The following is a 72089-nucleotide window of genomic DNA, read 5'->3' as shown; positions in this document are numbered from 1 at the left end:
ACATGTTTTTCACAATATGACATAATAAGGAAGGGAAAGTAAAACCATGCAATTAATGTGAATAAGTAGGTGAAGAGTTGAATAAATCACTCTAATTAAGCACAAAAGAACTCATGAAATATGGGTTTATCAACCTCCCCACACTTAAACACTAGCATGTCCTCATGCTAAATCCAAGGTAAATAATTAAGGTTAAAGTGATGGAATGTTATGAAATGCAACCTATGCTAAATGCATCTACCTAATGAGTCATGCAATTCTAATTCATCCACTCATATATAAAGCCTACATGTAGTCAAATTATTTTCACATTCTCAAGGAGATATATATACATATATAGCTAACCCTCAAATAATAAAGCATTTTTTTTTGCAAATGAGATGAGAGAAAAAAAAACTTACAAGACAATCAGAGATAAATGTTAATGTGCTTTCGAACCCTCACTGGATTTTGTGTTTTCTCTCTAATCACTCAGTGTTTATTGGGTTAATCACTCTATTCTTCTTTTTATTCTTCCTTTCTATAACCTTGTTTTTCGTCTAACCAATCAACAATTATAGAACATAGTCATACCAAAACTCATGAGGTCTTTAATTAAGGTTGTAATGGGGTCAAGGCAAAGGGTAAGGATATATGTATAAGGCTAAATGAGCTAATAAGTGAATCCTTAATTAGACTAAGATTTCACCTAACATACATACTTAGTAAAAGAATGCTTCTTTACCTATTCTCCCTATTTTCTTGCTTTTGATGTCACATGCTCATGTTTCAATTCTTGTTTTTATCCCATGTGCATTGCTTTTTATTTTGCATTGGGGAGTTCTTTTTGTATCCCCTTATTTACATGCTTGAAAACTAACTTCTCTTTTTTTTTTGAATACACATGGTAATTTTAATTAATTTGAATTTTCATGAGCCTGCTTCCCAAAATTTTGAGTTGCTTTATTCTTTTTAATTTTTCTACCTTTTGTCTTTATCAACTATGTACCCAATAAGTTTCCCACATTTTGCTCTATTTATAATTTTCTATCTTAAGCTAACCAAGGATTCACTTGGGATTTTCTTTTGTTTTTTTGCTTAAGGCTAGTAATTTGGCTAAAATAGAATAAGGGGTTTTTTTTTTAAAAAGCTCAAAGGGGGCTAACAAAGGTGATGTAAAAGGTAGGCTAATTTGGGGTAAGTGAGCTAAAATCAAATGATGGCCTCAATCATTATTTTGAGATGTACCTATATTCTATAATCGGACATATAGACTAAAACAAAGTAAAGAACACCAGAATAAGAAAGAAGGTTGGAACACACAGGAATAAAAATTATGGTTTGAATGTAACCATACAGTTAAGCTCAAAACTCACAGGCTATGTGTTCTCTAGCTGAAAAGTCATTTATCACTTATGTATGTCATGCAGGTTTAGTTAAAAATTCTCATTATTCTCTTAAAAAGTAATTTAGGGTAGCCTTTGAAGTTTTAATGTTTCTGCTTGATGAAATGTTGTCAGTTTAACTACATCATGTAATGCTATATATACAAGGTTTTATGGATCTAAATCTATTATGTTCAAGTTCCTAGCTTACTCTTTTTTATATTTGTCAATTTAAACTAAGCTATAATTAAGCTATCTTATGTAAAAAGGTAAACTATACTAATTGATCCACTAATAAGTTAGAATTGCAAACTAAACTAAATAACTAAAATGAACTAAATAACTAAAATATGAACAAAAAATGCAAAATGCAGAAAATAGAGTAAAATACACAAGTAGCAATGTATAAGTACTCAGAAAATAACAATAAAAGAAAAAGAGAAAAATACAGAAAAATATCCAAAATAAAAGAAAAAGTATGTAGTAGTTCACCAAAATAAACGCCAGAGATGGCAACCTCCCCACACTTAAAATGAAGCATCGTCCCCGATGCTCAATCAAGCCGGGTGTGAAGGAGTGTCATCACTGGTAGGGATGGTAGCTGGGGTCTCTGTGGCGGTGGTGGGCTGAGAGTCTGGCTGCTGTAGAGGGGGGACTGACTGGATCGGGATCTCCGGATCTGCAGCCTCAAGCTGATGTGGGGCCTCCTGCTGTGGTGTAGCGTGCTCTGTGCCTGCCTGCTGATGAGTCTCCGCCTGGGAATGAGGCTCCTCCTCGTGCTCATCCTCCTCCTCCTCTGATGGCTCTGATGGTGTGTCGGGCTCGGAGGGGATGTCGGCGCCCTGTCTGATCATCAGCTTCAGATAGGAATAGCGTCGCCTGCTGCGGCGCTCCAATCTCTCATACCGGCACCTGTTACGGTGCTCCATCTGATCAAGCTGGCGGAATAGACGGTGCAAGAGGCGATAAACCGGCTCAGAGGTGGGTGGAGGTGCAGTGGTGGCAGCAGGGGCAGCTGGGGCAGCTGTGGATGAAGAGGGTCCAGCAGACGGAGGGGCTGTCTCATCAGTAGCAGTGACAGGTGGTGGTCTGTAGCCCAAAGTAAGGAAGTTCCTGCTGTGAGGGATGATCTTCCTGCAGTCCGCTGCTGGTGGTCGCTCATCGGCATCCTCCCAAGGCACATCAGCCTGACAGCCTAGCCGTGTAACCAGATAAGGAAAGGGGAGGGTGCCTCGGATGTGGACCCTGGCCATATAATGCCGGATAAAACGAGGCAAGTACAGGTCCTTACCCTCCAGCACACACCAGAGGAGGGTGATCATGGCAGCCGGGATCTCAATCTCATGAGTACTTGGCATCACATAGTTGCTCAAGATCTGATGCCATAGCCGAGCCTCATCATTCAAGTACACTCTCTTGATCCCTCTAGGCATGGTGGTGTCCTGACCCATCTCTCAAGGAACAGCAGGGTCGAGAGCTATCCGTGCCTTCACAGCATCCCAATCAAACCGCATCTGGCCCATGTCCTCCTCAGCCTGTGCATAACCATCTGGCTGATCGGACTTGGCTGGAAGTTGGAGAATGGTCTCTATGGCCTCCTCAGTGACCAGAATTTGCTTTCCCCTCAGGTTCATTGCATCTAGGGTAGTAAGGTAGTAGTTGCAATAGAATTTCCAGACCCAAGATGCATTGACCTCTGTCAGTGGTCTCTCCAGAAAGAACCAGCCCCTTTGCTTGATTTACTCAGTGGTGTATTGCTGGAGGGCTTCTGGAATCTTCAAGGTACGTTCCAGGTATAGATTTCTGGAGTTTGCAAAAGTTGGGTACTTCAGCTCACAGTACCGGTTTGCAAATTTTATAGGATCAGTCGAAGGGAGCAGCTGGTCAGCTTTTTCCTGCTGTGTGAAGTTCTTCTCCCGCCATGAGGAATCGTGCATTAGAGCAATGATGGACTGGGAGGAATCTCCTCTCTTGCGCTTGCCAGTAGCCTTGCCTTTGCCTTTCCTTTGTGAGGCAGACATCCTGAAAAACAGAAAACCAGGAAATGGATAAAATAGGAAAGCAAATAGGCAATTTAAACAAAGGAAACTCAAAGCGGTAAGGGAGAAATAGAATAAGAAAAATGAGTAATTGAAATGTGATTGAATTAATGTTAAATGGAAAGAAAAAAAAATCAATATGCCATAGTGAGAAAGTTAGAGGAAGTGAAAGTGATCAGAAAAGAGATCAAGAAGGTTAGTATAGTAAAAAGAAATTAGTAAATTAAAATTAGTGAGTTAGGAAAGTAAGTGGCATAGAAAAAAATTTCATATAACAAGGATTCACAGGTAAGAATAGAAGTACTCATAATCGAATAAAGAAAACAGGGTGATGCTGATTCAAATAGATATAAAGAAATAAGAAATTGGAATCAGTGAATCACAAATGCAGGTTATGAACCAGGAAATCAAAGAGGATAAGAAAGTGGCCCTAGCATTCATGAAATGGTTTGGGGGAAGCAGAGTAAAACAGAGTTGCCAAACCAAAACAAGAATGAAAACAATTTTCAAAAAAATTTGGGCAGCATTCCGGCTAAAATTGGATTGTCCCGGAAAATAAACAGCAATCATATCAGTTCATATGAATTAAAAAAATCAAGCTGCATGTACATAAATATAAAATAAACATAAAAACTCAATGGAAACAGCAGCAACATACAAGAAAGCAGCATATGAATAATGATTATAGCAGCAATAGATTTGCACATAGGATAAAACAGAAGTAAGAACAGTGCAAGTAAACAGACCTAGATCCACTAACCACAGCCTAAGCTACCTAACAACCTAAAAATCCACTACAACATGCAAGTCTAGCTATCCTAATCATGAACATAAACGGAATAAAAAAAATACAGAAAAGTGATGAACGGATAAAAAGGGTTGCGTGTTGCGGAACTTGGTAAGCGGAAGGGGTGGAACAGGGAAGAAGGTGGCTGCGGCGGCGTTCGGCGCGGTGGTGGTGCACGGCATCGCGGTGGCGGCTGAGGGGGCAGTGGCGGAGGGAGGTATTAGGGTTAGTGAGAGAGGAAGAGGATAGGGGAAGGGAGGGCGGTGGTTGTTGCTGGCTGATGGGGGTGGGTGGCGGAGAGGGGGGCGCGGCTGGATGGCCGGCGGTGGCTGGGCGGTGCTCGCGGAGGTGGCTGTGGTGGAAAGGGGAGGAGAGAGGAAGAAGGAAGAAGAGAGAAGGGGAGGGGATGGTACGGCGGCGGCTTCTGGGCGGTGGCAGCGTTGGGGTGGTGGCGTGGTGGCTGGCCGGCGGTGGCTAGGGGAAGAAGAACAGAGAAGGAGAAGAGGGTTGGGGGTGAAGGGGGGGCTGCGCGACTGATAGGGTTCGCGTGGCTGGGGGGTTATATTTTCGAATCCACGCGGCCGCGTGGGGCATGCGGTTGCGTGGTTGGGGTGAAAATGGGAGAGACGCAATCGCGTGGGGCGCGCGATCGCATGAGAGGGGGGAAAAGAGCGGTGACGCGATCGCGTGGGTCGCGCGATCGCGTCGCTGGAATTCGTGCTAAACGCATGACTCCAGCGCCGTTTCAGCGCAACTCTCTGTCTCCTTTTGGGGTGATATGCAATCCATGCGACGCGATCGCGTCGCTCACGCGGTCGCGTGGGATTGGTATTGGGTAATGACGCGATCGCATGGGGCATGCGATCGCGTGGGCCAATTTGTGCAAAACGCACAAGAGCCGCACGATTCCAGCCCAACTTTCTGTTCGTTGGATCTTTACGCCGATATATATATCACGCGGCCGCGTGGGTCACGCGGTCGCATGGGTGGTGTTTTTCGCGATATGACGCAATCGCATGGATCATGCGGTCGCGTCGTGCAACCCTTTTTTTTTTTAACTGAAAAATGCAGGATGCAGTGATTAACATGAATGCTATGCATGATTCCAGGTTAATGTTAAAATAAGAAAAAAGAGGGTAAATTGAAAATAATAAACAGGAAATAGATTGAGAAAGAAGCGACCATACCATGGTGGGTTGTCTCCCACCTAGCACTTTTAGTTAAAGTCCTTAAGTTGGACATTGGAAGAGTATCCTGTTATGGTGGCTTATGTTTAAATTCGTCCCAAAATTTCCACCAGTGCTGGGAATGCCAATAGCCTCCGTGGTCCCAAACTAGGCAGGTAAAGCTTTTGAGCAGCTTCAAATAGATATTCAGCCTCCCGGGATGACGAATGTTAGAATATAATCCATGATCCCATGCTGTGTTTTTAGATCCGCCTCTGTTTTGATTTGTAAGTTTCCATTCGGGCGGGTTAAAAAGTAGAATCTCACCGTGGTGACCAAACGTTCTCCGTGATCCATGCAATTGAGCATGATACCAATTCGTGTACTTCGAGGTGAAGCGTGGAACCTTATTGAACCTGGTGCACCAGTTCTGAGTACGAGCCAATTCCCTTTTACTCTTAAAGCCGCAGAGAGCTCTAAGTTGGCCATCTGTTTCAAGCAAACCATATTCAAGTGAATAAGTAAAATTATAAGTTAAGGATTGTACCCACTTGAAGCTTATATTAGGTGTTAATGGCCTTGGGATAGGTGTTTTTGGTGGTTCTGCAAGTTTCGTTTCCTTGTGCTCTTCTGTGAATTCTTCCACTTCCTTGCAAAGATCTTCAATTGTATCTGTATCCTGGTCAAAGTCTTCTATGTCTTCCTCATCACTCGAGTCATAAATTGGAGGTTGAGAGAAATCTACCTCCGCATCATCTTCATATTCACTTGGAGAAAATTCTTCGATCTCAGAGAATTCACTTGCGGACGCAAGTTCATCACTAGGAAAACTAGACTTGTGACTATCATCATTAAGGAAATTTGCTTCTTGTATTATTCCGTCTGATTCTTCGTAAACGACTTGCCTTGGAGATTGTACGGTATCCTCCTTAGCATCAACTGTAGCATCTTGGACGGAGTTTTTTTCAATTCTGGATTCCCAAGGAAGTTCAGCGTCTCCTAAATCTTCAACCAACTCTTCTTCTTGAACAATGACAGCTTCTTCCACTTGTTCTAGTACGAATTCATTCTCTGTCTTGTCCACTGGAGTCTCTAGTATTTCTTTCATGCTACGCTCTTCATCGGGCTGTCCACATGGAGCTGTGGTTGATCCTTGTATATTTGAGCGCCTAGTGGCCCATTGAATTAGTGCTTACTCCAGTTGTTGAATGGTTGTTTGAAATTTAATTACTGTTTCTTTTAGGCGATCCTCTGCTTCGCGGTTTGCCGGACTTGGACATGATACAAAGGAAAGTGGTGATGATTGGGAACGATTGGATTGGTATTGGGGTAAAGAAGGATCATATGATGGCGAATGGTGAAGAGAAGCTTGTGAGTGTGGTGGTTCGAGGTTATGTTGAAAGGATGGTTCATATGCACGGGGTGGGGCTTGTTGGTAGTTACAAGGTTGTCCACCATGTCTTTCAGCTGGGTATGCACGGTAAAATGGTCTTTGTCCAGGATATCTCGGAGGGTGTTGCTGCCAAAAGGGTTGATTAGATCCTCTTGGTTCCATCCATCCTTGATTGGTCTGACCTTGATGCACATTCCTGCTATAACTTCTATTTCTTTTAACAATATTAGAACCAAACTCAAAGCGAGAGGGGTGAGAGTTCATAGTAGCAAATAAAGATAAAAAGGAAAAACAAAAATAAATAAACAAGCAAAAGAAAAATATTTACAATAACCAATAATAAGGCACACGTTAGCAGTTCCCCGGCAACGGCGCCATTTTGATGAGAGAACTTTTGCGTGGTCTAGAAATTTGCGGATAAATCCTCATTGCAAGTATAGTTTCTAAACCTTCAAAAGTCCTTTCATACAAACGTTTTGGGTGTCACAAGTAACAAACCCCTTAAAAATTGTTAACCGAGTATTCAAACCTCGGGTCGTCTTCTCAAGGAACTGTGAGAAAGTATGTTCTTATTATTGGTTATAAAGGTTGTAATCGGGGTTTAGAAGGTGAGAAGCAAGTAATTTAAATGACGAGTGAATTAAATGGCAATTAAAAATAAATAATAACTGTAAAACAACTTTTGGCAAGATAAGGGAAATTAGAGGTCCAACTTAGTTATCTCTCTCAACTATAATGAAAGTTGAATCTAAACTCCACTTGGTCAACCTTTACCAGGGCAAAGGAAAGTCAAGGGACTAATTAAATTGACTTTTGAATCCTAATTATTTCCTAAGAAAAGGTTGGGATTATTTAAGTTCAGCTCAATTAGCAAGATAACGATTATCAATTACGTTGAGTTTAATAACTGTTGAGTTACTGAATTCTTAACCAGGACCAAAAGGGGAAAAAAGTAAAATTGCTAAAATAATAAAAACATCCTTAGATGGGAAGCAATGATAACTTAAATCAAAGAGAACAATCATAAACTGAAAATACCTCAAATATCGTTAATTCAAATAACTGTCTGTAACATGAAAGAATTCATAGATCCAATTATAAAGGTAAATAGCCAACTCAGATACTGAAATAAATAAATAGAGTAAAAGGGAAGTTTAAAACAAAGAAATATAAAACCTGGATTGAGAGTCACTCTTAAAACAAGAAGAAATCCTAAATCCTAAAAGAGAGAGAGGAGAAGATCTCCCTCTCAACTAAATCTAAATCATTGAAAACTAAAATTATGCGAGCTCCCCCTGAATGGATGCATTCCTCCACTTTATAACCTCTAATCTATGTTTTCTGTGCTTGGATCTGGGCCAAAAAGGGCTTCAGAAATCGCTGGGGGCGTATTCTGTAAATTCTGATACGTGGCCTCTGTCACGCGTCTGCGTGGGTCACGCGGTCGCGTCATCTGGAGCTTTTCCTTTCCATGCAGTCGCGTCAGTCACGCGTCCGCGTCGTGGGTGTTCTACTCAAGGCGCACGGTCGCGTCAGTCATGCGGCCGCGTCGCTGCTTCTTTGCTTCTGGCACGCGATCGCGTCGTCCATGCGATCGCGTGGATACCAGTTTCCTTAATGCTCCGTTTTGTCTTCTCCTTCCATTTTTGTATGTTTCCTTTTTCATCCTTTAAGTCATTCAGCCTTAGGAAACCTGAAGCTACTCAACACACTAATCACGACATCGAATGGAAATAAAGGTTATTAAAATAATTAATTTTTTAAAGCTTAGGAAACATGTTTTTCACAATATGACATAATAAGGAAGGGAAAGTAAAACCATGCAATTAATGTGAATAAGTAGGTGAAGAGTTGAATAAATCACTCTAATTAAGCACAAAAGAACTCATGAAATATGGGTTTATCATGCCTCAAGGGATGTATTTTCCTCCAAGTAACTATTGGGAACAACTCAACACTTCTCTAGAAGGATTGAGTCATAACATGAACCAATTAAGGGTGGAACACCAAGACCACTCCATCATTCTCAATGAGATTAGAGAAGATCAAAGAGCTATGAGGGAGGAGCAACAAAGACAAGGAATAGACATAGAGGAGCTCAAGAGCACCATTGGTTCTTTAAGAAGAGGAAGACGCCACCCTCACTAAGGTGGACCCGTTCCTTAATCTCCTTGTTCTTATTTTCATGTTTTTTGTTTACTATACTTTATGTTTTAGTTATGTTTATGTCTTTACTATATGATCATTAGTGTCTAGTAACTATGTCTTAAAGCTATGAGTGTCCTATGAATCCATCACCTCTCTTAAATGAAAAATGTTTTAATTACAAAAGAACAAGAAGTACATGAATTTTGAATTTATCGTTGAAAGCAGTTTAATTATTTTGATGTGGTGACAATACTTTTTGTTTTCTGAATGAATGCTTGAACAATGTATACGTCTTTTGAATTTGTTGTTCATGAATGTTAAATATGTTGGCTCTTGAAGAATGATGAAAAAGGAGAAATGTTATTTGATGATCTGAAAAATCATAAAAATGATTCTTGAAGCAAGAAAAGGCAGTGAATACAAAAGCTTGCAGAAAAAAAAATAAATAAAAGAAAAAAATGTGGCAAAAAAAAAGAGAAAGAAAAAGAAAAAAAAAGCAAAAGCAAGTAGAAAAAGCCAATAGCCCTTAAAACCAAAAGGCAAGGGTAATAAAAAGGATCCAAGACTTTGAGCATCAGTGGATAGGAGGGCCTAAAGGAATAAAATCATGGCCTAAGCGGCTAAACCAAGCTGTCCCTAACCATGTGCTTGTGGCGTGAAGGTGTCAAGTGAAAAGCTTGAGACTGAGCGGTTAAAGTCATGATCCAAAGCAAAAAGAGTGTGCTTAAAAACCCTGGACACCTGTAATTGGGGACTCTAGCAAAGCTGAGTCACAATCTGAAAAGGTTCACCCAGTTATGTGTATGTGGCATGTATGTATCCGGTGGTAATACTGGAAAACAGAGTGCTTTGGGCCACGGCCAAGACTCATAAAGTAGCTGTGTTCAAAAATCAACATACTGAACTAGGAGAATCAATAACACTATCTAAATTCTAAGTTCCTATAGATGCCAATCATTCTGAACTTCAAAGTGAACTTCAGAATGATTGGCATCTATAGGAACTCAGAATTCAGATAGTGTTATTGATTCTCCTAGTTCAGTATGTTGATTCTTGAACTCAGTTACTTTATGAGTCTTGGCTGTGACCCTAAGCATTTTGTTTTCCAGTATTACCACCGGATACATAAATGCCACAGACACATAACTGGGTGAACCTTTTCAGATTGTGACTCAGCTTTGCTAGAGTCCCCAATTAGAGGTGTCCAGAGCTCTTAAGCACACTCTTTTTGCTTTGGACCACGTCTTTAACTGCTCAGTCTCAAGCTTTTCACTTGACACCTTCACGCCACAAACACATGGTTAGGGACAGCTTGGTTTAGCCGCTTAGGCCAGGATTTTATTTCTGTAGGCCCTCCTATCCATTAATGCTCAAAGCCTTGGATCCTTTTTATTACCCTTGCCTTTTAATTTAAAGGGTTTTGGCTTTTTCTGCTTGCTTTTTCTTTTTTTTTCTTTTTTTTCTTTTTTTTTTGCCATTTTTTTCTATTCACTGCTTTTTCTTGCTTCAAGAATCAATTTTATGATTTTTCAGATCCTCAATAACATTTCTCTTTTTCATTATTCTTTCAAGAGCCAACAATTTTAACATTCATAAACAACAATATCAAAAATATGCACTGTTCAAGCATTCATTCAGAAAAACAAAAAGTATTGCCACCACATCAAAATAATTAAACTATTTTAAAATTCGAAATTCATGTACTTCTTGTTCTTTTTCAAGTAAAAACATTTTTTATTTAAGAAAGGTGAAGGATTCATAGGACATTCATAACTTTAAAGCATAGGCACTAGACACTAATTATCATGTAATGAAGACACAAACATAGATAAACATAAAGCATAAGAAACGAAAAACAGAAAAATAAGAACAAGAAAGTTAAAGAACGGGTCCACCTTAGTGATGGTGGCTTGTTCTTCCTCTTGAAGATCTTATGGAGTGCTTGAGCTCCTCTATGTCTCTTCCTTGCCTTTGTTGCTCCTCTCTCATGGCCTTTTGGTCCTCTCTAATTTCATGGAGGATAATGGAGTGCTCTTGGTGCTCCATTCTTAGTTGCTCCATGTTGGAACTCAAATCTCTTAAGGAAGTATTGAGTTGCTCCCAATAGTTGTGTGGAGGGAAATGCATCCCTTGAGGCATCTCAGGGATTTCTTGATGAGAAATTTCCTCATGCTCTTATTGAGGTCCATGAGTGGGCTCTCTTGTTTGCTCCATCCTTTTCTTAGTGATGGGCTTGTCTCCTTCAATGAGGATGTCTTCCTCTATGACAACTCCAACTGAATTGTATAGGTGATAGATGAGATGAGGGAAGGCCAACCTTGCAAAAGTGAAGGGTTTGTCCGCCACCTTGTATAGTTCTAGAGATATGATCTCATGACCTTCCACTTCCTCTCCAATTATGAAACTATGGATCATGATAGCCTGGTCTATAGTAACTTCAGACTGGTTGCTAGTAGGAATGATAGAGCATTAGATGAACTCCAACCATCCCCTAGCCACGGGTTTGAGGTCAGGCCTTCTCTATTGAACCGGCTTGCCTTTTGAGTCTCTCTTTCATTGAGCTCCTTCTACACAGATGTCCATGAGGACTTGGTCCAAACTTTGATCAAAGTTGACTCTTCTAGTGAAAGGATGAGGATCTCCTCTCATGATTGGCATGTTGAACGTCAACCTTACAGTTTTTGGACTAAAACCCAAGTATTTCCTCCGAACCATTGTGAGCCAATTCTTTGGGTTCGGGTTCACACTTTGATCATGGTTCTTGGTGATCCATGCATTCGCATAGAACTCTTGAACCATTAAGATCCCGACTTGTTGGATGGGGTTGGTGAGAGTTTCCCAACCTCTTCTTCGAATCTCACGTCGGATCTCTGGATATTCACCCTTTTTGAGCATGAAGGGGACCTCGGGGATCACCTTTTTCTTGGCCACAACTTCACAGAAGTGGTCTTGATGGACCTTTGAGATGAATCTCTCCATCTCCCATGACTCGGAGGTGGAAGCAATTGCCTTCCCTTTCCTCTTTCTAGAGGTTTCTCTGGCCTTAGGTGCCATTAGTGGTTATGGAAAATTAAAAAGCAGAGCTTTTTCCCACACCAAACTTATAATGTTTGCTCATCCTCGAGCAAAAGAAGAAAGAAAGAAGGAGGAGATGGAGGTATGTGGTGGGTTCGGCCAAGGGGGGAGAAGTGTGTTTGAGGTGTGAAATTGAAGGTGGTAAGGAGGGGTATTTATAGGGTAAGAGAGAGTGAATTCGGTTATGAAGGGGTGGGTTTGGGAGGAAAATGGTTTGAATTTGAAAGGTGAGGTAGGTGGGGTTTTATGATGGATGGATGTGAGTGGTGAAGAGAGAGTATGGAGAAGAAGGTAGGATTTGATAGGTGAATGGTGTTTTGGGAAGAGGTATTGATTGAATTGGTCAAGGGTGTTTGGGAAAGAGTGTTATCGAAAGGTGTGAAGAGGGGAGAAAGAGAGGTGGGGTAGGTGGGGATCCTGTGGGTTCTACAGATCCTGAGGTGTCAAGGAAATTGGGTTCCTACACCATTCTGGCGTTTAAACACCATCTGTGCCAAATCTGGTGTTAAATACCAGCTCTGCTACCTTCTCTGGCATTAAACGCCAGTCTGCTGCCCCTTTCTGGCGTTTAACGCCAGCCAGACACCTTTTTCTGGCGTTAAACACTAGTCTCTCTGCCATTTCTGGCGTTTAACGCCAGCTAGATGCCAGACACCCTTTTCTGGTGTTAAACGCCCAGAATGCTGCCAGGCTGGGCGTTAAACGCCCATTTTGCTATCCTTACTGGCGTTTAAACGCTAGTAAGCCTGTCCTCCAGGGTGTGCTATTTTTCATGCTGTTTTTGATTCCGCTTTAATTCTGTAGTTGTTTTTGTGACTTCACATGATCATCAACCTAAAGAAAACATAAAATAACAATGGAAAATAAATAAATATAATTAAATAACATTGGGTTGCCTCCCAACAAGCGCTTCTTTAATGTCAGTAGCTTGACAGCGAGCTCTTAGAGAGCCTCACAGAGATTTAGAGCTTAATGGTGGCCTCCCAACACTAAACTTAGAAGTTGAGTGTGGGGGCTCTGTTTGACTCTGTTTTGAGATAAGCTTTTCATGCTTCCTCTCCATGGTTACAGAAGAAGATCCTTGAGCCTTAAACACAAGGTAGTCATCATTCAATTGAAGGACTAACTCTCCTCTGTCCACATCAATCACAGCTTTTGCTGTGGCTAGGAATGGTCTTCCAAGGATAATGGATTCATCCTCATCTTTCCTAGTGTCTAGGATTATGAAGTCAGTAGGGATGTACAGGCCTTCAACCTTCACTAAGACATCCTTTACAAGTCCATAAGCTTATTTCCTTGATTTGTCTGCCAATTCTAGTGAGAATTTTGCAGCTTGTACCTCAAAGATCCCTAGTTTCTCTATTACAGAGAGTGGCATGAGGTTTATTCCTGACCCCAGGTCACACAGAGCCTTCTCAATGGTCATGGTGCCTATGGTACAAGGTATTAAGAACTTTCCAAGATCCTGTTTCTTCTGAGGTAACTTCAGTTGAATCAGAGCTTTCAGTTCATTAATGAGCAATAGAGGTTCATCCTCCCAAGTCTCATTACCAAATAGCTTGGCATTTAGTTTCATGATTGCTCCTAGATACAGAGCAACTTGCTCTTCAATAATGTCTTCATCCTCTTCAGAGGAAGAATACTCATCAGAGCTCATGAATGGCAACAGTAAGTACAATGGAATCTCTATAGTCTCTGTATGAGCCTCAGATTCCTTTAGTTTCTCATGAGGGAACTCCATAGTGGACAGTGGACGTCCATGGAGGTTTTTCTCAGTGGAAATCACTGTCTTTCCCTCCTCTCCAGGTTTGGCCTTGGTGGTCATATTGATGGCCTTGCACTCTCTCTTTGGATTCTCTTCTGTATTACTTGGGAGAGTACTTGGCGGGAGTTCAGTAACTCTTTTACTCAGCTGACTCACTTGTGCCTCCAAATTTCTAATGGAGCACCTTGTTTCAGTATTGAAACTGTGAGCGGTCTTACTTAGATCAGAGATTATGGTTGCTAAGTCAGAGAGGCTTTGCTTAGAATTCTCTGTCTGTTATTGAGAAGATGATGGAAAAGGTTTGCTATTGCCAAACCGTGGTCTCCGACCATTGTTATTGAAGCCTTGATTCGGCTTCTGCTGATCCTTCCATGAGAAATTAGGATGATTCCTCCATGAAAGATTGTAAGTGTTTCCATAGGATTCTCCCATGGAATTCACTTCTTCCATTCCAAGATTCTCAGGGTCATAAGCTTCTCCTTCAAAGGAGGCTTCTTTAGCACTGCCGGCTGCAGCTTGCAATCCAATCAGATTCTGAGAAGTCATATTGACTTGCTATGTCAATATTTTATTCTGAGCCAATATGGCATTAAGAGTGTCAACCTCAAGAACTCCTTTCTTCTGAGTCATCCCATTATTCACAGGATTTCTTTCAGAAGTGTACATGAACTGGTTATTTGCAACCATGTCAATGAGTTCCTGGGCCTCTGCAGGCGTCTTCTTCAGATGAAGAGATCCACCAGCAGAGTGGTCCAATGACATCTTGGACAATTCAGATAGACCATCGTAGAAAATACATAAGATGCTCCATTCTGAAAACATGTCAGAAGGACACCTTCTGATCAATTGCTTGTATCTTTCCCAAGCTTCATAGAGGGATTAACCTTCCTTCTGTTTGAAGGTTTGGACTTCCACTCTAAGCTTGCTCAACTTTTGAGGTGGAAAGAACTTGGCCAAGAAAGCATTGACCAACTTTTCCTAAGAGTTCAGACTTTCTTTAGGTTGTGAGTCCAACCATGTCCTAGCTCTGTCTCTTATAGTAAAAGGGAAAAGCATAAGTCTGTAGACCTCGGGATTAACCCCATTATTCTTAACAATGTCACAGATTTGCAAGAACTCAGCTAAGAACTGATGAGGATCTTCCAAAGGAAGTCCATGAAACTTGCAATTAATAATTGAGGCTTAAGCTCAAAGTTGTTTGCTCTAATTGCAGGAATTGAGATGCTTCCTTCATAGAAGTCAGAAGAGGGTGCAACAAAGTCGCCAAGCATCTTCCTTGCATTTCCACCATTGTTGTTGGGTTCGGCCATGTCTTCTTATTTTTCAAAAATTTCTGTAAGGTTTTCTCCAGAGAGTTGTGCTTTAGCTTCCCTTAGCTTCCTCTTCAGAGTCCTTTCAGGTTCAGGATCTGCTTCAACAAGAATGTCTTTATCCTTGTTTCTGCTCATATGAAAAAGAAGAGAACAGAAAAGAATAGGAATCCTCTATGTCACAGTATAGAGATTCCTCTATGTCACAGTATAGAGATTCCTCTATGTCACAGAAAAGAATAGGAATCCTCTATGTCACAGTATAGAGATTCCTTTATGTGAGTAGAAGAAGAGAAGAATGAGGTAGAGAGAAAATCAGAAAAATTTGGACACAAAGAGAGGGAGGGGGTTCGAATTTTTAAGAGAAAGAGAAGTGTTAGTAATTAAATAAAATAAATAGAAAGAGAATAGAGGGAGAGAATTCGAATTTTAATTATAAGAAAAGAGAAATATTTTTGTTTTTATTTTAATTTAAGGTTAGAATTCGAAATTATTGGAAGGAATAAAATAAAATTAAAATTTAAAAGAATTAGTTAATTAAAAAAAATTTTGAAAAAGAGGTTAATTATTTTCAAAAATTAGAGATAGAAAAGTAGTTAGATGATTTTGAAAAAGATAAGAAATAGTAAAACAAAAAATCAAGTAGTTAATTGAAAAAGATTTGAAAATCAATTTTGAAAAGATAAGAAGTTAGAAAAGATTTTGAATTTAATTTTGAAAAAGATATGATTGAAATTTATTTTGAAAAAGATTTGAAAAGAAAATTAAAAAGATTTGATTTTTGAAATTAAAGTTGATTGACTTGACTAACAAGAAGCTAAAAGATATGATTCTAGAATTTAAAGATTGAACCTTTCTTGATAGGCAAGTAAGAACTTGAAATATTTTTTAATCAAACATTAAATGTTAGTAAGATTTCGAAAATCATGAAATAAAATTAAGAAAAAGATTTTGAAAATCAATTTTTAAAATTTTTGAAATTATTAAGAAGAAAAATGAAAAAGATTTTGAAAAATTTTAAGAAAGAATTTTGAAAATAATAAAAGGAAGTTGAAAAAGATTTGATTTTTGAAAAAGATTTGAAAATATGGAATTTTTAAATTGAAATTTATGAGTAAAATAAGGAAAGATATTTTTTTGATCTTTGAATTCTAATGATGAGAGAGAAAAACACCAAATTGAAACAAAACATAAAAATTATGAATCAAAACAACTAATGCATGCAAGAACACTTTGAATGTCAAGATGAACACCAAGAACACTTTGAAGATCAAGATGAACATCAAGAACTTATTGTTGAAAATTTTTAAGAAAAGAAAAATATGCAAGACACCAAACTTAGAAATTTTTAATGTTTAGACACTATGAATTCGAAAATGCATATGAAAAACAAGAAAAGACATAAAACAAGAAAATTTAAAGATCAAATAAAGAAAATCATCAAGAACAACTTGAAGATCATGAAGAACACAAAGCATGCTATTTTCGAAAATTAAAGAAAAATTTAAAAACATGAAATTGACACCAAACTTAAAATTTTACACTAGACTTAAACAAGAAACATAAAAAATTTTTTTGGTTTTTATGATTTTATTAATTTTTTTGTATTTTTTTCGAAAATTATGTTGAAAAAGCAAAATAGAGAAATTCAAAATTTTTAATAAGAATTCCAGGATTCATACCATGTTGATCTAAAGCTCCAGTCCAAAAGAATTAGACAGGGCCAATGGCCAGCCAAGCTTCAGCATAGAATTATAAACGAGAATCCAAAGGTGTATGTAATGTTATTCTAAAGCTTCGGTCCAACAGAGTTAGACATGGCCAGATGGCCAGCCAAGCTTTAACATAACAATTACATACAACAATCCAACGAATATGATAACTTAAAGCTCCGGTCCAAAAGATTTAGACATGGCTTAATAGCCAGCCAAGCTTTAACATATCATCATGAAGCTCGAGGGTGGAATTCATTCTTAAAAATTTTGATGAATTTTTCGAAAATTAAATATATTTTTTTTGAATGATTTTTCGAAAATAAAAAAAAATAAAAATCTTAAACATAAAATAAAATTATCTAATCTAAGCAACAAGATGAACCGTCAATTGTCCAAAATCGAACAATCCCCGGCAACGGCGCCAAAAACTTGGTACGCAAGAACGTGATCGCACACTTTTATTCACAACTCCGCGTAACTAACCAGCAAGTGCACTGGGTCGTCCAAGTAATACCTTACGTGAGTAAGGATCGATCCCACAGAGATTGTCGGCTTGAAGCAAGCTATGGTCACCTTGTAAATCTTAGTCAGGCGGATTCAAATGGTTATGGGATTTTTATAATTAAAAGATAAATAAAACATAAAATAAGATAGAGATACTTATGTAATTCATTGGTGGGAATTTCAGATAAGTGTTTGGAGATGCTTTGTTGCTTCCGAACCTCTACTTTTCTATTGCCTCCTTCCAACCATGCGTGCTCCCTTCCATGGCAAGCTGTATGATCCGCTCAGTGAAAATGGTCCAACTATGGTTTTTGCACGGCTAATCAACTGTCGGATTTCTCGTCTCGGATGAAAAATATCATGTACAGCTACCGCAGGGCTAATCATCTGTTGGTTCCCACTAGCACCGGAATAAGATCCATTGATCCTTTTGCACACTGTCACTTGCGCCCAGCATTCGCAAGTTTAAAGCTCTTTACAGTCACCCCTTCCCGGATCCTACTCGGAATATCACAAACAAGGTTTAGACTTTTCGGATCCCAGGAATGCTGCCTCTGTTCTAGCCTATACCACGAAGATACTAATCTCACGGACTCGGTCTGTGTATTAGATATCCAAGAGAATATACTCCAGCTGTCGTCCAATGACTACCTTGAACATCATGTAGACCGCTTGTGGTTGTCAGGCACGCGGATCTTGGCTAAGCAAGTACTGAAGATAGTGGGTGATTGTCACGGGTCACCCCTTCAGTCTGACTTAACTGAATTAAGAACAAGATTATATATTGGAGAAGAAGTAGGTGTGAATTGAAAGAAAAACCATAGTACTTGCATTAATTCATGAAGAACAGCAGAGCTCCTCACCTTAATCTATGAGGTGTAGAAACTCCACCGTTGAAAATACATAAGTGAAAAAGGGGTAGGCATGGCTGAATGGCCGGCCTCCCATGGAGGTCTCAAAGTTCCAAAGTTACATAATAGGATCCTATGATCAAAAGTGATCAAAAGATATAAAATAAATCTCTAAAAGTAGTTTTTATACTAAACTAGTTTCTAGGGTTTACAGAAAATGAGTAACTAAGTGCAGATAGTGCAGAAATCCACTTCTGGGACCCACTTGGTGTGTGCTTAGGCTGAGCATTAAAGCTTTTTCATGCTTAGGCTGTCCTTGGAGTTAAACGCTAGCTGGGGTACCATTTGGGGCGTTAAACGCCGGTTTTAGTGCCAGTTCTGGGGTTTTACGCCAGAATTCATTAGGCTGACTTTGAACGCCAGTTTGAGCCATCAAATTTCGGGAAAAGTATAGACTATTATATATTTATGGAAAGCCCAGGATGTCTACTTTCCAACGAAATTAAGAGCGTGCCAATTGAGCTTCTGTAGCTCCAAAAAATCCATTTTGAGTGAAGCAGGGTCAGAATCCAACAGCGTCTGCAGTCTTTTCTCAGCCTCTGAATCAGATTTTTGCTCAGGTCCCTCAATTTCAGCCAGAAAGTATCTGAAATCACAGAAAAACACACAAACTCATAGCAAAGTCCAGAAATGTGATTTTTGAATAAAAATTAATAAAAATATAATAAAAACATACTAAAAACTATGTAAAAACAATGCCAAAAAGGGTATAAATTATCCGCTCATCAGTGAACATTAATTTTGGGCTTCAGAAGCTAGCGCTAACTTTGGCCTTCAAAACAACACGACCATGCCTTCTTCAAAGGATTATAACTTGAGCTACAAATGTCCAATTGATGCGCTTCTAGTTGCGTTGGAAAGCTGACATTCATAGATTTCCAACAATATACAACAATCTATATTTGGCATGAAATTGAAGCACAAGTGATAGGCATCTTTAAGGCCCGAAAACTACACTCAGCAACGCTTTTGGACTAGCGTTCACTTTGGAAGTGAACGTGGCGTTCACTTTGTGAACGTTTTCATGATTTCTAGTGTTGTAGCGAAGGATTTGCCATCCTACGCACTAAGGGCATTCAAGGTTTGAACGTAGCGCTCAACCAAGGGAGCACTAGGGGAAGCGCTCAACCAAGGGAGTGCTAGGCAACGTTTATATAATGAACGTACTGCTCAACAAGGGAGCGCTGACCAAGGAAGAAAGGCGCACATTCAATAAGGGTTGTGCTCAAGGAGTGAACGTGACGTTCACTAAGTGAACTTTAGGGGGGCAACATGCGCATCAAAGGCACGCTTGGCAAAATGAACGGGACGTTCACTTTATGCACGGAGCGCTCCACTGGGAGCACCAAATGCACCCTAACCCACTTCAAACAATTGCCACTCTGATCCACTTCTTCAAGGCCAAACCAAGCAAAGCCCATTAGACATGACTCAAAGACACAAGAGACAGTTAGATTAGGAATTTCATTTGAATTGTAATTTGTTTTCAATTTCAATTTCATTTTCACTTTGTAAAGCCTATATAAAGGCTTCAGAATCATTTCAAAAAGGAGGCTGGCTCTGCTAGAGAGCAATAGCAGTAGGAGTAGGATTAGAAAGCTCTTTTTGATACACTTTTATTTTTTGCACTTTCTACATTTGAGTTACATTGAATTCAGTTTATGCAAATTTCAATTTCTACAATCCTCTACTCCAATTTCCTTTTCTAAAATTTTTCCTTTCTGTTTATGTTCATGATTCAATCTGATTTACTCTTCCTGGAATTTAATTTTTTGCAATTGTTCTGAGTTCTAATTTACTTCTTTCATTTAATTTTCCAGCACCCAGCCCCCTTTACATTTGCTGCAATCTACATTTCTTGTTCTTTAAGATTCTGTCAATTTACTTCCTGCAAGTTAGATCTTCCGCAATTTACATTTCTTGTTCTTTAAGTTTCTGTCCAATTTACCTTCTGCACTTTAAATTTCTTGTCATTTACATTCTGATTGCTTCAATTTTCACTCCATTCAATACTGTTCGCTTGACCAAACTGATCACCCACTAAAGTTGCTTGATCCATCAATCCCTGTGGGATCGACCTCACTCTTGTGAGTTATTACTACTTGATGCAAACCGGTACATTTGCCAGTGAGTTTGTGTAGAAATCTAATTTTCACTCATCATCCACCAATAACTGCTTCTTCCTTTCTTGAATCTATTCCATTTCTATTTTACTCCGCTCTTCTAATTTTGTTGGTGTCTGTGCTGCCTTACCGATCGGAGTGGTGCTACTACCACTAGGACGGATGTCCTGGTTCTTGATTTCTGTTCTTTGCCGTTCCATGGTTCTATTTTTCTATAGCTGCGGTGACATTCTGATCTAAAACTCTTATCATTATTGTTTTGCTATATGCTTGTTAAGGACTTTAAGGTGTTAACGTCTCAAGGTTGAACCGCGGTACTTGTGAAGCTGTGTTTGATGTTGTTGTTGCAGGGAGCTATCGGTGTGGCTAATGCTGCTACGGCTGTTCCGGTTGCCGTTGCTGCCATGAATTGAAAGAAAAAAAGTTATCACGATTAATGTATGCAAACTCGGCTAACTGAGGTAGGGGATTGTTTTAAAATTAAAAATAATTTAGACTTGAATACTGGATGAGTTTAGTGAATTAATAAAAATGGATAAATGTCTGTGATGTATATGATTTTCTGTTGTGATTGAAAAGTTATGTTTGTTGGTGATTAGTTGTTTTCTGAGTTTTCAATAAAATTGATTGAAAACGTTGATTTTGGATTTTAGATTGAAAATGATAATGATTGGTTTTGAATGACATATTTGGAAATGTTAATTTGATATGTTGATTTTGTTGGGTTGAGGTTGAATACAGGGAACCCGTGAAGGGTGGTAAACTCCAGTTTTTAGGAGAGTTGCTGCCGTAATTTTTCTAAGAATTTGAAGAAGTTTTGGTTGTGATTTTGAAAATGATTTTGATTTGAGTAACTTTAACAAAATAAATATGTTTTGAATGCATCTAAAGATTATTAAAGAAAATCGAATTCTTGTGATTTTGTCAACTCGTGGTTTTAAACTCATTTGATTTCGAATAACGAGAAGAGATTTGATTAACTAGGCAAAGAATTTAAAACAATAAATTAAGTATTTGTGAATAGGAAGGCGAGTTTAAGGTTTTAATGAAATTAAACATAAGAGTTGAGAGGAAGATAGTTATTTTAAGGAATATGATGAAAATTGTACGGTGATTATTTAGAGGTAGGTTTGGTAAGTTGTTTAAAGGATTATGTTTGAAACTGGGTTATGAATAGTGTGACAATTTATTTTGATTGAGGGATGATAATGATTTCGAGATTGAGAGAGATAGGATAAGATTAAGTATGGTTGACGTATGATGATGATTTTGGTTGATTATAGTAATGTTGGAATGAGGAATGTGGTTGATGATGATGGTTATGTTATTGATGACACGATTTGTGATGAATGAGACATGATTGAGAATGATGTTGATATTGATGAATTATGATTGAAATATCATATGGCTTATGTATTTGAATTATCTGAGACACAGATTTCCCTGGGTAGATGTAGTGGCTTGCCACCACTTGCTTCAAGTTGAGACTCGATACTCTGTTGACCCTCTGTCGCAAGATATGATTGGGCACTTTAACTCCCCGGGTTCCCCCATGGGCATGCGTATATATATGGAATATTATATTATTGAGCTTGGAGTTTGACTCCATGGAATATTATTGAGCTTGGAATTTGACTCCATGGAATATTATTGAGCTTGAAGTTTGACTCCATGGAATATTATATTTAAACTTGGAGTTTAACTCCATGGATATTATTTTTAACCTTGTGGATGTGTGCACAGAGGGACTGTCCAATGGTTAGCTACCAGGACATGTCTGGTTGGCTATATAACCGATAGATGAGACTTATCAGCCATAGGACAGGCATGCATCATATGTATTTATATGTCTTGATTGAGTGTGCATTTGTTTTGGTTTGTCTAATTGCTTAGGCATATTTATTTGCTATTTGTTTTACTTGTTGTACCTAAATCCTACCTGTGATTTCTTTGTTTGTCTTGTATGTGTATGTTTATCTGAGAGAACCTCTTTGGTGAAGGTGTGATGAGGGAGGTTTCTGATATGTGGTGACAGAGGTTGAGGCAGGATAAACTAGGTGTTGCCTTATTACTCTAATTTATGTATATGTTGGATAAGAGTGAGCGATGTAAAGTTGGGTAGGAAGCCCTTAGGCACGTCTTTGGTCCTTTTCATTTCTTTAAACTATTCACCTTACTAATTTGTAAACTAAAGGAGTTTTTTTACGACTTTGCAAAATAAGTTTTTCCATAAAGCTTTTCCAAAATGTTATTTCAAGGATAAACTATTTTTATAATGAAATTAATTCTATTTGCAAGTATTTCTTTGCTTTGATGGTATTCTCTTCCCTACTGAGAACCTGCAAGGATGTTGTTCTCATCCTTTTACAGATTTTCTTTTCGGTGACAGGTTCGGGAAGCTTTGGCATGAAGCCGCGACCAATCTACAAGCTTTATATATATGTTGTATTTTCAGTTTGTTTGTTTAGTTGAGACTTTACCCCTCGTTAATTGTCATTTTTGAGATTTTAGAGGGGCAGGACTTGTATTAGAGAAGTTTTGAATAAATGTATTTATTATTTTTTGGATATAATGACAGATTAAGAGAATTAAAGTAAAGAGTTTTTGATTTCGTAACTAAGGATTTGGTTTATATTCATAAAGGCTCAATATTAAATAATTATAATATGAAATTAAGGGATTAGAGGTAAGTAATGCCTGAACTTTTAGTATGATCATGAGATGTTAAAAGCAAGGGAGTTATATTATGGTATCAGAGCAGTTCATCCCAATTAGAGCCTTAGGAATTAACTGGCTATGCTTCATTACATACTCTGAGTGTCTGTCATGTTGTAGGTCTTGTCCAGATAACAAGAATTAGAGTTTTATGCACATGACTGTCTTTTGATTAATGCTGTTAGCTTACCATTGCATAACTACTGATGTTAAGTCTGGCCAACTTAATGTTATTGGTTTATGTGTACGAGAAGGTTAACGGGTTATCATTGGCAAAATAGAAGTAACAGGTAACGCATATCGCACGGTTTTGGGACGTTAGGAGTTAATTCTCGAGGTTACTCTATTATGTGTCTTGAAATTCTACTGAGAACTTGTAACTTGTTCTTTCATGGTGTGCCTTGAAGTCCTTATTTGGAATTTATTTCTTGAAAAGTAGTTTGATTATTTTCCAATCCTATCTCTTGTTAAAATGCATTCTTGTTTAATCCTAACTGCTTATATTTACTTAAATTCCTTGGGGTATCTATTTTTGTCTGTTTAAGCTCTTCTTGATTCATGTACTCTTTGTTGTAATCTTAAAATTGTTTGATGCATTAAAAAGGTCTTTGAAATCTTTAAGAAATTGCTATTGATTGCGTTGTCCTTCTTTATGAGTTTTGTATTTCTTTGGATCAGCTGAGAACTTGTTCGATTTGTCATATCTTGTGAATTATGTTCGAACTCCTTGATTTAAGTTCCTTTCTCGAAATGTGAGTGGATTTCTTTCCTTGCATATCTCAATCTTCTTGAATATCCTTTAATCCTTATGAGGTTTCGATTTCAAGAATACACTCGAAATTTTGGTTTTAAACCTTTTTAAAGAAGTTTTGAATTCTCTTTGAAGAAATTTCAAGTCAATCTTCTCTTGCTTCATTATATCTGTAGCCATTCTTTAAATTTGAAGATGTTTTGAACTTAGCATTCCCATATTCATATGAATTTTTGAAAGCTTATGTAACTTGAGACCTTACTTCAATTTCTCCTTCTTGAACAAAATTTGAATTCCTTTCAACTTTACCGCAATTTCACTACATACTTCTAATTGACTAAATACTTAAGTACTTTTTAAGATTTTTGAGAAATTACTTTTGGTCCTTAGCCCAATTAAATTCTATCTTTCAAACTTTACACTTGATTTTCCTTTTGAACTTATTATAATTTTATGCATACCTTTGTTTGGTTATACCTAAGCATACTCTGAGATTCTTGAAGGAGAATTTTGTTTCTGTTCTAAGTAACCTTCATTTTACAAACCTCACGTAACTTGTTTCAACCTGAATATGTTTTGAGGTAACACAAACATCTAGATTTTTGTAAATTCCTTAAATGTTCATTTCATATCTTCTCTTTTTACAAGATAAGATGATCTCTCTCTTAAGTTTATCTACTCTTTGTGGACATTTCATTCGATCGCGTTCCTAAACATTCTCTTGACTTTTGTAAATGACATCCTTGACTTTATTAGTCACTCTCTTTTTGTGAACCTTGTATTTTGATTCAGCTTGAATTCAATTCTAACAAATGCATATTTTTCTTCTCATTGTCTTCATCGAAGTTCTTTAAACTCTCAATACGTCCGCCTCTTATTTGTAAACTACTACTTGAAACTTTAGGAGTGTCTATCCTTGTCCTTATATTTCTCTTCATGAATCTTGTACCTTTTGACATGATATTGAAATTATTTTGATGCAACACTGATCATTAGACCTTTAAAAATGTTAAGTGCTCCTTTTTATTAGGCGGTATTGGCTATGCATTCTAATTTAAATTTCCTTGTTTCACAATCTGTACCTTACGCATATCTTGATCTGCTTATGCTTCCGACTATGCTAACACTCTTGCAACACGATTGTTGATGTCATATTCCTTCACGAGCTATGAAACCCTTGTGGTAATCTGAAATTATTCCGCTGCGATGTGTCACTACTAGCTTTAATCATTCCTCTTCTATAAAATCTCATACTTCTTTGACTCAGCTTAAATCTGTTTCAAACTAATGCACTATTTTTCTTCTTATTGATTCTATCGAATTTTTCTGATTCAAGAGTTATCCTTGTTGTTGTGAATTGATTTCTTTCTGGCAATCTTCATTGCTTGTACATCCCTATTTACCACTAACTTCATTCATTCTTTCAAATCATTACAAGTACTATCCTTGTTGCTTGTTATTCCTTTCTAAAATCTTATATCCTTCTAAGTAAACTCGAGATTTGTTTTAGTGTCACATGCGACCTTTAGATATAGCAAGCGATACATTAGTTCATAGGACACGGTTGGTAAGTGCGGAAGGTGAAGCTGGTAAGTGTGCGATGCCACATGATGTTTTAGACTTGTGACCGGTTGTGGATTTGCAAAAAGATTTATAAAGTTGAGAACTTTTGGATGAATCGTTCGATAAAGTACAATTGGGAGTTGTGATGGTGAGCTATGTTAAAGTCCTTGATGTTGACACCATGTAACCTCTTTGTTTTGATCCTATCATGTAACTTCTACTTTACACTACACTCTTCCCTTATATCTAAATCTTATGGCTTATCCGGTATTTGAAAATTTGTATATATGCCCAGACTTCTTGCTTTTCTAAAGTATTCAAAAGTAAAATATTAAAAACTACGAAATATCTTATGTATTATTTTAATTTTTGAGGAAGAAAATTTTCTTAAGATGGGTAGAATGTAAGACCTAGAATTTTTGAAAAAATCTTATTATCAGCTAATTTTAATTTATTTATCTATTATAGACTTTATTTTCAGAAATTATTCTATTAAAAGTAACTAAACCAAGTTTCGATAATTAAACTAAAAATTTTATTTAATTTTATAATTATTGAATAATTTTTTATATTTAAATTATAAAGCTTAGTAGTTGTAAAAGAATAAGCATTTTATATGATTTAGTTTAAGTAATTAAGATTTTGGAATTTAATACTTTAATTTTTATAAATACAGAAAATTAATTATATTATCTCTAATTTCAAATTAGAATACTTTATTGAAAGCTAATAAGCAAATTGATAATTAAATAATATTTTTAAAGTAATCTTTAAGGGATTAAATTAGATTTTAAATTAAATACTCTATACCTTAATTTAATTAAAATTACCCAAATTCTAATTTACCAGAAAAATTCATAACTTCACATTTTGCCCCAAAAGCAAACCCTAACCCTAAATTACAAACAAAACCCTAACCTTAACCTCTTTACTCCACCGCCACCCTCTTTTCAAAATTAAACAAAACACACACACACACACATATTGAGAAATGAAAGAAAGGAAAAGAGAAAGGGAAGAACAAAGAGGGAGAAGAAAGGAGAAAAGGGGGAAGGGGAAATAGAGAGAGGGATCCGAGAGCATAGAGGAGGAAGTGAAGGGGCTGCTACCTCGCCACTGCTCCTTGTGCCGTCTTGTCGCTGTCCAGCCGCGTCGAAGAAAGAGAGGCGTCGCCGTCATGAACCCATATCACCGTCATGAACCTCCATCACCGTCATTGTCGAATAGTCCAGCTGAGGGAGAGTGAGAGATGAACGGGAGAGCTCAAGAAGAGAGGGAGGACTCGTTGCCATGCTTTCACGCCGCCAAACCGCCACCACCACTGCTTAGGTTTATAATCGCCGCTTCTGTCGTCACCGAGGAGCAGAAGAGAGAGAGATATCGACAGAGAGGAGGAAGAAAGCGTCGTCCTCATCACATCCATGCGCTGTTGCCACTATTCCGCACTGCCACCACGGCATCTCGGTGCCGGTGGTGGAGCCATCGCCACTGGAACCCTAGCTGTCGCCGCCAAAGGGGATACTCATCAATAACGTCACCGAAACTGGGCCATATCCACTAGTAACTGCTTCTTCCTTTCTTGAATTTGTTCCACTATTTTGCTCTATTATTCTGATTTTGTTGGTGTCTCTGCAGCCTTACTGGTGCACCGGGTCATACCAAGTAATACCTCAGGTGGAGGAGGATCAATCCCACGAGGATTAATGGATCAAGCAATAATAGTTGAGTAATTTGGCTAGTCAGACAAGCAAATAAGAGTGTTTGGGTTCAAATTGCATTAAACAGTAATTTAGAAAATTAAGAAAGCAAGTAATGAATGGTTTATGAAGAAAGTGTGAGAAAACAGTTAAGACTTTGGAGATGTTCAGATTTTTGGATTAACAATTCTTATTAACTACCTTGATTGTCCAAAGATTCAATCCACAACAAACTTTAAGTGATTAGACTCCAATTTCTTAGTAATTTAATCATCTTCTAACTCAATTAACCGCTAATTCCTTGGTCACTTAATCTAATTAGAGGGTTTAAGTTCAAATCCTAATTTGTAAGCCACACAAAACCCTAAAGATCCAAAGATGATATGATTATATGTCATGTATCACATTAAATTAAGATAATTAGAGAGTTATGAGAATTTAGTTTCAAGCTGTTATTCAGGTAAGGTAACTTTTCCAAGAGTCAGCAAGAATTCAAGTTAGAAAAGAGTTATTTTCCAATAAACTCTAATCCATAGGATGAGGAACGAAATTGATTTTTGAATGTAAAGCAATGCATAAATCAGAAGTTAAAAACAATAGTTATTAATCCATCTAAATAAACAGAGCTCCTAACCTTAACAATGAAGGTTTAGTTGCTCATTGTGCGGAAAAATCCTAGCAGAGCAAAGTGTAAAGTGCGGAAGAGGAGAAGAAGAAGCCCAAGGCCAAGATATCTTTTATTTTTATCTCTAATCCTAATTAATGTAAAATATAATTTTTAAAACCAAAAATATATCTTTTCTTCATTCAAAAGAAGTAAGAAATCAAATTAAATAAGGGAGATTTGGTGTAAATCACATGGGACCCTTTTCTCATTCAGTGCACTGGCGCCAAACTTGGGCTGGGTGAAGTTTGGTGCCATGTGTTTGTTGACTCTGCACGCATTCCCACGTTCACAGTACCAAACGCCAGTGATGCGGTGTTTGGCGCCACTATGGCCGAATCCAATTGTGAGTTTATAGTGATCTTGCTGCCAAACTTGAGCTGGATCAAGTTTGGCGCCACTATGGCCGAACTGAATTGTGGAGTTTCTTGTGATCATGGCGCCAAACTTGAAAGGGTGAAGTTTGGCGCTACCTTCTGCATGGACCTGGCTTCTTTTCTTGGTTTTGAACTCCGCCAAATTTGCCCAATGCTACTTGAAATCAATCAAATTGCAAAACAACTCAAAGTAGCATTCATGGTGGCTTAAAACACCTAAATCTTAATTTAATTCAACAAATTCAAATGCAAATTCACTAAGAAAATATAAGAAAGATGCTCACGCATCATAACACTAAACTTGAATGCTTATTCTTAAGCAACTGAAAACAATATAAACCTGAGATGTGAATTTGCATGAGAGTTGAGTTCTTCAATTAAGCTCCTGTCTCTTTTCTGAGTGGGGTTAACAACAATATGACCAAGAATAGTTTCAGCATCTCACTATCCTTTGAATCTCAGGAATGTTAATTTCATTCAGACTTAGAATCCGGATAATATTATGAATTCTCTTACCTTTTAACTTTGGATTAATCCTTGAACACAACATTTTCTTTTCTTTTATTTGGTGCTTTGCACCTTGAGCCTTTGTCTCAAACTTTACTTAACATAGAAACACCACAAGCACTTAACTAGGGAACTCTTTGAGTTTTGATTTTTCTTTTGAATTTTCTCAGTCAGTAGTGCTCAAAGCCTTTGGCATACTCTTTTTTTGCACTTGGCTTTGACTCTAAGTGCTCTGTCTCCAGAGTTCCTTGACACAGTCACACCACAAGCATATAGCTAGAAAAATAACTCTTTGAGCTTTTGATCATTTTTAACCTTCCTAGCCATTGATGCTCAGAGCCTTGGGCCTTGCTTCTTATTTATTTTCTTTTTATTTTTGCTGTTTCTTTTGCTTCAAGGATTAATTTCTTGTTTAATTCAGAGAATTCATAATAGTTCTCTAAATTCCTATTCCTCATACATCAACCTTGTTTGATCCAAATTCAAATATGTACTGTTCATATCATGTATTCAAAGTCAGATAAATACCACTACATTTAAGCATATAAGACTACTTTTAAACATAACTCAATTTCTCATGCAATACATAACTTCTTTTCTTTTTCTTTTTAAATTCAAGCTCAGTGAGCAGTACATGAGACATCTTTTAAAATTAAAAACAAATAGCTGAATTAAACTAAAAACCTGAGAACTAAAAATACTAGAGATCATGCAACAAATAAGGAAAAGTAATAGAAAACAGGAATATAACATAATAAAAACGGAAGAAAATAGAAGTGAAAAAGGGACTGAACCACCTCAGTCATCACGGTGGGTGTCTCTCTCCTCAGGCTGTGGTCTGTACAGTCCTCTCAGTTGCCCAAAATCCTGCCTCAGCTGAAAAAGCTCATGGCGCTGAGTCTCTTGCTCCGCCACAATCTGATAGAGAAGGACGTCGTGACTATCCTATGTAATCCTCATCAGCTCAAGAGAGGAAGTAAGCTGCTGCCAGTACTCCTACTGAGCCTCCCCCTCGGCCTGCTCTCTTCTCTGGACCCTCTGGTACTCCCTCACATATTCCATGGTCTTTTCAGTGATTGGTCTCTTAACCGAGATAGGAAAAATCATTCTCCACTTTCATCTTAGAGGCATCACAGAGACGGTAAATGAGGTGCGGAAATTCCAATCTGGCATGTGCAGAGGGGTTGGACGCAATGCTATATATCTGATGGGCAATTATGGTTTGCGTATTCACATACTCTCTGCCCATGATACAGTGATCAGTATGGCTCGGTCCACAGTACATTCTGACCGATTGATAGACCTCCATATCAAGTCTAACCATCCCCTAGCCAGAAGAATGAGCTCGCTGCTCTTCAGTTTGTTCGGTCTACCATCTGAACCTAACCTCTACTGGGCTCTTGGGAGGCAAATCTCAGCAAGCACTCGGTCCAACTCTTGTCTTTGGTTCACATTCTCACTGTAGCTATCCAAAATGTGTTCCTCAAGTAGCAACTGGAGGGTTTGTCGGTTGCACCTTGGATTGAAATCCAAGACTCTCCCTTTGAGAAAAGTCTGATGGTTCTTCTCATTCACCCTGATGAGTGGATAATTTATACCCTTTTTGGCGTTGTTTTTATATAGTTTTTAGAATGTTTTAATTACTTTTTATTATATTTTTATTATTTTTTATTCAAAAATCACATTTCTGGGTTTTACTATGAGTTTGTGTATTTTTCTGTGATTTCAGGTATTTTTTGATTGAAATTGAGGGACCTGAGCAAAAATCTAATTCAAAGGCTGAGAAAATACTGCAGATGCTGTTCTATTCTGACCCTGCTTCACTCAAAATGGATTTGCTGGAGCTACAGAAGCCCAATTGGCGCGCTCTTAATTGCGTTAGAAAGTAGACATCCTGAGCTTTCCAGAATATATAATAGTCTATACTTTTCCTGAGATTTGATGGCCCAAACTGGCGTTTAAAGTGAGCCCAAGAAATTCTGGCGTAAAACGCCAGAACTGGCACTAAAACCGGCGTTTAACGCCCAAAATGGTACCCCAGCTGGTGTTTAACTCCAAGGACAGCCTAAGCACGAAAAAGCTTCAATGCTCAGCCCAAGCACACACCAATTAGGCCTCGGAAGTGGATTTCTGCACTATCTGCACTTAGTTACTCATTTTCTGTAAACCCTAGTAACTAGTTTAGCATAAAAACTACTTTTAGAGATTTATTTTATATCTTTTGATCACTTTTGATCTTAGGATCATATTATGTAACTTTCGCACTTTGAGACCTCCATGGGAGGCTGGCCATTCGGCCATGCCTACCCCTTTTTCACTTATGTATTTTCAACGGTAGAGTTTCTACACCTCATAGATTAAGGTGAGGAGCTCTGCTGTTCTTCATGAATTAATGCAAGTACTATGGTTTTTCTTTCAATTCATGCCTACTTCTTCTCCAAGATATACTCTTGTTCTTAATTCAATTAAGTTAGACTGAAGGGGTGACCCGTGACAATCACCCACTATCTTCAGTACTCGCTTAACCAAGATCCGCGTGCCTGAAAACCACAAGCGGTCTACATGATGTTCAATGTAGTCAATGGACGACAGCCGGAGTATATTCTCTTGGATATCTAATACACGGACCGAGTCCGTGAGATTAGTATCTTCGTGGTATAGGCTAGAACAGAGGCAGCATTCCTGGGATCCGGAAAGTCTAAACCTTGTTTATGGTATTCCGAGTAGGATCCAGGAAGGGATGACTGTAAAGAGCTTCAAACCTGCGAATGCTGGGCGCAAGTGACAGTGTGCAAAAGGATCAATGGATCTTATTCTGGCGCTAGTGGGAATTGACAGATGATTAGCCCTGCGGTAGCTGTACATGGTATTTTTGAGACGAGAAATCCGACAGTTGATTAGCCCTGCAGAAACCGTAGTTGGACCATTTTCACTGAGAGGATCATACAGCTTGCCATGGAAGGGAGCACGCATGGTTGGAAGGAGGCAATAGGAAAGCAGAGGTTCAGAAGCAACAAAGCATCTCCAAACGCTTATCTGAAATTTCCACCAATGAATTACATAAGTATCTCTATCTTATTTTATGTTTTATTTATCTTTTAATTATCAAAATCCCATAACCTTTTGAATCCGCCTGACTAAGATTTACAAGGTGACCATAGCTTGCTTCAAGCCGACATTCTCCGTGGGATCGACCCTTACTCACGTAAGGTATTACTTGGACGACCCAGTACACTTGCTGGTTAGTTACGCGGAGTTGTGAATAAAAGTGTGCGATCACGTTCTCGCATACCAAGTTTTTGGCACCGTTGCCGGGGATTGTTCAAGTTTGGACAACTGACGGTTCATCTTGTTGCTTAGATTGGGTAATTTTATTTTATGTTTAAGCTTTTTATTTTTTTTATTTTCAAAAAATCATTCAAAAAAAATATATTTAATTTTCGAAAAATTCATCAAAATTTTTAAGAATGAATTCCACCTTCGAGCTTCATGATGATATGTTAAAGCTTGACTGGCTATTAAGCCATGTCTAAATCTTTTGGACCGGAGCTTTAACTTATCATATTCATTGGATTGTTGTATGTAATTATTATGTTAAAGCTTGGCTGGCCATCTGGCCATGTCTAACTCTGTTGGACTGAAGCTTTATAATAACATTACATACACCTTTGGATTCTCGTTTATAATTCTATGCCGAAGCGTGGCTAGCCATTGGCCATGTCTAATTCTTTTGGATTGGAGCTTTAGACTAACATGGCATGAATCGTGGAATTCTTATTAAAAATTTTGAATTTCTTTATTTTCTTTTTCAACATAATTTTCGAAAAAAAATACAAAAAAATTTAATAAAATCATAAAAACCAAATTTTTTTTATCTTTCTTGTTTGAGTCTAGTGTAAAATTTTAAGTTTGGTGTCAATTGCATGTTTTTAAATTTTTCTTTAATTTTTGAAAATTGCATGCATTGTGTTCTTTATGATCTTCAAGATGTCTTGATGATTTGCTTTATTTGATCTTTAAATTTTATTGTTTTATGTCTTTTCTTGTTTTTCATATGCATTTTCGAATTCATAGTGTCTAAACATTAAAAATTTCTAAATTTGGTTTCTTGCATGTTTTTCTTTTCTTAAAAATTTTCAACAATAAGTTCTTGATCTTCAAAGTGTTCTTGGTGTTCATCTTGACATTCAAAGTGTTCTTGCATGCATTAGTTGTTTTGATTCATAATTTTTATGTTTTGTTTCAATTTGGTGTTTTTCTCTCTCATCATTAGAATTCAAAAATAAAAAAAATATCTTTCGTTATTTTACTCATAAATTTCAATTTAAAAATTCTATCTTTTCAAATCTTTTTCAAAAATCAAATCTTTTTCAACTTCCTTTTATTATTTTCGAATTCCTTCTTAAAATTTTTCAAAATCTTTTTCATTTTTCTTCTTAATAATTTTGAAAATTTTGAAAATTGATTTTCAAAATCTTTTTCTTAATTTTATTTCATGATTTTCAAAATCTTACTAACATTTAATGTTTGATTCAAAAATATTTCAAGTTGTTACTTGCCTATCAAGAAAGGTTCAATCTTTGAATTCTAGAATCATATCTTTTAGTTTCTTGTTAGTCAAGTCAACCAACTTTAATTTCAAAAATCAAATCTTTTTAATTTCCTTTTCAAATCTTTTTCAAAATAAATTTCAATCATATCTTTTTCAAAATAAATTTCAATCATATCTTTTTCAATCATATCTTTTTCAAAATAAATTTCAATCATATCTTTTTCAAAATCAATTTCAAAATCTTTTCTAACTTCTTATCTTTTCAAAATTGATTTTCAAATCTTTTTCAATTAACTACTTGACTTTTAGTTTTACTATTTCTTATCTTTTTCAAAATCATCTAACTACTTTTCTCTCTCTAATTTTTGAAATTAATTAACCTCTTTTTCAAAAATCTTTTTAATTAACTAATTATTTTAAATTTTAATTCTATCTCTTTTAATAAATTTGAATTCCAACTTAAAATTAAAATAAAAACAAAAGTATTTTTCTTTTCTTCTAATTAATTTTTCGAATTCTCTCCCTCTGTTCTCTTTCTATTTATTTTATTTAATTACTAACACTTCTCTTCCTCTTAAAAATTCGAACCCCCTCCCTCTCTCTGTGTTCGAATTTTTCTGATTTTCTCTCTACCTCATTCTTCTCTTCTACTCACATAAAGGAATATCTATACTGTGACATAGAGGATTCATATTCTTTTCTGTTCTCATCTTTTTCATATGAGCAGGAACAAGGATAAAGACATTCTTGTTGAAGCTGATCCTGAACCTGAAAGGACTCTGAAGAGAAAGCTAAGGGAAGCTAAAGGACAACTCTCTGGAAAAAACCTTACAGAACTTTTCGAAAAAGAATAAGACATGGCCGAGCCCAATAACAATGGTGGAGATGTAAGGAAGATGCTTGGTGACTTTGTTGCACGCTCTTCTGACTTCTATGGAAGAAGCATCTCAATTCCTGCAATTGGAGCAAACAACTTTGAGCTTAAGCCTCAATTAGTTTCTCTAATGCAGCAGAATTGCAAGTTTCATGGACTTCCTTTGGAAGATCCTCATCAGTTCTTAGATGAATTCTTGCAAATCTGTGACACTGTTAAGACCAATGGGGTTAATCCTGAGGTCTATAAACTTATGCTTTTCCCTTTTGCTGTAAGAGACAGAGCTAGGACATGGTTGGACTCACAACCTAAAGAAAGCCTGAACTCTTGGGAAAAGCTAGTCAATGCTTTCTTGGCCAAGTTCTTTCCACCTCAAAAGTTGAGCAAGCTTAGAGTGGAAGTCCAAACCTTCAGACAGAAGGAAGGTGAATCCTTCTATGAAGCTTGGGAAAGATACAAGCAATTGATCAGAAGGTGTCCTTCTGACATGTTTTCAGAATGGAGCATCTTATGTATATTATATGATGGTCTATCTGAATTATCCAAGATGTCATTGGACCACTCTGCTGGTGGATCTCTTCATCTGAAGAAGACGCCTGCAGAAGCCCAGGAACTCATTGACATGGTTGCAAATAACCAGTTCATGTACACTTCTGAAAGAAATCCTGTGAATAATGGGATGACTCAGAAGAAAGGAGTTCTTGAGGTTGATACTCTGAATGCCATATTGGCTCAGAATAAAATATTGACTCAGCAAGTCAATATGATTTCTCAGAGTCTGACTGAATTGCAAGCTGCATCCGGCAGTGCTAAGGAAGCCTCCTTTGAAAGAGAAGCTTGTGACCCTGAGAATCCTGGAATGGAAGAAGTGAATTACATGGGAGAATCCTATGGAAACACTTACAACTCTTCATGGAGGAATCACCCTAATTTCTCATGGAAGGACCAGCAGAAGCCAAATTAAGGCTTCAATAATAATAATAATGGTGGGAGAACTTGGTTTGGCAATAGCAAACCTTTCCCATCATCTTCTCAGCAACAGATAGAGAATTCTAAGCAGAGCCTCTCTGACTTAGAAACCATAATCTCTGATCTAAGTAAGACCACTCACAGTTTCATGACTGAAACAAGGTCCTCCATTAGAAATTTGGAGGGACAAGTGGGTCAACTGAGTAAAAGAGTTACTGAACTCCCTCCAAGTACTCTCCCAAGCAATACAGAAGAGAATCCAAAAAGAGAGTGCAAGGCCATCAATATGTCCACCATGGCCGAACCTGGAGAGGAAGGAAATGCAGTAATTTCCAGTGAGGAAGACCTCAATGCACGTCCACTGGCCACTAAGGAGTTCGCTCATAAGGAACCAAAGGAATCTGAGGCTCATACAGAGACCATAGAGATTCCATTGGATTTACTGTTGCCATTCATGAGCTCTGATGAGTATTCCTCCTCTGAAGAGGATGAAGACATTATTAAAGAGCAAGTTGCTCTGTATCTAGGAGCAATCATGAAACTGAATGACAAGCTATTTGGTAATGAGACTTGGGAGGATGAACCTCCATTGCTCATTAATGAACTGAATGATCTGGTTCAACTGAAATTACCTCAGAAGAAACAGGATCCTGGAAAGTTCTTAATTCTTTGTACCATAGGCACCATGACCTTTGAGAAGGCTTTGTGTGACCTGGGGTCAGGTATAAACCTCATGCCACTCTCTATAATGGAGAAACTATGGATCTTTGAGGTACAAGCTATAAAATTCTCACTAGAATTGGCAGACAAATCAAGGAAATAGGCTTATGGACTTGTAGAGGATGTTTTAGTGAAAGTTGAAGACCTTTACATCCCTGCTGACTTCATAATCCTAGACACTGGGAAGGAAGAGGATGAATCCATTATCCTTGGAAGACCCTTCCTAGCCACAGCAAAAGCTGTGATTGATGTGGACAGAGGAGAGTTAGTCCTTCAATTGAATGATGACTACCTTGTGTTTAAGGCTCAAGGATCATCTTCTGTAACCATGGAGAGGAAGCATGAAAAGCTTCTCTCACTACAAAGTCAAACAGAGCCCCCACACTCAACTTCTAAGTTTGGTGTTGGGAGGCCACTATTAAGCTCTGAATCTCTGTGAGGCTCTCTAAGAGCTCACTGTCAAGCTATTGACATTAAAGAAGCGCTTGTTGGGAGGCAACCCAATTTTATTTAATTATATTTATTTATTTTCCATTGTTATTTTATGTTTTCTTTAGGTTGATGATCATTTAAAGTCACAAAAACAACTACAGAATTAAAGAGGAATAAAAAACAGCATGAAAAATAGCACACCCTGGAGGACAGGCTTACTACCATTTAAACGCCAGTAAGGATAGTAGAATGGGCGTTTAATGGCCAGCCTGGCAGCATTCTGGGCGTTAAACGCTAGAAATGGCAGACAGACTAGCGTTTAACGCCAGAAAAGGGTGTCTGGCTGGCGTTAAACGCCAGAAAGGGGCAGCAGACTGGCGTTTAATGCCAGAGAAGATAGCAAAGCTGGCGTTTAATGCTAGATTTGGCACACAGAGGGCATTTAAACGCCAGAATGGTGCAGGGACCCAAATTCATTGACACCTCAGGATCTGTGGACACCACAGGATCCCCACCTACCCCACCTCTCTCTCTCCCCTCTTCACACCTTCCCATAACACTCTTCCCCAAACACCCTTGACCAATCCAATCAATACCTCTTCCCTAAACACCATTCACCTATCACATCCTACACTCTTCTCCATACTCTCTTCACCACTCACATCCATCCCCACATTTCAAATTCAAACTATTTCCCTCCCAAACCCACCCTTCATAACTGAACCCTCTCTCTCTCTTACCCTATAAATACCCCTCTTCACCACCATCCATTTCACACATCATACACACTCATACCCCCCTTGGCCGAACCCACCACACATCTCCATCTCCTCCATTTCTTCTTCTTCTCCTCCTTTCTTTCTTCTTTTGCTCGAGGACGAGCAAACATTTTAAGTTTGGTGTGGGAAAAAGCTTTGCTTTTTAATTTTCCATAACCATTAATAGCACCTGATGCGTGAGCATCTTTCCTATCATTTCCTAGTAAATTTGCATCTAAATTGTTGAGTTTAATAAAGAATTAATTATATTTTAGCCACTATGGATGCTACTTTGAGTCTTTTGCAATTTCGTTTACTTTAGGAAGCATTCGACTGGACTTGATGGAGTTTCTATAGTACAAGAATCAAAGGAGATGGTAGCAAGGAGCAACGCGTACGCATGACTGACGCGTACGCATGATTTGGAGCTTTCCATGGCGACGCGTGTGCGTGACTGACGCGTACGCGTGATTTGAAGATTTGCTCAGCGACGCATATGCGTGACACGTGAAGAAGACCATCGACGCGTACGCGTGACCGACGCGTACGCGTGACATGCGCCACATGCAGAAAACGCAAAAAAACGTTGGGGGCGATTTCTGGGTTGTTTTGACCCAGTTTCCAGCCCAGAAAATATAGATTAGAAGTTGCAGAATGGACAAAACAAGTGGTCCCCATCCATCCATTGAAGACTTGATTATTTATATTAATTTTGATTTGAATTCAAATTTGAATTCTAGGAAAAGATATTATTTTAATTTTAGAAATTATATTTTAAATTTATTTGGATTTGATATAAAAGGGAGAAGAAACCTATCTTTTGAGAGGTTCCGGTCATCCAATTCTATACAAATTTACATTCCATATTCCACAGTTTTCTTCTCTGAACCATGAGCAACTAATCCTCCATTGTTAAGGTTAGGAGCTCTATCTATTTGTATGGATTTATTTTATTTTATTTTTCTATTTTAATTCATGTTGAATTTATAATTTAAGAATTGTTTTCGCTCTTTATCTTTTGAATTTGGGTGGAACGGAAGTATGACCCTCTTTCTATTTGAGTTCTTGTATAACTTGGAAAAGCTCTTTACTTGAACAACAGCTTGAAAACATATTCTCCTAAAGTTTAATTATCTGGATTTAACGGGATACGTGACATATAATCCTTTTATTTTTGGGTAATTAGAGTTTTTGTGGCATATAAACTGGAATTTGATCATGCAGCTCCTAATTGGAATTAATTGACCAAGGAATTGGCAGTTAATGAATTTAGAGGAGACTAGAAAGGTCTAAGGAATTAGGGTCTAGTCACACATAGTTTGCCATAAATTAAATCCTACATAATTAAAATAGTTAGTAAGAAAAGTTAATCTGGAAAAATAGATAACTCTGAAACCTTCACTATTTTTTCCATATTTTATTCCCAACCCATTTACTTTACTATTTTAATTTCTGCACGATTGTTTAATGCTCTTTGAATATTCAAACACTCTTTTCTGTTTGTCTTACTACGCCAATCAATCAATCAATATTGCTTGATCCATCAATCCTCGGGGGATCGACCCTTACTCACGTAAGGTATTATTTGGTACGACCCAGTGCACTTGCCGGTTAGTTTGTGGTTATAAATTTCGCACTAAGTTTTTGGCACCGTTGCCGGAGATTGATTGTGATTGACAACTACTCGTTGTTTGATTTCTTAGATTAGATAATTTTTCTTTTAATTAGTTTTAATTTAGTATTATTAATTTTTATTTTCATTTTTTTCCTTTATTTTTTTTCTTTTCCCCGTGCTTTTCGTTTTGTTTCCTTGTTCTCCCTGTCCCCCTTTTCTTTATTTTTTTTGTACTTCCTTTTAAATTTTTTTTATTTAAATTTTGTCAATTTTTTTTATTTTATTTTCATTTTTTTCTTCGTTTTTCTTTGTTTCTTTTTTGTTATTTTTTTACTTTTTATATTCTTTTAGTTTTATTTTATTTTTGTCTTTAATTTTTTTTTTAAAAAAATTTGTATCTTATATTATTTTTTTCTTAATTTCTGAATTTAAGTTTGGTGTCCCCTATTTATTTTTATTTTAATTTTTCCTGTTTATTTCTCTTGTTAATTTCGATTTTTTTTTCTGTCTTAATTCTACCTATAATTTTCGAAGTTTATTTATTTATTTTATTTAGTATTATTATTTTATTATTTTACACAAGTACCTCACAGGAAATTCTCTGCACTTTGACGTAGAGATTCCCGTCTTTTCTTGTTTTCTGTTTGTTTATGCACAGGAACAGAGACAAAGAACATCTCTTAGACTTTGACCCTGAACCTGAAAGAACTTTCAGGCAATGTTTACAACAAGCAAGACTTTACAAGACTGCAGAGTCCACTATAGATAATAACAATGCTGTTAATGCCAATGTGAAAAATCCGAATGGGGATGAGCAACAAAGGAGAGTGCTTGGATCTTACTTTGCCGCTATTACGGATCTGTATGGAAAAAGCATTGTGGTACCTCCTATAGCTGCAAACAACTTTGAGTTGAAGCCACAATTGGTCACCCTGGTGCAATAAAACTGCCAGTATCATGGTCTTCCTTACGAAGACCCAAATCAATTTATATCTGATTTTCTGCAGATATGTGATACTGTGAAGACAAATGGAGTGAACCCAGAGGTGTACAGACTCATGCTTTTCCCGTTTGCTCTGAGGGATAAAGCAAAGCTATGGTTATATTCCCAACCAAAGGAGCGTCTGAATACATGGGAAAAGGTTGTTACTGAATTTCTCACAAAATTTTTACCACCAAAGAAGCTGACTAAGCTTAGGTTGGAAGTTCAGACCTTCAGGTAGAAGGAAGGTGAAACTCTTTATGAAGCTTGGGAGAGGTACAAGCTACTGACTAGGCAATGCCCTCTAGACATGTTCTCCAAATGGACCTAACTAGATATCTTTTATAAAGGTTTAGGTGAGATGTCCAAGATGAGCCTAGATACCTCTGCAGGTGGTTCACTGCACAAGAAGAAGACACTAGAGGAGACTATTGAGCTTATTGAATTGGTGGCTAGCAACCAATATTTATACTCATCTAACAGGAATCCTGTGAACTCTGAGACCTCTCAAAAGAGAGGCGTGTTGAAAGTGGAAGCTGTTAATGCTCTTCTTGCTCAGAACAAGCATATGTCTCAGCAAATAAATCTACTTACTCAACAGATGGGTGACATGCAAGTCTCAGATATCAACACCCAAAATCCACCGCAAGAGAACTCCTATGACATGGCAGGTAACTTTGTGCAAAATAATAATTATGATTATGCTTAATCCTCTTCTGAACAGGTCAATTACATAGGGAGTAGTCCTAGAAATCCTAATAATGATCCCTATTCTCAGACCTACAATCAAGGGTGGAGAAATCACCCAAATTTTGGGTGGAGAAACCAACCTCAGAGACCTTAGAACTTCAATAATAATTCTCAGGGCGGCTTCCAACAGAATAATTACAATAACTGCCAATTTCAATATCATCAACAACAACCACCTCCACAGGCAAATTCTAAATCCTAAGAAGATTCTAATTAGGAAATGATGAAGAGTTTTGTGCAGGAAACCAGAGCATCAATCAAGAATTTGGAGATTCAGATGGGTCAAATAGCCACAAGAGTTAATGAAATCGATCAGAGGATCACTAATAGCCTTCCTGGTAACACAATTCCAAATCTAAGAGAGGAATGCAAGGCTATCACCTTGATAAATGGACAAGTGGCAAGTATGAAAGCAAAAGTTAATGAGGAGCCAGTTGAAAAAGAAGCTCCAGAGGAGAAGAAGGAAGAAGTAGAGCATGCCCCTCAAAAATGTGCAGACAACCCGTTCCCTGACTCTCTTGACACTTATCCTACATTTCCAAAGGCCCCTGAGTACAAGCCTAAAATGCCATATCCTCAGAGACTTCAAAAGGAGACCAAGGACAAGCAGTTTTCAAAGTTCTTGGAAATCTTCAGAAAGTTGCAAATCAATATTCCTTTTGCTGAGGTTTTGGAACAAATGCCTCTCTATGTCAAGTTCATGAAAGAGCTGTTGTCAAAGAAGAAGCCTTTAAAGGGAAATGAGACAGTGGTCCTGACTAAAGAATGCAGTGCCATCATTCAGAATCACTTACCAAAGAAGATGCCAGATCCAGGAAACTTTTAAATTCCATGCACCATTGGGAGCACAACCTTTGAAAAAGCGCTATGTGATCTGGGGGCAAGCATAAATCTAATGCCCTTATCTGTGATGAAGAAGCTACAAATCCAAGAAGCACAACCCACAAACATAGCATTATAGATGACAGACAAATCTATGAAGCCTGCATACGGATTAGTGGAGAATATCTTGGTCAATGTGGGTAAGGTCTTCCTCCCAGCAGATTTTGTGATTCTTGACATAGGGGAGGATGAGAATGCCTCTATAATTCTAGGAAGACCATTCCTAACCACCGGAAGAGCTCTGATTGATGTAGAAGTGGGTGAATTAGTGCTTAGAGTACATAATGAGCAACTAGTCTTTCATGACTTCAAAGATATACATTCAACAGGTGAAGAAGAGAGGTGCATGCAGACTGAGCTTATTGATCCAACCCTTCAAGAACCCCCTGATGATGCACAGCAGAAAATGCAGCTAAAACCTCCCTTAGTAACAATCAATACAATTCCTCCTGACATCAAACCTAAGTTTGGTGTTGGGAATGCATCATCCACCAGGGAGGAGGTTCCCAAAAAGAAGAAAATACCCAGGGGATGGAGAAATAAAAAGATCTCCACTGAAGGTTTCTCCCCAGGAATGAAGGTGGTGTTGACTAAGAATCCAGTATGGATTTATATAGTAAACAGAATCCTCTCTCTGGAGCATATTGAGCTAATTTATGGAGACACAGGAAAGAAGTTCAAAGTAAGGGGTGAAGAGCTGAGCCCCTATGATTCTCCTCCTTAGAGGAGCTGACCGTCAAGCTAGTGACGATAAAGAAGCGATTGTCGGGAGGCAACCTGATTATCTCGTATCCTTAGTTATTTTTCGTAGTAGTAGTTTTCTTACTTATTTAAGTTTTATTGACTTTTTACTGTTTTACTGATCATGCAGCTATTTTATCACAGGAACTGAACACCTCAGGCTATACAAAAAAAAAAAAGAGAGAGCACCCGACGCGCAAGCGTCGCTGACGCGTACGCGTCAGATGGGTGTGCGTGAAAAATAAAAATGAACAGAGAGTTACGCGGGAATGGCGCAGGAATGATGCCTTTCGCACAAACAAGACCACGCGTACGCGTACCTGGTGCACGAAATTGTGATCTCAGGCAACGGCGCCAAAAACTCTGTACGCACGTCTTAATAAATCGTTTTTCATTCACAACGTCGATACAACTAACCAGCAAGTGCACTGGGTCATCCAAGTAATAAACCTTACGTGAGTAAGGGTCGATCCCACGGAGATTGTTGGTATGAAGCAAGCTATGGTCATCTTGTAGATCTCAGTCAGGCAGATATCAAATGGTTATAGAGTTTTCGAAAATAAGAATAAATAAACAGAGAATAAAGATAGAAATACTTATATGTATCATTGGTGAAAATTTCAGATAAACGTATAGAGATGCTTTCGTCCCTCTGAACTTCTGCTTTCTTGCTGTCTTCATCCAATCAGACTTACCCCTTTCCATGGCTGGCTTTATGTAAGGACATCACCATTGTCAATGGCTACTTTTCATCCTCTCTGTGAAAATGGTCCGATGCGCTGTCACTGCATGGCTAATCATCTGGAGGCATCACCGTGGTCAATGGCTGCATCCCATCCTCTTGTGAAAATGGTCCAAATGCTCTGTCACAGCACGGCTAATCATCTGAGGTTCTCGATCATACTGGAATAGGATTCACCCTCCTTTTGCGTCTGTCACTACGCCCAGCACTCGCGAGTTTGAAGTTCGTCACAGTCATTCAATCCCAGAGTCCTACTCGGAATAGCACAGAAAAGGTTTAGACTTTCCGGACTCTCATGAATGCCGCCATCAATCTAGCTTATACCACGAAGATTCTGATTAAGAGATCCAAGAGATACTCATTCAATCTAAGGTGGAACGGAAGTGGTTGTCAGGCACGCGTTAGTGGGGGAATGATAATGATTGTCATGCTCATCACATTCATATTGAAGTGCGAATGAATATCTTAGAAGCGGAATAAGTTGAATTGAATAGAAAAACAGTAGTACTTTGCATTAATTCATGAGGAACAGCAGAGCTCCACACCTTAATCTATGGAGTGTAGAAACTCTACCGTTTGAAAATACATAAGTGAAAGGTTCAGGCATGGCCGAATGGCCAGCCCCCATGATCTAAGAACCAGATGTCCCAAGATGATCCGAAGATGAAAATACAATAGTAAAAAGTCCTATTTATACTAAACTAGTTACTAGGGTTTACAGAAGTAAGTAATTGATGCATAAATCCACTTCCGGGGCCCACTTGGTGTGTGCTTGGGCTGAGCTTGAATGTTGCACGTGCAGAGGATCTTTCTGGAGTTGAACGCCAGTTTGTAACGTGTTTCTGGCATTCAACTCTGGTTCGTGACGTGTTTCTGGTGTTTAACTCCAGACTGCAGCATAGAACTGGAGTTCAACGCCCTTTTGCGTCGTCTAAACTCGGCCAAACTATGGACTATTATATATTGCTGGAAAGCCCTGGATGTCTACTTTCCAACGCTATTGAAAGCGCGCCAGTTTGAGTTCTGTAGCTCCAGAAAATCTACTTTGAGTGTAGGGAGGTCAGAATCCAACAGCATCAGCAGTCCTTCTTCTACCTCTGAATCTGATTTTTGCTCAAGTCCCTCAATTTCAGTCAGAAAATACCTGAAATCACAAAAAAATACAAAAACTCATAGTAAAGTCCAGAAATGTGAATTTAACATAAAAACTAATAAAAACATCCCTAAAAGTAACTAGATCCTACTAAAAACATACTAAAAACAATGCCAAAAAGCGTATAAATTATCCGCTCATCACAACACCAAACTTAAATTTTTGCTTGTCCCCAAGCAACTGTAAATCAACTAGGATAAAAAGAAGAGAATATACTATAAATTCCAAACTATCAATGAAACATAGCTCCAATCAGATGAGCGGGACTTGTAGCTTTTTGCCTCTTGAATAGTTTTGGCATCTCACTTTATCCATTGAGGTCCAGAATGATTGGCATCTATAGGACCTCAGAGTTCGGATAGTGTTATTGATTCTCCTAGTTCAATATGTTGATTCTTGAACACAGCTACTTTATGAGTCTTGGACGTGGCCCTAAGCACTTTGTTTTCCTGTATTACCACTGGATACATAAATGCCACAGACACATAATTGGGTGAACCTTTTCAAATTGTGACTCAGCTTTGCTAAAGTCCCCAATTAGAGGTGTCCAGGGTTCTTAAGCACACTCTTCTTTTGCTTTGGACCTTGACTTTAACCGCTCAGTCTCAAGTTTTCACTTGACACCTTCACGCCACAAGCACATGGTTAGGAACAGCTTGGTTTAGCCGCTTAGGCCAGGATTTTATTCCTGTAGGCCCTCCTATCCACTGATGCTCAAAGCCTTGGGATCCTTTTTATTTACCCTTGCCTTTTGGTTTTAAGGGTTATTGGCTTTTTGCTCTTGCCTTTTAGTTTTAACAGCTTTTGGCTTTTTCTGCTTGCTTTTTCTTTTTTTTTCGCCATTTTTTTTCTGCAAGCTTTTGTATTCACTGCTTTTTCTTGCTTCAAGAATCATTTTTATGATTTTTCAGATTATCAAATAACATGTCTCCTTGTCATCATTCTTTCAAGAGCCAACATATTTAACATTCATAAATAACAACTTCAAATGACATATGCACTGTTCAAGCATTCATTCAGAAAACAAAAAGTTTTGTCACCACATCAATATAATTAAACTAAGTTCAAGGATAAATTCGAAACTCATGTACTTCTTGTTCTTTTGTAATTAAAACATTTTTCATTTAAGAGAGGTGATGGATTCATAGGACATTCATAACTTTAAGACAAAGTTACTAAATACTAATGATCATGTAATAGGACACAAACATGGATAAGCACTTAACATAAAGAAAACGAAAAACAGAGAATTTAAGAACAAGGAATGAGTCCACCTTAGTGATGGTGGCGTTTCCTTCTTGAGGAACCAATGATGTCCTTGAGTTCTTCTATGTCTCTTCCTTGTCTTTGTTGCTCCTCCCTCATTGCTCTTTGATCTTCTCTAATTTCATGAAGGATGATGGAGTGCTCTTGATGTTCCACCCTTAATTGTCCCATGTTGGAACTTAATTCTCCTAGGGAGGTGTTGATTTGCTCCCAATAGTTTTGTGGAGGAAAATGCATTTGAGGCATCTCCGGGATCTCATGGTGATGAGCTTCATGCGTCTCTTGAGATCCATGAATAGACTCTCTTGTTTGCTCCATCCTTTTCTTAGTAATGGGCTTCTCTTCCTTAATGGGAATGTCTCCTTCTATGTCAATCCCAGCTGAGTTGCATAGATGGCAAATGAGGTGGGGAAAAGCTAACCTTGCCATAGTGGAGGACTTGTCAGCTACCTTGTAGAGTTCTTGATGTATAATCTCATGAACCTCCACCTCTTCTCCAATCATGATGCTATGGATCATGATGGCCCGGTCTATAGTAACTTCAGACCGGTTGCTAGTGGGAATGATTGAGCGTTGAATGAACTCCAACCATCTTCTAGCTACAGGCTTAAGGTCCAATCTTCTCAGTTGAACCGGTTTGCCTTTTGAGTCAATCTTCCATTGAGCTCCTTCCACATATATGTCCATGAGGACTTGGTCCAACCTTTGATCAAAGTTGACTCTCCTTGTGTAGGGCCGTGCGTTCTCTTCCATCATTGGCAAGTTGAACGCCAACCTTACATTTTCCGGACTAAAATCTAAGTAATTCCCCCGAACCATAGTGAGATAATTCTTTGGGTTCGGGTTCTTACTTTGATCATAGTTCCTAGTGATCCATGCATTAGCATAGAACTCTTGAACCATTAGAATTCCGACTTGTTGGATGGGGTTTGTTAGAACTTCCCAACCTCTTCTATGGATCTCGTGTCGGATCTCCGGATACTCATTTCTCTTGAGTTTGAAAGGGACCTCGGGGATCACCTTCTCCTTGGCCACAACATCATAGAAGTGGTCTTGATGAGCTTTGGAGATGAATCTTTCCATCTCCCATGACTCGGAGGTGGAAGCTTTTGTCTTCCCTTTCCCTTTTCTAGAGGATTCTCCGGTCTTAGGTGCCATCAATGTTAATGGAAGAACAAAAAGCTTATGCTTTTACCACACCAAACTTAGAATATTGCTCGCCCTCAAGCAAGAGAAGAAAGAATAGATGAAGAAGAAGAAAAAATAGAGGAGAGGGAGAGAGAGATGTGTTTCGGCCAAGAAGGGGAAGAGAGGGTTGTTTTGTGTGAAAATGAAGAAGAATGGAGGGCTTTATATAGGGAAGGGAGGGGGGGTAAGGTTCGGCCATAAGGGTGGGTTTTGGGTGGGAAATTGATTTTGAATTTTGAAGGTAGGTGGGGTTTATGAGGTAGGTTTATGGGGAAGAGTGGATGGATGTGAGTGGTGAAGTGGTGATAGGGAAGAGAGATTGAGATGATTGGTGAAGAGTTTTGGGGAAGAGTGTTTATTGGGAAGAGAGGATGAACATTGAGAAGAGGGAAGAGAGTGAGTGGTGGTAGGTGGGGATCCTGTGGGGTTCACAGATGCTGAGATGATCTTGTGGGGTCCACAAATCCTGAGGTGTCAAGGAATTGCATCCTTGCACCAATTAGGCATGTAAAATGCCTTTGCATGCAATTCTGGCATTTAAACGCCGAATTGATGCTTGTTCTGGGCGTTCAACGCCCAGATGCAGCATATTTCTGGCGTTGAACGCCAGCCAAATGCTTGTTTCTGGCGTTCAGCGCCAGCTCTTCTTCACTGCGCATTTCTTGCGTCTGGACGCCAGGATGCTGCTTGTTTCTGGCGTTCAACGCCAGATCCATGCTCTGTTCTGGCGTTGAACGCCAGCCAGATGCTCCTTACTGGCGTTTAAACGCCAGTAAGATCCTCCTCTAGGGTGTGATTTTTCTTCTGCTGTTTTTTATTCTGTTTTTAATTTTTTGATTTATTTTGTGACTCCACATGATCATGAACTTAATAAAACATGAAATAATAATAAAATAAAATTAGAGAAATAAAAATTGGGTTGCCTCCCAACAAGCGCTTCTTTAATGTCAATAGCTTGATAGTGGGCTCTCATGAAGCCTCACAGATGTTCAGAGAATTGTTGAGACTCCCCAACACCAACTTAGAGTTTGGATATGGGAGTTCAACACCAAACTTAGAGTTTGGTTGTGGCCTCCCAACACCAAACTTAGAGTTTGACTGTGGGGGCTCTGGTTGACTCTGTTTTGAGAGAAGCTTACTGTGCCTCTTTTCCATGTTTACAGAAGGATGTCCTTAAGTTTTAAACTTAAGGGAGTCCTCATTCAATTGAAGAACTAGTTCACCTCTGTTAACATCAATCACAGCTCTTGTTGTGGCTAGGAAGGGTCTTCAAAGGATGATGGATTCATCCTCAGATGATGGATTCATCCTCATCCTTCCCAGTATCTAGGACTATGAAATCAGCAGGGATGTAAAGGCTTTCAACCTTTACTAACACGTCCTCTACTTGTCCATAAGCCTATTTTCTGGAATTGTCTGCCATCTCTAATGAGATTTTAGCAGCTTGCACCTCAAAGATTCCCAGTTTCTCCATTACAGAGAGTGGCATGAGGTTTATTCCTGACCCAAGGTCACATAGAGCCTTCTCAAAGGTCATGGTGCCTATGGTACAGGGTATTAGGAACTTTCCAGGATCCTGTTTCTTCTGAGGCAATGTCAGTTGATCCAGATCACTCAGTTCATTGGTGAACAAGGGAGGTTCATCTTCCCAAGTCTCAATACCAAATAATTTGGCATTCAGCTTCATGATTGCACCAAGGTACTTGGTAACTTGCTCCTTAGTAACATCCTCATTCTCTTCAGAAGAGGAATACTCATCAGAGCTCATGAATGGCATAAAGAGGTTTAATGGAATCTCTATGGTCTCTAGTTGAGTCTCAGATTCCTTTGGTTCCTCAGAGGGAAACTCCTTGTTGATCACTGGACGTCCCAGGAGGTCTTCCTTCTTGGGATTCATTTCCTCCCCTTCCTCCTTGGATTCGGCCATGATGGTTATATCAATGGCCTTGCACTCTCCTTTTGGATTTTCTTCTATATTGCTTGGGAGAGTACTAGGAGGGGTTTCAGTGATCTTCTTACTCAGCTGGCCCACTTGTGCTTCCAAATTTCTAATGGAGGACCTTGTTTCATTCATGAAACTCACAGTGGCCTTAGATAGATTAGAGACTAAGTTTGCTAAATTAGAGGTATTTTGTTCAGAGTTCTCTGTCTGTTGCTGAGTGGATGATGGAAAAGGCTTGCTATTGCTAAACCTGTTTCTTCCACCATTATTAAAGCCTTGTTGAGGCTTTTGTTGATCCTTCCATGAGAGATTTGGGTGATTTCTCCATGAGCGATTATAGGTGTTTCCATATGGTTCACCCATGTAATTCACCTCTACTATTGCAGGATTCTCAGGATCATAAGCTTCTTCTTTAGAAGATGCTTCTTGAGTACTGTTGGATGCAGCTTGCATTCCATTCAGACTCTGAGAAATCATATTGACTTGCTGAGTCAATATTTTATTCTGAGCCAATATGGCATTCAGAGTATCAATTTCAAGAACTCCCTTCTTCTGAGGCATCCCATTACTCACAGGATTCCTCTCAGAAGTGTACATGAACTGGTTATTAGCAACCATGTCAATGAGTTCCTGAGCTTCTACAGGCGTTTTTTTTAGGTGAATGGATCCACCTGCAGAAGTATCCAATGACATTTTAGCTAATTCAGACAGACCATCATAGAATATATCCAGGATGGTCCATTCTGAAAGCATGTCAGAAGGACACTTTTTGGTTAGTTGCTTGTATCTCTCCCAAGCTTCATAGAGGGATTCACCTTCTTTCTGTCTGAAGGTTTGAACATCCACTCTAAGCTTGCTCAACTTTTGAGGAGGAAAGAACTTGGCTAAGAAAGCCGTGACCAGCTTATTCCAAGAGTTCAGGCTATCTTTGGGCTGAGAGTCCAACCACACTCTAGCTCTGTCTCTTACAGCAAAAGGGAAAAGCATGAGCCTGTAGACTTCAGGATCTACTCCATTAGTCTTAACAGTATCACAGATATGCAAAAATTCAGTTAAGAACTGTAAAGGATCTTCAGATGGAAGTCCATGAAAGTTGCAGTTCTGCTGCATCAGAGAAACTAATTGAGGTTTCAGCTCAAAGTTGTTTGCTCCAATGGTAGGGATGGAGATGCTTCTTCCATGTAAATTGGAATTAGGTGCAGTAAAGTCAGCAAGCATCCTCCTTGCTTTATTATTGTTATTTTTGGCTGCCATCTCCTCTTCTTGTTCGAAAATTTCTGAAAAGTGCTTGCTGGATTGTTGTAATTTAGCTTCTCTTAGTTTCCTCTTCAGAGTCCTTTCAGGTTCTAGATCTGCTTCAACAAGAATATTCTTGTCCTTGCTCCTGCTCATATGAAAAAGAGGGAACAGAAAAATAATAGAGATCCTTTTTGCCCAGGTATAGAGGTTCCCCTGTATGAGTAGAAGAAGAAAAGAATGTAATGTAAAGAAGGGAAGAAGAAAAACTCGAACACAGAGAGGGAGGTAGTGTTCGAATTTTTGGATGGGAGAGAAGTGTTAGTAGATGAATAAATAAATAGAAGGAGATGAGAGAGAAGGATTTTCGAAAATTATTTTTGAAAAATGGTTAGTGATTTTTGAAAATTAAAAGAAGAAATATTAAAATTAAAATTTGAAACAATTAGTTAATTAAAAAGAATTTTTGAAAAAGAGGGAAGTATTTTCGAAAATTAGAGAGGGATAGTTAGTTAGGTAGTTTTGAAAAAGATTAGAAACAAACAAAAAGTTAGTTAGTTAGTTGAAACAAATTTGAAAATCAATTTTTGAAAAGATAAGAAGATAAGAAGTTAGAAAAGATATTTTTAAAATCAAATTCTTGAAAAAGATATGTTTTAAAAAGATATGATTTTGAAAAAGATAAGATAAAAAGATATTTTTGAAAAGATATGATTGAAATTAGTTTTGAAAAGGATTTGATTTTTTAAAATCACAATTAATGACTTGATTCACAAGAAATCACAAGATATGATTCTAGAACTTAAAGTTTGAATCTTTCTTAACAAGTAAGTAACAAACTTGACATTTTTGAATCAAAACATTAATTGTTGATGATATTTTCGAAAATTAGGAGATAAAATTAAGAAAAAGATTTTGAAAATATTTTGAAAAAGATTTTTGAAATTTTCGAAAAAAAAATGGAAAAGATATGATTTTTGAAAAAGATTTGAAAAAGATAAGATTTTTTAAATTGAAAATTTGATTTGACTCAAAAAAACAACTAGATTTTAAAAATTTTTGAAAAAGTCAATCCAAATTTTCAAAATTTATGAGTGAAAAAGGGAAAGATATTTTTTTGATTTTTGAATTTTTAATGATGAGAGAGAAAAACATAAAAGATGATGCAATGCATGAAAATTTTGGATCTAAACATGCGATGCATGCAAGAACACTATGAATGTCAAGATGAACACCAAGAACACTATGAATGTCAAGATGAACATCAAGAACTTATTTTTGAAAAATTTTCAATGCAAAGAAAACATGCAAGACACCAAACTTAGAGATCTTTCATGTTCAGACGCTATGAATGCAAAAATGCACATGAAAAACAAGAAAAGACACAAAACAATAAAATATGAAGATCAATCAAGAAGGTTTATCAAGAACAACTTGAAGATCATGATGAATGCAATGCATGAATGCATTTTTTTGAAAAGTGCAAATGGAGATGCAATTGACACCAAACTTACAATTGACTTAAGACTCAAACAAGAAACACAAAATATTTTTTATTTTTATGATTTTATAATTTTTTTGGATTTTTCGAAAATTAATGTGAAAAAGAAAAATTAGGATTCCAAAATTTTTAATATGAATTCCAGGAATCTTGCACTCTTAGTCTAAAGCTCCAATCTGAGGGTTAGACATGGCTTAATAGCCAGTCAAGCTTTAGCATGTAAATCAGGTGGATCTGGAACAGCAGCAGGTGGATTAGCAACAACTAGCTTGCTCTTGATAATGTTGGGTTGGAAGCCCCAGTCTAAATGAATTTAGACATGGCTTTACAGCCAGTCAGGCTTCAACATGCTTTATGAAACACTAGAATTCATTCTTAAAAAACTTTAGAATAATTTTCGAAAATAGATGAGAAATTTTTGAAAGATTTTTTTTGAAAAAATTTTTTGAAAATAAAACAAAAAAGAAAATTACCTAATCTGAGCAACAAGATGAACCGTCAGTTGTCCAAACTCGAACAATCCCCGGCAACGGCGCCAAAAACTCTGTACGCACGTCTTAATAAATCGTTTTTCATTCACAACTTCGATACAACTAACCAGTAAGTGCACTGGGTCGTCCAAGTAATAAACCTTACGTGAGTAAGGGTCGATCCCACGGAGATTGTTGGTATGAAGCAAGCTATGGTTATCTTGTAGATCTCAGTCAGGCGGATATCAAATGGTTATGGAGTTCTCGAAAATAAGAATAAATAAACAGAGAATAAAGATAGAAATACTTATGTGTATCATTGGTGAGAATTTCAGATAAACGTATAGAGATGCTTTCGTCCCTCTAAACTTATGCTTTCCTACTGTCTTCATCTAATCAGTCTTACTCCTTTCCATGGCTGGCTTTATGTAAGAACATCACCATTGTTAATGGCTACTTTTCATCCTCTCTGTGAAAATGGTCCGATGCGCTGTCACTGCATTGCTAATCATCTGGAGGCATCACCGTGGTCAATGGCTGCATCCCATCCTCTTGTGAAAATGGTCCAAATGCTCTGTCACAGCACGGCTAATCATCTGAGGTTCTCGATCATACTGGAATAGGATTCACCCTCCTTTTGCGTCTGTCACTACGCCCAGCACTCGCGAGTTTGAAGTTCGTCACAGTCATTCAATCCAAAATTCCTACTCGAAATACCACAGACAAGGTTTAGACTTTCCGGACTCTCATGAATGCCGCTATCAATCTAGCTTATACCACGAAGATTCTGACTAAGAGATCCAAGAGATACTCATTCAATCTAAGGTCGAACGGAAGTGGTTATCAGGCACGCGTTAGTGGGGGAATGATGATGATTGTCACGTTCATCACATTCATATTGAAGTGCGAATGAATTTCTTAGAAGCGGAATAAGTTGAATTGAATAGAAAAACAGTAGTACTTTGCATTAATTCATGAGGAACAGCAGAGCTCCACACCTTAATCTATGGAGTGTAGAAACTCTACCGTTTGAAAATACATAAGTGAAAGGTTCAGGCATGGCCGAATGGCCAGCCCCCATGATCTAAGAACCAGGCGTCCCAAGATGATCCGAAGATGAAAATACAATAGTAAAAAGTCCTATTTATACTAAACTAGTTACTAGGGTTTACAGAAGTAAGTAATTGATGCATAAATCCACTTCCGGGGCCCACTTGGTGTGTGCTTGGGCTGAGCTTGAATGTTACACGTGCAGAGGCTCTTTCTGGAGTTGAACGCCAGTTTGTAACGTGTTTATGGCATTCAACTCTGGTTCGTGACGTGTTTCTGGCGTTTAACTCCAGACTGCAGCGTAGAACTGGTGTTCAACGCCCTTTTGCATCATCTAAGCTCGGCCAAAGTATGGACTATTATATATTGATGGAAAGCCCTGGATGTCTACTTTCCAACGCAATTAGAAGCGCACCATTTTGAGTTCTGTAGCTCCAGAAAATCCACTTTGAGTGCAGAGAGGTTAGAATCCAACAGCATCAGCAGTCCTTCTTCTACCTCTGAATCTGATTTTTGCTCAAGTCCCTCAATTTCAGCCAGAAAATACCTGAAACCACAGAAAAACACACAAACTCATAGTAAAGTCCAGAAATGTGAATTTAACATAAAAACTAATAAAAACATCCCTAAAAGTAACTAGATCCTACTAAAAACATACTAAAAATAAATGCCAAAAAGCATATAAATTATCCGCTCATCAGTACCCCACGCGTGCGCGTCATTCGTATTTTGGCACCCCACGCGTACGCGTCATCGATGCGTACACGTGACCTCGCAAATCGGTGTCAATATGTGTTTGGGCAGAGAGTTGTGCAGGCTTGGGGCTGGAAGTGTGCTAGAAGCACAAATTTGGTCACGCGTACACGTCCCTGACGCGTGCACGTCATTTGCAAAAATGTCCATCCACGCATGCGCGTGCATGACGCGCACGCGTCGTATGAAAATGTTGGTTCCCAAGCCACGCGAACAGAGAGTTGCCTGTGCGCGTGACTGGATTCACGTGAATCGCGCAAAATCAAGGGCACGCGAAAGCGTGCTTGACGCGCACGCGTCATTAAGGAAATCCGCGACCCACGCGGACGCGTGCTGTATGCGTACGCGTCGCCTTTGCCGCACAACTACACTAGTTCGCCGCCCAGTTTTAATTTTCTTTCTCTCTCTCCCAATCCTAATTCTCTCTTGTTATTTTATCCTTTTATTTTTGTTTCCTCATAATATTTGTCTTTTTCTATTTTCAGTTCTTCTTTGCTTGAGGACAAGCAAACCTTTAAGTTTGGTGTTGACGCTTCGCTTATAGGTTTTCTGTCTATTCTTATGGCACCAAAGGGAGGCAAATCATCTTCACGGAGGAGCACAACCTGAAGAATAAAACGACCGCTAGGATAATTAAGGTGGTTGAGTTCCTTTCATTCTATATTCCTTCCCGCTTTCACTATATTATGTTCCGATTTTCTGCTATTTTGCTTTGTTTGTTGCATGATCCTTTATTAGTTAGAATCCTAGGTCTAGTTTAGTTTTCTCTTAATTACTTTAATTCTGAAAAGATGTCTCATGTATTACTCACTGAGCTTGAATGCAAATCAAAAAAGAAAAATACAGAAGTGATGTATTGCATGAGAAAGTGAGTTTATATTGAAGAATAGTCTTATTTACTTAAATCTGGTGGTATTTTCTATAGTTCTGAATGCATGACATGAACAGAGCATATTTAAATTTGAATCAAAGAATGTTGATATATAAGGAACAGGAATTTAGAGAATTATTATGATTTCTCTGAAATTAATGAAAGTTTAATCCTTGAAGCAAAAGAAACAACAAAAGAAAAATAAGAGCAAGGTCCAAGGCTCTGAGCATCAATGACTAGGGAGGTCAGACATGATTAAAAGCTCAAAAAGTTGTTTCCCTAGTCACATGCTTGTGGTGTTCTTGTGTCAGGTAATCCTTGAGACAAATCATTTAGAGTCGAGATCAATTGCAAAGTACGCCAAATGCTTTGAGCACCACTGTCTAAAGTAACTAAAAAAAATTATAAAATAATAATAAAAATAATAATATTTAGAACGTAAAGAGAGTTCCCCAATTAAGTGCTTGTGGTGTTTCTGTGTCAAGTAAAGCTTGAGACAAAACATTTAAAGTCACGGCTAGGCACAAGGTGCAAAGCACCAGAAAAAAATTGCTGTGTTCAAGGATTAAATTGAGTTACAAAAAGATTAGAGAGTTCATAATATTATCCGAATTCTAATTCCGAATGACAGTGACATCCTTCTGATTCAAAGGAGAGTGAGATGCCAAAACTATTCAGGATTGCAGTTGTAAATCCCACTATAAGAAGAGACATAAGCTTAATCGAACTCTCATTCTCATGCAAATTCACATCCTAAGCCTATTTTAGTTTTGGTTGCTTGAGGATAAGCAACAATTCAAGTTTGGTGTTGTGATGCATGAGCATCTTTCCTATCTTTTCCTAGTAAATTTGCATCTAAATTGTTGAGTTTAATAAAGAATTAATTATATTTTAGCCACTATGGATGCTACTTTGAGTCTTTTGCAATTTTTTTTATTTTAGGTAGCATTCAGCTGGATTTGATGGAGTTTCTGTAGCACAAGAATCAAAGGAGATGGCAGCGAGGAGCGATGTGTACGCGTGACTGACGTGTACGCGAGATTTGGAGCTTTCCATGGCGACGCGTGCGCGTGAGTGACACGTACGCGTGATTTGAAGATTTACTCAGCGACGCGTACGCGACACGCGAAGAAGACCATCGACGCGTACGTGTGACCGACGTGTATGCGTGGCATGCGCCACATGCAGAAAACGCACAAAAACGCTGGGGGCGATTTCTGGGCTATTTTGACCCAGTTTCCAGCTTAGAAAATACAGATTAGAAGTTGCAGAATGGACGAAACAGGTGGTCCCCATCCATCCATTGAAGACTTGATTATTTATATTAATTTTGATTTAAATTCAAATTTGAATTCTAGGAAAAGATATTATTTTAATTTTAGAAATTAGATTTTAAATTTATTAGGATTAGATATAAAAGGGAGAAGAAACCTCTCTTTTGAGAGGTTCCAGACATCCAGTTCTATACAAATTTACATTCCATATTCCACACTTTTCTTCTCTGAACCATGAGCAACTAATCCTCCATTGTTAAGGTTAGGAGCTCTGTCTATTTGTATGGATTGATTTTATTGTTTTTTTCTATTTTAATTCATGTATGGATTTATAATTTAAGAATTGTTTTCGCTCTTTATCTTATGAATTTGGGTGGAACGGAAGTATGACCCTCTTTCTATTTGAGTTCTTGTATAACTTGGAAAAGCTCTTTACTTGAACAACAGCTTGAAAACATATTCTCCTAAATTTTAATTTTCTGGATTTAACAGGATACGTGACATATAATCCTTTTATTTTTGGGTAATTAGAGTTTTTGTGGCATATAAACTAGAATTTGATCATGCAGCTCCTAATTGGAATTAATTGACCAAGGAATTGGCAGTTAATGAATTTTAGAGGAGACTAGAAAGGTCTAAGGAATTAGGGTCTAGTCACACATAGTTTGCCATAAATTAAATCCTACATAATTAAAATAGTTAGTAAGAAAAGTTAATCCGAAAAAATAGATAACTCTGAAACCTTAACTATTTTCTCCATATTTTATTCCCAACCCATTTACTTTACTATTTTAATTTCTGCACGATTGTTTAATGCTCTTTGAATATTTAAACACTCTTTTCTGTTTGTCTAACTATGCCAATCAATCAATCATTGTTGCTTGATCCATCAATCCTCGTGGGATCGATCCTTACTCATGTAAGGTATTAATTGGTACGACCCGGTGCACTTGCCGGTTAGTTTGTGGTTATAAATTCCGCACTAGCACCTAAGGCCGGAGAAACCTCTAGAAAGAGGAAAGAGAAGGCAATTGCTTCCACCTCCGAGTCATGGGAGATGGAGAGATTCATCTTAAAGGTCCATCAAGACCACTTCTACGAAGTTGTGGACAAGAAAAAGGTGATCCCCGAGGTCCCCTTCATGCTCAAAAAGAGTGAATATCCGGAGATCCGACGTGAGATTCGAAGAAGAGGTTGGGAATCTCTCACCAACCCATTCCAACAAGTCGGGATCTTAATGGTTCAAGAGTTCTATGCGAATGCATGGATCACCAAGAACTATGATCAAAGTGTGAACCCAAACCTAAAGAATTGGCTCACAATGGTTCGGGGGAAATACTTGGATTTCAGTCCGGAAACTATAAGGTTGGCGTTCAACTTGCCAATCATGAGAGGAGATCCTCATCCTTTCACTAGAAGAGTCAACTTTGATCAAAAGCTGGACCAAGTCTTCATGGACATCTGTGTGGAAGGAGCTCAATGGAAGAGAGACTCAAGAGGCAAGCCGGTTCAATTGAGAAGGCCTGACCTCAAACCCGTGGCTAAGGGATAGTTGGAGTTCATCCAACGCTCTATCATTCCTACTAGCAACCGGTCTGAAGTTACTATAGACCGGGCTATCATGATCCATAGTATCATGATTGGAGAGGAAGTGGAAGTTCATGAGATCATATCTCTAGAACTATACAAGGTGGCGGACAAACCCTCCACTTTGGCAAGGTTGGCCTTCCCTCATCTCATCTATCACCTATGTAATTCAGTTGGAGTTCTCATAGAGGAAGACATCCTCATTGAAAGAGACAAGCCCATTACTAAGAAAAGGATGGAGCAAACAAGAGATCCCACTCATGGACCTCAACAAGAGCATGAGGAAATTCTTCATCAAGAAATCCCTGAGATGCCTCAAGGGATGCATTTCCCTCCACACAACTATTGGGAGCAACTCAACACTTCCTTAGGGGATCTGATTCCAACATGGAGCAACTAAGAATGGAGCACCAAGAGCACTCCATTATCCTCCATGAAATTAGAGAGGACCAAAAGGCCATGAGAGAGGAGCAACAAAGGCAAGGAAGAGACATAGAGGAGCTCAAGCACTCCATAAGATCTTCAAGAGGAAGAACAAGCCGCCATTACTAAGGTGGACCCGTTTTTTAACTTCCTTGTTCTTATTTTTCTGTTTTTCGTTTCCTATGCTTTATGTTTATCTATGTTTGTGACTTCATTACATGATCATTAGTGTCTAGTGCCTATGCTTTAAAGTTATGAATGTCCCATGAATCCTTCACCTTTCTTAAATAAAAAATGTTTTTACTTGAAAAATAACAAGAAGTACATGAATTTCGAATTTTAAAATAGTTTAATTATTTTGATGTGGTGGTAATACTTTTTGTTTTTCTGAATGAATGCTTGAACAGTGCATATTTTTGATATTGTTGTTTATGAATGTTAAAATTGTTGGCTCTTGAAAGAATAATGAAAAAGAGAAATGTTATTGAGGATCTGAAAAATCATAAAATTGATTCTTGAAGCAAGAAAAAGCAGTGAATAGAAAAAAATAGACATGCGAAAAAAAATGGCGAAAAAAAAGAGAAAAAAAAGAAAGAAAAAGAAAAAGCAAGCAGAAAAAGCTAATAACCCTTTAAACCAAAAGGCAAGGGTAATAAAAAGGACCTAAGGCTTTGAGCATTAATGGATAGGAAGGCCCACAGGAATAAAATCCTGGCCTAAGCGGCTAAACCAAGCTGTCCCTATCCATGTGCTTGTGGCGTGAAGGTGTCAAGTGAAAAGCTTGAGACTGAGCGGTTAAAGTCATGGTCCAAAGCAAAAAGAGTGTGCTTAAGAGCTCTGGACACCTCTAATTGGGGACTCTAGAAAAGCTGAGTCACAATCTGAAAATGTTCACCCAGTTATGTGTCTGTGGCATTTATGTATCCGATGGTAATACTGGAAAACAAAAATGCTTAGGGTCACGGCCAATACTCATAAAGTACCTGTGTTCAAGAATCAACATACTGAACTAGGAGAATCAATAACACTATCTGAATTCTGAGTTCCTATAGATGCCAATCATTCTGAACTTCAAAGGATAAAGTGAGATGCCAAAACTGTTCAGAAGCAAAAAGCTACTAGCCCCACTCATCTAATTAAAACTGATCTTCATAGATGTTTTCGGAATTTATTGTATACTCTCTTCTTTTTATCCTATTTTGTTTTTAGTTACTTGGGGACAAGCAACAATTTAAGTTTCGTGTTGTGATGAGCAGATAATTTATACCTTTTTTGGCACTGTTTTTATATAGTTTTTAGTATGTTTTAATTACTTTTTATTATATTTTTATTAGTTTTTATTCAAAAATCACATTTCTGGGCTTTACTATGAGTTTGTGTGCTTTTCTGTGATTTCAGGTATTTTCTAGCTGAAATTGAGGGACCTGAGCAAAAATCTGATTCAGAGGCTGAGAAAGGACTGCAGATGCTATTGGATTCTGACCCTACTTCAGCCGAAATGGATTTTCTGGAGCTACAGAAGCCCAATTGGCGCGCTCCCAATTGCATTGCAAAGTAGACATCCTGGTCTTTCCAGAAATATATAATAGTTCATACTTTGCCTGAGATTTGATGGCCCAAACTGGCGTTTAAAGTCAGCCGAAGGAATTCTGGCGTAAAACGCCAGAACTGGCACTAAACCGGCATTTAACGCCCAAAATGGCACTCCAGCTGGCGTTTAACTCCAAGGACAGCCTAAGCACAAAAAAGCTTCAATGCTCAGCCCAAGGACACACCAAGTGGGCCCCGGAAGTGGATTTCTGAACTATCTGCACTTAGTTACTCATTTTCTGTAAACCCTAGTAACTAGTTTAGTATAAAAACTACTTTTAGAGATTTATTTTATATCTTTTGATCACTTTTGATCTTAGGATCATATTATGTAACTTTGGCACTTTGAGACCTCCATGGAAGGCTGGCCATTTGGCCACGCCTACCCCTTTTTCACTTATGTATTTTCAACGGTGGAGTTTCTACACCTCATAGATTAAGGTGAGGAGCTCTGCTGTTCTTCACGAATTAATGCAAGTACTATGGTTTTTCTTTCAATTCACGCCTACTTCTTCTCCAAGATATATTCTTGTTCTTAATTCAGTTAAGTTAGACTGAAGGGGTGACCCGTGACAATCACCCACTATCTTCAGTACTCGCTTAGCCAAGATCCGCGTGCCTGACAACCACAAGCGGTCTACATGATGTTCAACGTAGTCATTGGACGACAGCCGGAGTATATTCTCATGGATATCTATCTTCGTCGTATAGGCTAGAACAGAGGCAGCATTCCTGGGATCCGGAAAGTCTAAACCTTGTCTGTGGTATTCTGAGTAGGATCCGGGAAGGGATGACTGTAAAGAGCTTCAAACCTGCGAATGCTGGGTGCAAGTGACAGTGTACAAAAGGATCCATGGATCTTATTCAGGCCCTAGTAAGAACCGACAGATGATTAGCCCTGTGATGAGCGAATATTTTATACGCATTTTGGGGTTAATTTTATATAGTTTTTAGTATGTTTTAGTTAGTTTTTAGTTTATTTTCATTAGTTTCTAGGAAAAATTCATATTTCTGGACTTTACTATGAGTTTGTGTGTTTTTCTGTAATTTTAGGTATTTTCTAGCTGAAATTAAGGGAGCTGAGCAAAAATCTGATTCAGGCTGAAAAAGAACTGCTGATGCTGTTGGATTCTGACCTCTCTACACTCGGGATGGAATTTCTGGAGCTACAGGAGTTCAAATGGCGCGCTTCTAATTGCGTTGGAAAGTAGACATCCAGGGCTTTCCAGCAATATATAATAGTCCATACTTTGCTCAAGGATAGACGACGTAAACTGGCGTTCAACGCCAGTTCCATGTTGCAGTCTGGCGTCCAGCGCTAGAAACAAGTTACAAGTTGGAGTTCAACGCCAGAAACAGGTTACAACCTGGCGTTGAATGCCGAAAACAGCCCAGGCACGTGTGAAGCTTAAGTCTCAGCCCCAACACACACCAAGTGGGCCCCAGAAGTGGATTTCTGCACTATCTATCATTGTTTACTCATTTTCTGTAAACCTAGGTTACTAGTTTAGTATTTAAACAACTTTTAGAGATTTATTTTGTATCTCATGACATTTTAGATCTGAACTTTGTAATCTCTGACGGCATGAGTCTCTAAACTCCATTGTTGGGGGTGAGGAGCTCTGCTGTGTCCTGATGAATTAATGCAAGTATTTCTGTTTTCTATTCAAACATGTGTGTTCCTATCTAAGATATCCATTCGCACTTCAACATGAATGTGATGAACGTGACAATCATCATCATTCCCCCACGAACGCGTGCCTGACAACCACTTCCGTTCACCGTAGAATGAATGAATATCTCTTGGATCTCTTAATCAGAATCTTCGTGGTATAAGCTAGATTGATGGCAGCATTCAAGAGAATCCGGAAAGTCTAAACCTTGTCTGTGGTATTCCGAGTAGGATTCAGGGATTGAATGACTGTGACAAGCTTAAAACTCGCGAGTGCTGGGCGTAATGACAGACGCAAAAGGATAGTAAATCCTATTCCGGTACGATCGAGAACCTGCAGATGATTAGCCGTGCGGTGACAGCGCACCTGGACCCTTTTCACTGGAAGGATGGATGGTAGCCATTGACAACGGTGATCCACCAACACACAGCTTGCCATAGGAGGACGTGCGTGCGTGAATCAGAAATAGAGGAAAGCAGAATTTCAGAAGACAAAGCATCTCCAAAACTCCAACATATTCTCCATCATTGCATACAAGTATAATTTGTGTTCTGCCCTTCTTACTTTTCACAATTCAAATTAAGAATTATTATTGATATTATATCCTGACTAAGAGTTACGAGATAACCATAGCTTGCTTCAAGCCAACAATCTCCGTGGGATCGACCCTTACTCATATAAGGTATTACTTGGACGACCCAGTGCACTTGCTGGTTAGTTGTGCGAAATTGTAAGAGAGTAATATGAACATTGACATCACAATTTCGTGCACCAAGTTTTTGGCGCCGTTGTCGGGGATTGTTTGAGTTTGAACAACTGACGGTGAATCCTGTTGCTTAGATTAGGAAAATTTTGTCTTTTGGGTCAGAGTCTTTTATATTATTTTCAAAAAAAAAATAAATAAATAAAATAAAATTAAAAATAATACTTTTTCTTAGTTATTAAAAATATTTTTCAAAACAAGTGTTACATTTACTGCCCATTTGGCTAGAGCGTTGGTCTGTGTTCTTGGTAAATTGGGTATCTTCTTTTTAAAATTCTTTTTCAAAAATAATTTTTACATTAAATCTTGTGCCAAACTTTAAGTTTGGTGTTTTCTTGTTGATTTTTCATTGGTTTTCGAAAAATCTTATTTTGGTTTTCTAAAAATTTTAAGTTTGGTGTTCTTTTTTCATGTTCTTGTGTTCTTGTGAATCTTCAAAGTGTGCTTGAGTTTTCCTTGTGTCTTGATCTTAAAATTTTTAAGTTTAGTGTTCCTTGGTGTTTTCCCTCCAAAATTTTCGAAAACAAGGAGCATTAGATCTAAAAATTTTAAATCTTGTGCTATCTCATTATTTTTCTCTCTCCTCTTTAAATTTAAAAATATCTTTTCTCTCTATTTTAAAGCAAATTTTCAAAATTTACCTTTGAAATTCAGATTTTTATTTCAAAATTTAAAACCTTTTTCAAAAATCATCATATCCTTTTTAAAACTTCCTAACCACTTTTTCTTTCCTCATTTTTTTTTCGAAAATCTTCACCCATTTTTATTTATTTTATTTTAATTTATTTTATTTTCGAAATAAATAAATAAATAAATAAATAAAAATAATTTTTTTTATTATTACATCATCTCCCTTTCTCCATCATGGATCTAAGTGGAAATGAACAGTCCAGAAGGACTCTGGGGTCATATGCTAACCCCTCTACTGCTTCATATGGGAGTAGTATCTGCATACCCTCCATTGGAGTCAGTAGCTTTGAGTTGAATCCTCAGCTCATTATCATGGTGCAGCAAAGCTGCCAGTATTCCGGTCTTCCACAGGAAGAACCTACAGAGTTTCTGGCACAATTTTTACAAATTGCTGACACAGTACATGATAAGAAAGTAGATCAGGATGTCTACAGATTATTACTATTTCTATTTGCTGTAAAAGACCAAGCCAAGAGGTGGTTAAATAACCAACCTAAGGCTAGCATAAGGACATGGAAACAGCTGACAGAAAAATTCCTAAATCAATACTTTCCTCCAAAACGGATGACATAGCTAAGGCTGGACATCCAAGGCTTTAAACAAGGAGATAATGAATCTCTTTATGATGCCTGGGAGAGATACAGAGAGATGCTACGAAAATGCCCCACTAAAATATTTTCAGAGTGGGTTCAGTTAGACATCTTCTATTATGGGCTTACAGAAAGAGCTCAGATCTCTCTAGATTACTCAGCTGGTGGATCTATCCACATGAGAAAGACAATTGAAGAAGCTCAAGAGCTCATTGATACAGTTGCCAGAAATCAGTATCTGTACCTAAGCAGTGACCCTTCCATGAAAGAAGAGGTTAAAAAAGTAACTGCTGAACTCAGTCCTGTAGAACAAGCTGCTGAATTCAATCAGCAATTGGACTTTCTAACACAACAGTTAGCCGAATTCATAGATAGACTACAAGAGACAAGGATGGCTAATATAAATATGGAAGAACAATTGAAGCAAACAAAACAGCAGCTGTCAAACCAAATGACAGAAGAATGCCAAGCAGTTCAATTAAGAAGTGGGAAAACATTAAATACCCTACCTCAAGGCAGCAGGAAGCCAAGAAATGAGCAAACCACCCAAAATCCATCTGAGGACAGTAAGAACCCAGGAAAAAATAATTTTGGCATTAAAACGCCAGAAATTGGGCGGAAGGCTGGCGTTGAACACCCAGACCATGCTCAGGACTGGCGTTCAACGCCAGAAACAAGCAAGGAACTGGCGTTGAATGCCTAAAGGAAGCACAGTTCTGGCGTTCAGACGCCAGGAACAACTGAGGAGTTGGCATCTAACGTCACTCCAGCTTCCAACCCTGGCATTCAAATGCCAGTGAGGGATCAGACACACACAAGTACTGATGACAACCCCTCTAAAAAGGCTTCTTCAACCACTTCTGTAGGAAATAAACCTACAGCAACCAAGGTTGAGGAATATAAAGCCAAGATACCTTATCCTCAAAAACTCCGCCAAGAGGAGCAGGATAAGCAATTTGCTCGCTTTGCAGATTATCTCAGGACTCTTGAAATTAAGATTCCGTTTGCAGAAGCACTTGAGCAAATACCTTCTTATGCTAAGTTCATGAAAGAGATTTTGAGTCATAAGAAGGATTGGAGAGAAACTGAAAGAGTTTTCCTCACTGAAGAATGCAGTGCAGTCATTCTGAAAAGCTTTCCTGAAAAGCTTAAAGATCCCGGAAGCTTTCTAATACCATGCACATTAGAGGGAAATTGCACCAGGAAAGCTTTATGCGATCTTGGGGCAAGCATCAACCTAATACCTGCATCCACTATCAGAAAGCTTGGTTTAACTGAAGAAGTTAAACCAACCCGGATATGTCTCCAACTTGCTGATGGCTCCATTAAATACCCATCAGGCGTGATTGAGGACATGATTGTCAGGGTTGGGCCATTCGCCTTTCCCACTGACTTTGGAGTGCTGGAGATGGAGGAGCACAAGAGTGCTACTCTCATTCTAGGAAGACCTTTCCTAGCAACTGGACGAACCCTCATTGATGTCCAAAAGGGGGAAGTCACCCTGAGAGTCAATGAAGATGAGTTTAAGTTGAATGCTGTCAATGCCATGCAGCACCCAGACACACCAAAAGACTGCATGAAAGTTGATCTTATTGACTCTTTGGTAGAAGAGATCAACATGGCTGAGAGTCTCAAATCAGAGCTGGAAAACATCTTTAAATATGTTCCACCTGATCTAAAGGATTCAGAGGAATTGAAAGAATCTCTGAAATTTCCTCATGAAGAGGAAAAACCTCCTAAACACGAGCTCAAACCATTACTACCATCCCTGAAATATGCATTTTTGGGAGAGGGTGATACTTTTTCAGTAATCATAAGCTCTGCCTTAAATCCACAGGAAGAGGAAGCACTAATTCAAGTGCTAAGGACACACAAGACAGCTCTTTGGTGGTCCATAAGTGACCTTAAGGGCATAAGCCCAGCTAGATGCATGCACAAGATCTTATTGGAGGACAATGCTAAGCCAGTGGTTCAACCACAGAGGCGGCTAAATCCAACCATGAAGAAAGTGGTGCAGAAAGAGGTCACTAAATTACTAGAGGCTGGGATTATTTATCCTATTTCAGATAGCCCCTGGGTGAGTCCTGTTCAAGTTGTCCCAAAAAAGGGAGGCATGACAGTGGTTCATAATGAAAAAAATGAACTGGTTCCTACAAGAACAGTTACAGGGTGGCGCATGTGTATTGATTACAGAAGGCTCAATACAGCCACCAGAAAGGATCATTTTCCTTTACCATTCATAGACTAGATGCTAGAAAGACTAGCAAGTCATAATTATTACTGCTTTTTGGATGGCTATTCAGGCTACAACCAAATTGTAGTAGATCCCCAAGATCAAGAGAAAACAGCATTCACATGTCCATCTGGAGTATTTGCTTACAGAAGGATGCCTTTTGGGCTGTGTAATGCGCCTGCAACCTTTCAGAGATGCATGCTCTCTATTTTCTCTGATATGGTGGAAAAATTTTTGGAAGTCTTCATGGATGACTTCTCAGTATATGGAGACTCATTCAGCTCCTGTCTTGATCACCTGACACTGGTTTTGAAAAGATGCCAAGAGACCAACCTGGTTTTAAACTGGGAAAAATGTCACTTTATGGTGACTGAAGGGATTGTCCTTGGGCATAAAATTTCAAACAAGGGAATAGAGGTGGATCAAGCTAAAATAGAGGTAATTGAAAAATTACCACCACCTGCCAATGTTAAGGCAATCAGAAGCTTTCTGGGGCATGCAAAATTCTATAGGAGGTTTATAAAGGATTTTTCAAAAATTGCAAAACCTCTAAACAACCTGCTAGCTGCTGACACGCCATTTGTGTTTGACACAGAGTGTCTGCAGGCGTTTGAAACTCTGAAAGCTAAGCTGGTCACAGCACCAGTTATCTCTGCACCAGACTGGACATTGCCATTCGAATTAATGTGTGATGCCAGTGATCATGCCATTGGTGCAGTACTGGGGCAGAGGCATGACAAGCTTCTGCATGTCATTTATTATGCTAGCCGTGTTTTGAATGATGCCCAGAAAAATTACACAACCACAGAAAAAGAATTGCTTGCAGTGGTTTATGCCATTGACAAGTTTAGATCATACTTAGTAGGATCAAAAGTGATTGTGTACACAGATCATGCTGCTCTTAAATATCTACTCACAAAGCAGGATTCAAAACCCAGACTCATAAGATGGGTGTTACTTCTGCAAGAGTTTGATATAGAAATAAGAGACAGAAAAGGGACAGAAAACCAAGTGGCTGACCATCTGTCCCGGATAGAACCAGTGGAAGGGGCGTCCTCCCCCTCTATTGAGATCTCTGAAACCTTTCCGGATGAGCATTTGTTCGCCATTCAGGAATTACCATGGTTTGCAGACATTGCAAACTACAAAGGTGCAAGGTTCATTCCCAAGGAGTACAGCAGGCAACAAAAGAAAAAATTAATTACTGATGCAAAGTACTACTTGTGGGATGAACCCTATCTCTTTAAGAGATGTGTAGACGGAATAATTCGTAGGTGTGTTGATGACATGTCACCATGTCATGTTTTTCTATGCTTTTTTATACAAGAAATTTATAATTAGTGCTTAATTATTGCATTCTTTTGTGCTTAAATGGTATATTTCCTTGATCTTTTGATTTTATAAATTTTGTAGGAAATAAGAAGAAAAAGAAGCAAAAGAGCACAAAATAAGCTTAAAAAAAATGAGGCATTTTGGGCACATTTTGGAATTGAGGCATGCTTTGGAATCTTAGGCCACGCTTTTAAAAGCGTGGTCCATTATCATGAAGCCATGGCATGATATATATGCCTTATGCATGCATTCAAGCCAATAAATAATGGCATTACATGAATGAACGTTCAAGTTCATTAATTAGCATTGCTAATAAAAATTAATGCATGTATAAAGCATTTGATAATTAAAGAATGAATGCTACATTAATACATTGGCTTTAATTAATAAAGCCAATAAAAGCATGCAATACTAAAGCCAATTGGCTAAAGAACATATCAAGCCCTTTCAACGTTAATGCACTTGGCTTTATTAATTAATTAATTAATGCATGCATGATTTTTAATTGCCAATGAATAAATGAATGAACATGGTCAAACGTTGGTTTGCAAAAACATCACCCAGGGAAGCAAAAAGCTTGCGCCAATGTTTGCCTCAAACTTAAGGTCAAACGTTGGCTTGAAAAATTTTACCCAGGGAAGCAAAAAGCTTGCGCCAACGTTTGCCTCAAACTTGAGGTCAAACGTTGGCTTGAAAAATTTCACCCAGGAGGCCAAAAAGCTTGCGCCAACGTTTGCCTCAAACTTGAGGTCAAACGTTGGCGCCATTTTAGCATGAAGAAGAGTCCTTGATTGAAGGTTTAATTGAGCCACGTTTGCGCCAACGTTTGCCTCAAACGTTGGGCCAAACGTTGGCCAAGAGAGATGCAAGGGAGGAGCCACGTTTGAGCTCAAGTTTGACCTCAAACTTTGAGCCAAACGTGGATGGCAGCACAAAGGGCCAGCTGCTAAAAAAAGCTTAAGTCAAAGTTTGCCTCAAACTTTGACTCAAGCTTTAATGGTTCATGGCCCGATTCACAAATGGGTTTCTTCTCAAGACCAAGAACAATCAACAGAGGCCATCTTCAACCCAAATCCAAAGCAAGCAAAGCCCATTATCATCACTCAAAGGCACAAGAGATAGTTAAAATAGGAATTTCATTTAATTGTAATTTGTTTTGAATTTCAATTTCATTTTTCATTTTCATTTTGTAAAGCCTATATAAGGCATTATTTTCATCTTTGTTAGGAGGCGAGCTCTGTTAGAGCATTAGAAGGCCAGCTCCAATAGGGAGTTTTGCACTCTTTAGTTTTCATTTTGCTTTCTCTCTTAGTCTTCTTTTCTGTTTTGAAATTTTGGATTGAGATTGGAAGGAATTCTGTTTTCATTCTCTATCTGCAACTTCTCTTTACTTCTTCTGCAATCTTTCTTTTAATTCTCTGCAACTTTTCTCTTGTTGGATCAAGGAAGGACTTGAGATCTAGACTTATTTTCTAGTCTCCTCCACCCCTGAGATCTTTAACATCCTTTTAATTGCTACAATTTAGCATCAGTCATTTTTTGTTTTTAATCTTTCAAGCATTTTTACTTTCTGTTGCATTGCTTCCAGTTTACATTTCCTGCAATTGCTCTAAGTTCTTATTCACTGCAATTTTGCTTCTCTGCTTACATTGTTCCCAATTTATTCTTCCTGCAATTGAAATTTCCAATTGCGTGATCTATTGCTCTCTTTAATTTCCAACACCCCAGCCCCTTTACTTTTCATGCAATTTACTTTTCTTGCAATTTAAGTTTCAGCTATTTTACTTTCTTGTTCTTTAAGTTACTTGCAATTTTACTTTCTGCATCTTTAAGATTCATTGCAATTTACTTTTTGTTGGCTACATTTCACACAATTCACTCAATGTTAGCTTGACTAAACTAATCACCCACTAAAGTTGCTTGATCCATCAATCCCTGTGGGATCGACCTCACTCTAAGTGAGTTTTACTACTTGATACGACCCGGTACACTTGCCGGTGAGTTTTGGGTGTTTGGAAATCCATTTTTCCAAATTTTCCCATCAAGTTTTTGGCGCCGTTGCCGGGGATTGATTTAGATCAACAATGATTAAGTGGGTGAGAAGTCTAGATCAAGCATTTTCTTTATTTTTGTTTTCTGTTTTAGATTGAAACCAAGGTGCTTGAGTTTTTGCCTCACTAAGAAATTCTCATCTCCGATATGAGTAATTTCAATTTTCCTTGGTGTTTTTTTTTTCCAAAATTCAAATGGAGTTCAACTTATCTTATGATCAAATAAATTTCATGGGATATTATCCACCATCACCAATCTCTAATGGTGGCTGGGAATATCACCAAGAAAATACAAATTCTAAGCACTCCAATCCATGGAGATTTGCTTCAAAAACACAAGATGAGCAAGAAAACCATATGGGATATTTTCTTCCACCACAAAATGATGCTAGTCATGATTCTAATGGTGGATGGGAAGGGAATTCTAATGCTCCATATGATATTCATCCAAAGATACCATCACTTGACCATGCTTCAACAGAAAGCCCTTATCAAAACTCACCACCCACACAAACTTCCATGAACCAAAGCCTTTCAAAGCTTGAGACCATGTTTGAAAAATATGAGAGAGAGGCACAGATATCCTGGAACGAGCAAGAGAATTCATTCAAAAATATAGAAGTGATGGTAAACCAAATGTTAAGTGCAAAGGAGAAAGTGGAAGAGCAAGATGAGGAGGCTACTGCATCAAGTGAACTTCCAATGAAGAATGAGGTGGTTGAAAATGAAACTGCACTTGAGATGACAAGGGAACATGAAGACTCACAACTCTCACAAACGTCCCTGACCCAAAAACTCTCAACAATTGAATCTGTGATTGAAAAATATAAAGAAGAGATGAAGAAATATTGGGAAGATCAACAAACCTCGTCAATGAAAAGGCTATTAAGTCAAATGTTGGGTGCAAAGAAAGGAGTGGAGGAGCAAGAAAGTGAGAAAGACAACCAAAGAATTCCAAACTCAAGTGAAGCAAAGAAGTACAGAGAGGAAAAGCTCATGGAACCACCAATTCAAAAGGCTCTGGATGAATACAAAACTCCAATAATCACACAGCAACCAAGTCTTGAATCCAAAGAAGTGAAGGCAACTAGCAAGAACACCAATTCTGTCCCTAATCCAGCAAGCAAGATCAATCAAGCCATTTGCAAAAGGAAGCTTGCTGAGGAAAGGCCAAGACAAGGGACACTAGCTGAATCTTTCCCTCCTTTGAGGTCATTCCTCTTAACAAACTGGAAGAAGAGGAAGAAAGTGAAGAACAACATGTCAAGCTAATGACACTAAAAGAGCACTTGTTGGGAGGTAACCCAACCATAGGTAACATGTCTTCTCTGCTTTGTTTAAATTCAATAAATTGGCATATGGTTACATTCTAAGTTTGGTGTTGCCTTGCAACAAATTGTTTTCAATCTTTTTGGATGATTGCATCAAATAAAAAAAATGAAAGTGACACACCAAAATTCTAAGTTTGGTGTGCCACTTATTTTTCTATGCAAATCATTCAGCAACACCACTTGTTTGCATAATCATAATGTTCTTTGCATTGTTATCTTTCTTTTAGTGAGACAATTTTAGTTTTCTCTTTGTTTTTAGTCATTCCCTTATTTTAAATGCTTTCTTTTAATTACTGTGTTTGTTAATACACTACCAAGAGAGCTTTATTCATGATAGATTCTTGGCTTGGTGATTGTATTTAACATATAACAGTTTCTTTCGTTTAAGTTCTATTTCAAATAAATTGACATGTGGTTGCATTCTAAGTTTGGTGTTGCTATGCAACAAAATTTGGTTCTAATCCTTACAAGATACTTGCATAAATTCCAAGTGAAAGTGTCACACTAAGTTTGGTGTGCCACTTATTCTTTATGCAAAGTATTATGCTCACCTTCTTAAGTATGTAATCAAAATGTCTCTGTCTCTTGTGCCTTGATATCTTTAATTTTGCTTGTTTAAAACACATGTGTTACTAACATTTCATTGTGTAAGACATTCATAATCCATCTTAGCCCATAGCCACGGTTCTAATAGTTGCTTGAAGATGAGCAAGCATTCTGAGTTGGTATGGGAAGGAGGAGAATGGGAGGAAAATGACAACAATAGAGAAATCATAAAATTGATTCTTGAAGCAAGAAAAAGCAGTGAATAAAAAAAAATAGACATGCGAAAAAAATGGCGAAAAAAAAGAGAAAAAAAAGAAAGAAAAAGAAAAAGCAAGCAGAAAAAGCTAATAACCCTTTAAACCAAAAGGCAAGGGTAATAAAAAGGACCCAAGGCTTTGAGCATTAATGGATAGGAGGGCCCACAGGAATAAAACCCTGGCCTAAGCGGCTAAACCAAGCTGTCCCTATCCATGTGCTTGTGGCGTGAAGGTGTCAAGTGAAAAGCTTGAGACTGAGCGGTTAAAGTCATGGTCCAAAGCAAAAAGAGTGTGCTTAAGAGCTCTGGACACCTCTAATTGGGGACTCTAGCAAAGCTGAGTCACAATCTGAAAATGTTCACCCAGTTATGTGTCTGTGGCATTTATGTATCCGGTGGTAATACTGGAAAACAAAATGCTTAGGGTCACGGCCAAGACTCATAAAGTACCTGTGTTCAAGAATCAACATACTGAACTAGGAGAATCAATAACACTATCTGAATTCTGAGTTCCTATAGATGCCAATCATTCTGAACTTCAAAGGATAAAGTGAGATGCCAAAACTGTTCAGAAGCAAAAAGTTACTAGCCCCACTCATCTAATTAAAACTGATCTTCATAGATGTTTTCGGAATTTATTTTATACTCTCTTCTTTTTATCCTATTTTGTTTTTAGTTACTTGGGGACAAGCAACAATTTAAGTTTGGTGTTGTGATGAGCGGATAATTTATACCCTTTTTGGCACTGTTTTTATATAGTTTTTAGTATGTTTTAATTACTTTTTATTATATTTTTATTAGTTTTTATTCAAAAATCACATTTCTGGGCTTTACTATGAGTTTTTGTGTTTTTCTGTGATTTCAAGTATTTTCTGGCTGAAATTGAGGGACCTAAGCAAAAATCTGATTCAGAGGCTAAGAAAGGACTGCAGATGCTATTGGATTCTGACCCTGCTTCACCCAAAATGGATTTTCTAGAGCTACAGAAGCCCAATTGGCGCGCTCTCAATTGCGTTGGAAAGTAGACATCCTGGTCTTTCTAGCAATATATAATAGTTCATACTTTGCCTGAGATTTGATGGCCTAAACTGGTGTTTAAAGTCAGCCCAAGGAATTCTGGCGTAAAACGCCAGAACTGGCACTAAAACCGGCATTTAATGCCCAAAATGGCACTCCAGCTGGCGTTTAACTCCAAGGACAGCCTAAGCACAAAAAAGCTTCAATGCTCAGCCTAAGGACACACCAAGTGGGCCCCAAAAGTGGATTTCTGCACTATCTGCACTTAGTTACTCATTTTCTGTAAACCCTAGTAACTAGTTTAGTATAAAAACTACTTTTAGAGATTTATTTTATATCTTTTGATCACTTTTGATCTTAGGATCATATTATGTAACTTTGGCACTTTGAGACCTCCATGGAAGGCTGGCCATTCGGCCACGCCTACCCCTTTTTCACTTATGTATTTTCAACGGTGGAGTTTCTACACCTCATAGATTAAGGTCAGGAGCTCTGCTGTTCTTCATGAATTAATGCAAGTACTATGGTTTTTCTTTCAATTCATGCCTACTTCTTCTCCAAGATATATTCTTGTTCTTAATTCAGTTATGTTAGACTGAAGGGGTGACCCGTGACAATCACCCACTATCTTCAGTACTCGGTTAGCCAAGATCCGCGTGCTTGACAACCACAAGCGGTCTACATGATGTTCAACGTAGTCATTGGACGACAG

At 38.1% G+C, this 72089-nt stretch overlaps 2 non-coding genes across 2 annotated transcripts; one reads left to right on the top strand and one right to left on the bottom strand.

The window, feature by feature from the left end:
* Positions 1-34385: 34385 nt before the first annotated feature.
* On the bottom strand, positions 34386-34489 carry LOC112773967 (small nucleolar RNA R71). Its single transcript, XR_003188485.1, has one exon. It is a non-coding gene; the product is annotated as a small nucleolar RNA R71 (small nucleolar RNA).
* Positions 34490-48887: 14398 nt separating this feature from the next.
* LOC112773540 (small nucleolar RNA R71) lies at positions 48888-48995 on the top strand. The gene has a single exon (XR_003188086.1). It is a non-coding gene; the product is annotated as a small nucleolar RNA R71 (small nucleolar RNA).
* The last annotated feature ends 23094 nt before the right edge of the window (positions 48996-72089 follow it).

Source organism: Arachis hypogaea, chromosome 18 (assembly GCF_003086295.3).
Source record: "Arachis hypogaea cultivar Tifrunner chromosome 18, arahy.Tifrunner.gnm2.J5K5, whole genome shotgun sequence".
NCBI lineage: Eukaryota > Viridiplantae > Streptophyta > Magnoliopsida > Fabales > Fabaceae > Arachis > Arachis hypogaea.
Note: the sequence above shows the minus strand (reverse complement) of the source record. Positions and strands in the feature narration are given on the sequence as shown.